This window comes from Rhinopithecus bieti, unplaced genomic scaffold (assembly GCF_001698545.2).
Source record: "Rhinopithecus bieti isolate Rb0 unplaced genomic scaffold, ASM169854v2 scaffold_27016, whole genome shotgun sequence".
In the NCBI taxonomy this organism is placed as follows: Eukaryota; Metazoa; Chordata; class Mammalia; order Primates; family Cercopithecidae; genus Rhinopithecus; species Rhinopithecus bieti.
In genome coordinates, this window is record NW_016812222.1 from 1,254,508 (window position 1) to 1,324,645 (window position 70,138).

General features: G+C 49.6%; 2 protein-coding genes across 14 annotated transcripts; both read right to left on the reverse strand.

Annotated features, from left to right (window-relative positions):
- Positions 1–2,402: 2,402 nt before the first annotated feature.
- Positions 2,403–23,757, reverse strand: RBCK1 (RANBP2-type and C3HC4-type zinc finger containing 1). 7 transcript variants are annotated; one of them, XM_017895711.1, is made up of 12 exons: positions 22,542–23,757; positions 21,294–21,438; positions 13,388–13,481; positions 13,081–13,279; positions 11,852–11,973; positions 11,575–11,748; positions 10,193–10,353; positions 8,982–9,093; positions 5,934–6,113; positions 4,847–4,945; positions 4,342–4,485; positions 2,403–3,080 (listed from the first exon to the last, which is right to left on the reverse strand). In XM_017895711.1, the coding sequence occupies exons 1-12, from the start codon at positions 22,561–22,563 to the stop codon at positions 3,000–3,002; spliced, it is 1,533 nt and encodes a 510-aa protein (XP_017751200.1). In that variant the 5' UTR covers positions 22,564–23,757; the 3' UTR covers positions 2,403–2,999. The 7 variants fall into 7 exon arrangements, with proteins under 7 accessions (XP_017751200.1, XP_017751199.1, XP_017751203.1 ...); XM_017895710.1 differs by having other exon boundaries at positions 8,922–9,093; XM_017895714.1 differs by having other exon boundaries at positions 8,922–9,093; positions 10,193–10,444.
- A 12,434-nt stretch (positions 23,758–36,191) lies between these two features.
- On the reverse strand, positions 36,192–54,497 carry TRIB3 (tribbles pseudokinase 3). 7 transcript variants are annotated; one of them, XM_017895718.1, is made up of 4 exons: positions 54,221–54,497; positions 47,610–47,900; positions 42,837–43,129; positions 36,192–37,552 (listed from the first exon to the last, which is right to left on the reverse strand). In XM_017895718.1, exons 2-4 carry the CDS (start codon positions 47,898–47,900, stop codon positions 37,060–37,062), a joined length of 1,077 nt encoding a protein of 358 aa, XP_017751207.1. In that variant the 5' UTR covers positions 54,221–54,497; the 3' UTR covers positions 36,192–37,059. The 7 variants fall into 7 exon arrangements, with proteins under 7 accessions (XP_017751207.1, XP_017751208.1, XP_017751212.1 ...); XM_017895719.1 differs by lacking the exon at positions 54,221–54,497 and adding an exon at positions 53,925–54,135; XM_017895723.1 differs by lacking the exon at positions 54,221–54,497 and adding an exon at positions 52,620–52,733.
- Positions 54,498–70,138: the final 15,641 nt, after the last annotated feature.

The window sequence follows — 70,138 nt, forward strand, 5'->3', positions numbered from 1 at the left end:
GTTTGGAGGGAGAATTATTGGTGGCCTGATGGGGTCTTAGACTGAGGGTCAAGTGTGTCCCTTACTTCCTGGCTGGATGAGCAACTAAGTCACTGCCTCTCGGAGGCTCACGTCCGTAACAGTAAAGCGGGGATGGTTTTGTCCCTCCTGGAGGGCTTCCTGCAAGGGTGTTGGTGAAATGCATTTCTAGTTGTGAAGCTGTGCATTTTCGTGAGCAGTTATCAATCAACAAACACCTGTAGCCAGTCCTGCACTGGGCCCACGATCATCCAGGGATGAAGTGGTGACTGAAAGGAGGAACAGGCCAGAGGCTTCACCAGCCAAGAGGTGACGGGGCTGAGACCCAGCCTGGCTGTATCTTCCTCCCCCTGCCACTGTCCCCTCTGGTGTTCTGGTGGCCCCTGCTGCCAATTCCTGCTCCTCACGAGGGCCCCTGCTCCCTGTCTTTTCTCCAGACTTCCTCATGGTTGGCACTTGGGAGCATCAGGCTGCGGGCTCACCTCCAGCTGCCTGCATTTGAGCAGATTCCATGCCAGCCCCAGGCACTAGAAGACACCAGTGAGCGCCGGCATAGGCCATGGGGCCACCTCAGTGGCAGCTGCTCTTTATCTGAGCAATGGGCTTCCACTCACCTTCCCCTGCCCCTGTCCTGCCCCTGGGAAGAGAATGATCATTGTGTCACGCAAGTACATTTGGGACCTCCTGCTGCTTCCTCTAGATGGTTTGAGTCCAAAGCCCTGGGGTGTAGTTTTCATTCTGCTCTGGAGAGCTGGTGCTGGGCTCTCAAGGTCTGGGCCCCTGGCATGGGGTGAGCCTTGGGAAGTGGAGACCCCTCCACCTGGCCCTGCAGTAGAGGGTGCCCTGGGCCTGCTCGTCTTAGCGCTTTCACTCACAGGTGCAAGGAGTGTGGAGCTGAGGCAGGAACCAGAGTTGGCCCCGCACAGCTCGCTGCGCCTCCGCACCACTGCAGCATGGACGGGGCGGGTCAAGCAAAGCCACAGCCAGCACAGCCCTCTCTGACCGTCTCACCCTCACCTGTGATACACTGTGGGTAGAGACCCACTTCATTTTCCTCTTAAGAGAAAGAGGATGGTGCAAGGGCACTGGAAAGGCCTGGGCGTGAGTCCTGGGGCGGTCAGGACTGCGGCAAACTGGGAGGTATATACCACATGAAGAGACTTGACATCTCTGCGACTCCATTCCCCCCGTGTGGGAGTGAGGACCTGGCATTACCAAGCTTTGACATTTTCAAGAGAAGCCGGGCATCTAGATTTTAATGTGGTAAAAGATGTTGCCAATTTGAAAAGATTGGCAACCAATTTAAATTTCGAAAACATTAGGTGGACTGATTACAGCCGGCGGCACCACAAGAGAACAATCTCTGCTTTTGTCTGGTGCCCAGGCTCCTGAGAGACACTAGGCCAGGCCCTGGCAAGAGAGGGAAGAGTGGGTATGAGACAGCGTCTGCCTGAGTTGGTCCCATCCACGCGCCTGCAGCCTGGCTCTCCTCTGCTTTTTCTGTTTCCTCCCAGTTGGTGGTTCTGCCTGGGCCTTTCTGCCTCCAGGGCCAGGAAGGCTGCCTGAGTGCGCCCCTCATCCTCTGCAACAGTCGACTGCCCTGAGCCAATGCAGGTAGTGCCGGCAGGACCCAGTCCACTCACACTTTCTCGGACAGCTCTGCACACAGTGACTGGGGCCAGCTCTTGAGTCTTGGCATCCAACAGCAGGTGGCAGTGCCTTTCCAGAGGCCAGAACAGGCCGTTCCCCACAACACTACAGGCCTTCAGCAGAAGAGGCGCCCTCCACTTGCTATGATGATGGTCACATCACAGCGTGGACAATAAATACCAGATCTCAAAAGGGGAAGGAGGGTGGGTCACAGAATGGAGGAAAAACTTAGAGAATGAACATCCCAGGACCATGTCTTAGTAACCTCTGACCAGCACAGAGTGGGTTCTAATAAATACTGCTGAATCGATACTTTGCCTTCTTTCTTGAGATGTGAAAATTAGGATGGACAACCTCACCCCTCAACTGCAGCAGCTTCATTCCTTCTTGAACTATCTACCTGCCAACCCTGGATGCCTGCTGAGAGGTCAAAAGGGAGCAGGAGTGGCAAGACTTCCCCTCCCGCCCCTAAGCCCATCCTTCTCTGCAGACGACATACTGCACACTCCGCCTGTCCTGGCTGACGGGGACCCAAGCGCATCCTGGTCCCCGAGGCTGGGCGTGGGGTCCACGTCTGGTAGAAAGGTCCCAGTGCTCAGTCACAGCCTCCTTCTACCATCGATGAACTGACAAGTCAACTTTCTGAGGCAGTTCCCAGAGACCTCGGGATCCTGCCTGTGTGTAGAGTCCCAGCCCAGGACATTCACTTCCTCTCAAGGACATCACACTCATCCTTTCCCGAAAAACCATTTTAATTATAATAGCTTACACACGCTGCAGAGAGGGAGACGCAGAATTGGACCTGAGGGACTGTGCTTTCAAAACTGTCCAGTCTCCTTCCTGGCTCTGAACAGGTTAGCAAGAATTCTAAGCGGCCCCGGGCCTCCAACCACAAAGGCAGAGAACAGTTAGCCCCAGAAAGCTGACAGGGGAAGGCAGGGAGGCTCAGAGTGCTTGGTATTTGAAAGATGAGTGTTGTGGTGGGCGGAGTATGGAGTCACACAGAGGCTCCACCCAGCAAGGCCTCTGGCCAGGGGCTGTGTTTAAGGCTGGGGTCAGGCAGAGGTGGGAGCTGCAGGGGAGAGAAGTTTGGCTGGCAAGCCCCAAGGGAAGGACAAACGCACTGGGGCAGATGTGACCACGGACAACAGCAGTGCAGGCAGGGCCCCTACAACGCTACAGCAAGCAATGCCGTCCACAAAGCTCAGGGACTTGGTCTCGGCACAAAAGCATCTCCCAGCCAGAAGTTGGAGCAAAAGCCCCAAGCCCAGCCCTGCCCCGTAACAGAATGTGGATGTGGGGCTGTGTCAGCATGGGGTCCCACCACTTGCTCAGTGGCAGTTCTGACAGCTTGGGTGGCAAGGAATCCCATTCACCCGGCAGCGGCAGCCCCCGCTGATGTCTCCTGGGCCCTAGAAGATGACAGGAAGAGAAGAGAATGTCAGGGCAGTACAGAGACTGCCCCCACAGCTGAGCACTCTCCCACCTGGGCCTTTGCCTCTGCAGGCCCTCCTGCAAGAATGGCCTTGTCGGCCTCAGCTACCTGATGGAGAGTTGCTGAAGCCTTTTCTGGGCTCCCACAGCACTCCGTCTACCCAAGCCTAGATCCAGGAACAGGCCAGGGGGAGGATCTGATCACTCTGCATATTCTAGACATGTCAGCATACTGGCAGCATGCAAGAGGGCAGTTTCCTCTGCCTCTACCTGTCTGAAAGTCTACCTGAACGTAACAACAGGCTCCCAATTCCAGAGCACACCCCTAATAATGACAGCTACCATTTGCAAGAGTGCTCACCAAATGACAGACTCTCTAAGCACTTCTCTTGCAATTTTTCCACTTGATTCTGACAACAAGCCTGAGATAAGCCCAGCTATCATCCCCATTTCACAGAGGAAATGGGGCTGAGAGAGTTGAGTGGCAGCCTAATCACACAGTCCGTATGTGCCACAGCCAGGGGCCAATCCACTTCCGACTCCAGATGGAACCTTTACTTGCTGCCCTCTAGGGCAAGGGTGGGGAAACCTTTTCTACAAAGGGCTGGTCATTTTGGGCTGGGCAGCCATATGGCCTCTGCCTCTGCAGTGTAAAAGCAACCACAGACAACATGTAAATGAACCAGCACGGCTGGGCTCCAAAGCACTTTACTTCTGGACACTGAAATGTGGATTTCATGTAATTTTCACATCACAAGATAGTCATCTTTTGGTATTTTTTCAACCATTTAAAGATGTAAAGGACATTCTTGTGGCCGGGCATGGTGGCTTATGCCTGTAATCCCATCACTTTGGGAGGCTGAGGCAGGCGGATCATCTGCAGTCAGGAATTTGAGACCAGCCTGACCAACATGGAGAAACCCTGTCTCTACTAAAAATACAAAATCAGCCAGGCATGGTGGCGCATGCCTGTAATCCCATCTACTTGGGAGGGTGAGGCAGGAGAATCACTTGAACCTGAGAGGCAGAGGTTGCAGTGAGCTGAGACTGCACTATTGCACTCCAGCCTGGGCAACAAGAGCGAAACACCGTTTCAAAAGAAACAACATTCTTACCTCGGGAGCTGTACAAAGCCAGGTGCTGGGTTGGATATGGCCCATGGGCTGTAGTTTTCCAAGCCCTCCTCTAAGGCAAACCCACAAGGGCACCCTCTCCACATCACCACGAGCAAAGACTCACCCCGGGGCCCCAGCGTGGGCCCTTGGTGACCCAGCAGATCTCGGTGTGGCAGACGGTGCAGCGGATCCAGTCGCAGCCGTCCTTCTTCTGTACCACGATCTGGCACTGGGGGCAGCGCATGGCCTCGCCCTGCTGCAGCATCACCTGGAGCGGGACAGGCACTGGCCTTGGGGCGGGCCTGGGGCAGTCACCCAGCCTGGCTCCTCCCCATGGCAGGGAGAGGGTAGTGACCCTCTGGTGCTGTGGAGTCTCTCCTGTGCAGCTCCGCCAGGCCAGGCTCCGTCCAGCAAGCCCCTCTTCATTCCTGTGGTCTCCACCCTCCACCCAGACGCTCTTCCCAACATGACAACTTGGCCTAAGTCCCATCTCTGGATGGAAGTGACAGCCAGAAGGGAGATCAGAGCCTCCAGGGATGTGTGAGCACAGCCCTTGCTGAGAAGCCCCCAGCCCCCACCTGGATCCCAGAACTTAAAATCCCTAGGCCTCGGCCCTGTCCCAGACTCACCTTCAGCATCTCTGTCGTCTGCCAGGCCGCCACATCATTCTGAGCCCGCAGGGCCAGGTCCTCCTGGTACTCCTTGCAGTTCATCTGCTCGTGGATGGCCTGCAGCAGGTGAGGGACTCAAGGTGAGAAGGTTCCTCAGGGGGTTAAGAAGCTGGGAGAGGTGAGGCGCAGGGCAGGAGTCCACAGAGGCACCTAATGCCTCTAGGTGTAGTCACTGGCAGGACCTCACTTTGTAAAGCATAAGCCATTTTACAGAAGAGGATACTGGCACCAGGGAGGTGAAGTCAAGGTCATCACATATGCTAACAGCAAAATATACCTCAGCCTCCTGAGTAGCACAAGCTACTAGACATGCTGGTGCACCCAGCTTATTTAAGTTCTGATGGGCACGGAAATCCCTTACACCCCTAAGGTGAGACCCCGCATCCCTGCCAAGGCCCTGCCCGGGGTTACAGGCCCAATGACCCGAGACTGAGCTTGCTCAGGCTGAGTGTGAGACCAGGCTCCAGACGTGTTTACCGGCTCCTCACCTTTCACTTTTGAGATAAAGGGGCAGGGACAGGCCTGGGGGAAGGATCATGTAGGGCTGTCTGGGTTTGGGGTCAGCACTCAGTTCAGGACAGGGGCGGAGACGTGGCATAGGGCACAGGCCTTAGTCTGTGACAGGTTCAGTGAGAAGCCAGGGTCAGAGCTTAGTTCAGGGTCTGGGCTGAGTATGGGACCACCTTAAGTGACAAGTGCAGGGTCAGGTTTGGTCAGAAGCCGAGTCTATGGACTTGGATGGGGTCAGGGCTCAGTGTGGGACTGGGATTCAGTCTGTGACTGGGGTTGACTGGTTCCAGGTCAGGGCTCCATTGTGGACCAGGGCTGCCTAGGTCGGAGGCTCCATCTGGGGCCGGGTATGGGACTCCATCTGTGGGGCCAGGGCTTGGTTCAGGCTCGAGCCACACTCTCCCACTGACATGCAGCTCTAAGTCATGATTAGCAGGTCAGTGTCACAGCTCCCTTCCCAGGAGAACAAGCACTGCAGTATGGTAAGCTCCAGGCAAGAAGACAGTGACTAGGTGGGGTGAGTCCCTGGCCCCACCTTGCAGAGCAGGCAGTTGACATGGAAACACACAGGGCAGGTGAACTCGTTGACATCATCCTCAAAGAAACACCATCCCTTGCAATCTGGGGTCTTGCAATGGTAGCTGAAGGCACTGCGGTTTTCAGCAATGGAGACGCCCAGGTCTAGAAATCGCTGGTAATCCTCAGGGGTCAGGAGCTGCCAACAGACCACGTCCTTGTTGCTCAGGATTCAGAACACCTGACATATGACCCTTGATCACCACATACCTTCCAGAAAGCCCCTAGCCTATAAACTCCAACCCAGGCCAGGCTTTTTTCTTCATGTGATCCTCATAGTATTGAAAAACTCCATTCAAAAAGTGGATTTTAGGCCAGGCGTGGTGGCTTACACCTGTAATCCCAGCACTTTGGGAGGTCAATCAAGGCAGGAGGATTCCTTGAGGCCAAGAGTTTAAGATCAGCCTGAGAAATAGAGTGAGACCTCATCTCTACAAAAAAATTAAAAAAAAAAAAAAAAAAGGCAGGTGTGGTGCTCACACCTGTAGTCCCAGCTACTTGGGAGGCTGGGTTATGAGGATCGCTTGAGCCCAGAAGGTCAAGACTGCAGTGAGCCATGACTGATGCACTGCACTCCAACCTGGGTGACAGAATGAAATCCTAGCTGGAAAAAAAAAAAAAAAAAAGGAAAAGAAAAGTAAAAAGAAAGTGGGGGGAATTTCTAAAAGTTTTGGTGGTGGATGGTGGTAATGGTTGCATAACAATGTGAATGTACTTAATGCCACTGAACTGTACACTTAAAAACTGGTTAAAATTGTAAATGTTATGACTATTTTCTCACAATAAAGAAAATAACATAAATAATAAGCAATGTTGGGAAAGACATGATTAAACTAGTATCCTATAAAGAAAATGTGGTACATATACACAATGGAGTACTACTTGGCCATAAAAAAAGAATGCAATTCTGTCGTTTACAGCAACACGGAGGAACTGGAGGTCATTATGTTAAATGAAATACGCCAGGCACAGACAGACAAACATTACATGTTCTCACTTATTTGCAGGTGCTAAAAATCAAAACAACTGAACTATCAAAGACAGAGAATAAAAGGATGGTTATCAGAAGCAGAGAAGGGTAGTGGGGCGTGGGAAGGGAGTGGGGATGGTAAACTGGTATAAAAAAATAGAATAAGAACTGGTATTTGATAGCACAACAGACAGACTACAGTCGATAATTTAATTGTACATTTCATAATAACTAAGAAAGCATAATTGGACTGTCTATAACACAAAGGATAAATGCTTGAGGGGATGGATTCCCCATTCTCCATGATGTGATTATTACGCATTGCATGCCTGTATCAAAGTATTTCATGTACCCCAGAAATGTATACACCAACTATGTACCCTCAAAAATAAAAAATAAAAATTAAACAAACAGCTGACCCACCAGTGAGGCCCAGGTGAAATCAGCGGGGCCCTGCCCAGATCAGAAGAACCATCCGGATAGGTCCAACCCAAATTATAGTCATCCCTCAGTATCCAGAGAGAATTGGTTCCAAGATCCCTGCAGATACCCAAATCCAGGGATGCTCAGACTCCTTATATAAAAGGGCGCAGTATTTGCATACAACCTACCAACATCCTCCCATACACTTTAAATCATCTGTAGATTACTTATAATACCTAATATAACATAAATGTTATATAAACAGTTTATGCTATATTGTTTTTTAAATTTGGTTTTTATGGTAATTTTTTTGTTTTCTTAAGAATATGTTCTATCCACCGTTGTTGAATTCTCTAGTGTGGTACCCACAGATACAGACGGCCAACTCAACTTGCAGATTTATGAGCTAAATAAATGACTGTTGTTTTGAGCCTGCAGTGAGTTGTTACACAATAAGCGCTAACAACAACAAAGGCTTACCATGTGACAAGCACTACTCTAAATATACATATATTTTTTGAGACCGAGTTTTGCTCTGGTTGCCCAGGCTGAAGTGCAATCGCACAATCTCGGCTCACTGCAACCTCCACCTCCTGGGATCAAGCGATTCCCCTGCCTCAGCCTCTGGAGTAGCTGGGATTACAGGTATGTGCCACCACACCCAGCTAATTTTGTATTTTGTGGAGACGGGGTTTCTCCATGTTAGTAAGGCTGGTCTTGAATTCCCGACCTCAGGTGATCCACCCACCTCAGCCTCCCAAAGCACTGGGATTACAGGAATGAGCCACTGTGCCTGGCCACACTACTCTAAATTCTATACACTTATGCTCTGCCGTAATCTTTGCAATCCTAGAAATAGAAGCTGTAACTCTGACTCTAACAGAGATGAGATAGAGGCATAGAGAGGTTAAATATCTGACTTGTGGTCACACACCCAGGCCACCAGGCTCCAGAGTTCCCCGATTAATTTTTTTTTCTTTTTTTGAGGCAAGGTCTCACTCTGTTGCCCAGGCTGGAGTGTAGTGGCACAATCACAGCTCACCGCAACCTTGACCTCCCAGGCTCAAGCAATCCTCCCACCTCAGCCCACTCACTCCTGACCCCCGCCCGAGTAGCTAGGACTACAGGCGCATGCCCCCGCGCCTGGCTATTTTTTGAATATTTTTTGGAGAGACAGGGTTTTGCCGTATTGCTCAGGCTGGTCTGGAGCTCATGGGTTCAAGCAATCTGCCCACCTTGGCCTCCCAAAGTGCTGGGAATACAGGTGTGAGCTGCCACACCCAGCCGAGTCCCTGACTCTTAACAACTCTGCTGTCTTTCCTTCAGAGACGTGGTTTCTTGACTAGCTACTCCCCTCAATTCTTTCTCTGCTTGGGGTCTCAGCACCCCACATAGACAAATCTCTTGAAAAATGTCTGGGGGGCCGAGGATGGATGATCGCTTAAGCCCAGGAGTTTGAGACCAGCTTGGACCACATAGCAAGACCCCCATCTCCAAAAAAAAAAAGAAAAGAAAAAGAAAGAAAAGATGCCTGCTGCCTGAGCCAGTCCCTACCTGTCTGCTCCAGGCCCAGTTCCTCAGGACTGGGGTATGTCTCCCACCCCGAGGCCTTACCGCCTTGATTTCCCTCTCCAGCAGCTTGCCCGAGCATGAGTAGGTGTTGTCAATGAAGGGGCAGGAGACCTCCGCCTCCTGGCTGTTGCGGATGGTGCCCTGCAGGCACTCCCTAGGGGAGGGGAGGGGAGAAGAGTTAGGATCATAGGAACCCCATCCACTGGGGACTCCACCCCTCACATGGCAAGGCCTGACCCCAGGGGCCTCACTCAGTCACCCCAGATGGGCTTCTCCTCAATATCCCCTTCCTTCCCATCCTCTCACCAACCCATCACCAAGGCCTCCACCCTGTCTCCATACTGCCACTCTAATTCTCTGGTCCAGGCCCCACATCCCCCGCCTGGGCGACTCCAGGAGCCTCCTCACTGGGCTCCCTGAATCCATCTGGCCCCTAAAGTCTATCTCAGAACAGCAGCCATGTCTCCCCAGTGACCCCCATCCCACCCAGAACAAATCCCAACTCCTCATCGCTGCTCACAGACCCAACACCTCTCTATCCTGCTCTTTGATTACCCCCTTCATCCCTCTGCTCCAGCCACCGAGAGACCTCCTCAGCCTCCTCCAACACGCCAGGCCCACACCTACAGCAGGCCTTCCAGTCCCTGCTCTGGAGCTACCTCCTTGGAAGCTTCCAGACCACCCTTTCTAGGAAGGACTCCTGTTGTCTCTTAACATACTGTATGTAGCATTTGACACAATTCACAAGGACATCAACCAGTGATTATCCAATTCACATCATCCACTCTGCTGGAATGTAAGCTCCAGGAGGCAGGCACGGAGCCTGTCACCCAGGGACTGCTCCACAAGGGTCTGCTGTGGTGAGTGGGTCTGTGTTCCCCACATTCAGGGGTGGAAGGGCCATGACAGGAGACTCAGAAACTGGCAGATGCCCACAGCGAGGCTCAGAGCAGCATAGCTGCAGGAGCCTGGGCGGTGAAAGGTAGAGGGGAAGGGAGGCTCTGGAGTCTCCACCCATGCCTGCGTTCATGTCCAGGCTGCTTCTCTTATGAGCCATGTGGCCTTGGGTAAGCTGCTTGGCCTCTCTGTACCTCAGGTTCCTCATCTGCAAAATGGGGAGACGGAGCCTACCTCATAGGTTTTCGCGGGCGTCCAATGAGGTATCAGAGCACAGGGCCCCACCCACGTCCAGCCCTGCGTAATTGGTGGCTTTAATAAAGCTGCATTGCCGGGGGTGGGATTGGGGGCCGCACCTGCAGAAGGTGTGCAGACACTCACGCAGCACCACGGCCTCGCCGGGCGCCAGCACCGAGTAGCACACGGGGCACTCGGCGGGCTCGGTGTTCAGCACCAGGCTCCTCTGGTCCAGCTGGACGTGCTGCAGGTAGTTCCCCTCCTGCTGCTGCTGCTTCCGCTGGGCACACGGGGCGGGGCCACGGGGTGGGTCAGGGCCTCGGGGGCGGGTCAGACCACGAAGGGGGAAGGACCGGAGGGCGTGGTCAGGGCTGGGTCAGACCAGCAAGAGGCAAAGCTGGGAGCCAGTCGGGATCGGGGATCCGGGATGGGGGTGGGCAGGGGTGGTCAGGAGCAGGAAGGTTGGGAGGGGCGGGGCTGGGAGAGAGGCCAGGCGGACCGTGGGGAAGCCAAGGGAGGGGATGCCGGCCAGGTAGCCAGGGAAGGCATCAGGAGAGGGAGCAGTGGCAGCAGGGAAAGGAAGTGGGCCAGGGTCTGAGTGGTGAGTCAGGTAGCAGGGCAGGGCCTGGGCCAGGGCTGGTGGAGCCAGCTCAAGGTCAGGGGTGGGGAAGTGACAAAGCCGGGGAGCAGAGCAAGGCTGAGACGAGAACAGGAGTGGGGTGGCCAGGGGCAGCACCGGGTCCAAGGGGAATGCAGGTGGCCAGGGGCAGCACCGGGTCCAAGGGGAATGCAGGCGGCCAGGGGCAGCACCGGGTCCAAGGGGAATGCAGGTGGCCAGGGGCAGCACCGGGTCCAAGGGGAATGCAGGTGGCCAGGGGCAGCACCGGGTCCAAGGGGAATGCAGGTGGGCCAGGAGTGAGATCAGAATGGGGAGCACTTGGGGGTCAGTGTCTGTGTCATTAGTGTGTGTGTCACGATGGGGCGGGGAGGGCTAAGGCGCAAGACCGGGGTTGGGGATCATCCCCCTAGGGAGCAGTGAGGGGCCAGGCCAGGCTCTCAGGAAGTCAAGGGTGGGCCAAGCCCGAGAGGGATTAGGTCGGGAGTAGGAGAGTCCAGGGTGATGTCACAGCGAGGTGGAGTAGGATTAGGTCACAGGCAGGTGAGGGTGAGGTCCGAGCTGAGGTGTGGTCAAGGCTAGGATGCTGGGGTCATAGCCAGCCATACTTGTGTGGTGTGTCAAAGCTAGGGATGGAGCCACAGCTCACGTGGGAGTGAGGCATGTGAACCTGGAGGTGCATCACAGCCAGGGAGTGGGTCTCAGCCACAGGGTGACCTTTGAGAGAGGGCAGGTCACAGCCAGGTGCAGGGTCACTGCCAGCAGCGTGGTTGGGAGGGGCAAGGCAGTAATGGGGAGGAGCGGCAATGCACAGGTGTCTCCCTTCCTGGCCTACACCTCCCCCGTGCGGTCTGCAGGTGTCTGTCCAGGGACTTCCGCACCCACCTGCTGGTACTGACGCAGCGCCTCCTCCTCGCCTGCCAGGCGCGCTCGCTCCTCCTCATCGGGCTGGTATGAGGCGGGGACCTGGTAGGCCTCTGGGCGTGCCCGGCAGCACATCTCACAGCCAGGCCGCGTGGGCTTGTTGATGAAGGTGCACCCGGGGCACTGCCAGCCCACCTGGGAGCAGAGCAGGCTGTGAGCCGGACTGGACAGGGTGGGGCAAGGGAGGGGCACAGAAGAGGATACTGAGGCCAGGGAGGTGTGGTCAGGGACAGCTTACCGGTGGGGGCTCGGGCACTGCATCTGGCTGCCCCCGTCTGGGTTCCTGGGGGACCCTGGGCTTTGGGGGGCCTGGTTCCAGAGGGCCCCGTGGCTGCAGCGTGAGGTCCTTGAAGCCCAGATCTGTGGAGAAGGGTTAAGGGGTGGTGGTTCCACGTGGCCCGCTTGGTCCACACCCATGGGTGTGGGTCTCCCTGAGCCAGCCAGGCAGACCCTCCCCCTATCCTCTCCCTCCTCCCTGGGGGCATCTCCAGCTTCCATTTGGCCAAATGAGCATCCTGGCTCCTCCAGGGTCAGGGTCCCTATTCCACCCACAAATGCTTCTACGTCCTCTGAGCTTCAAAATCTACCATAACACCTGCCTTTCTGTGCCTCCTGAAGGGTTCACCAAGAGGGACACAAGAGCACCGCTGAGGCGGTCCTGCCAAAACAGCAGCTCGCTCCATTCCGGAGGAAACATCAGCCCCCACCCCCGCCACAAAAAAGAAACTGGCCTAGACTCTTTGAAAGGGACTGAGACATGACAGCTGAATGCCAAGTCTTTGCTATAAATGATAATGGTGGGACAACTGGTAAAATCGGAGTAAGATCTGTAGATTGGATACCAGTACTGTATCAGTGTTAGTTTCCTGAGCTGGATTGTTATGCCTAGTAATGTAAGAAAATGACCTTTCTTTTCAAGGGAATGCACACTGAATTATTTAGGGGAAAGAGACATCATGGCTGCAACTTACTCTCAAAACGGTTCAGAAAATAAAATAATTTTATATAGAAAGAGAATGATAAAAGAAAGCAAATATGGTAAAACCCACATGAAAGGCACACGGGAATTCTTTATATACTACTTTGTAAAATTTGGCAACTTTTCTGTAGGTCTGAAACATTTCACAAGTTAAAAATTAAGAATAAACACTAGTTATCATCACCGTCATACCCAGTTTATGATTTTAGCAAACTGGGCAGCAGATAGGAGTAACCTTGCCCAAGGTCACACAGCTGGGAATGCCAGAGCCTGGATGGAATCCACCCCTCCCCATGCCAGCTGTTGTCATGATGGGTCCCTGAAATGCTCCCTCCCATGTGTCTTCGGTCCTCTCTTCCCCACTTGGATAGGGTCCTCTGGGTGAGTCCCTGACTAAAAACCCAGGGGCTCTGCCCCTGCTTGCCCTACACTCTCAAGTGAGTCCAGGGCCCCCGCTGGGTCCCACGGTGCTCGGGGCAGAGCCTCACCTTCCAGCATCCGCAGCTGCCGCTCTCGCTGCAGCTCCTGAGGGTTGAGGGAGGTGTTGCGGGCTGACAGCAGATAGAGGTAGGCACTGTCCCCATTCTGCCGTACCCCATGGGAGTGCAGGGTCTCCTGGTCTCGTGCCAGCCGCTGCCCAATCACCCACTGCTGCAAGACTGGTGGGAAGCCATAGTCCAGAAAAACCTGGTGGGGGTACCGAGAGAGTGGGAAGGCAGGGCCAGAGGAGAGAGAGGAAGCAGGAGCGAAAGGGAGAGCCTCCACCCCAGTGTCACCCTCAGCCTCCTCACTCACCATGTCTTTGAGGGATGCCACTGTCATATCAGGGCGCACTGTGAGCCAGATGGTGACGGTGTGCATCTGAGCATCCTCCACGCTCACCCACAGCCTGCGAAGAACAGCAGGGGCTCAGCATGGGCGCTGGCCAGGGGTCCAGCCTCAGCCACCAGCTACAGACATGTACGTATTTGCACACAGGCGTATGGCCATGCACACACACACACAACCCCCAGTCTGGGGTAGACCCCACCCATGCTTCCTCCTTTATTAGAACCCACCAGTTAGGCCCCTCCAATGGCTCCACGCTACTCTTAGAATCAACTCATGGCAGCACACGAGGGCCTCCATGATCTGGCGCCTCCCTGACCTCTCCAACCTCTTCTATCTTCTCTCCCCTGCTCCTTAGTCAAACCACCAAAAGTTGTTGTTTACTATATGCTAAGACTATTCAATGCACTGAATGTGTATTAACTCATTTAATCCTCTCAACGAACCCATCAGGCAGGTACTGCTATATCCCTGTTTTACAGATAAAAATGTGAGGCACAGATAGGTTACAGTGACTCTGCCAAACTAAGCAACTAATAACTGTTAGAGGCAGGATTCATTTGTATGTATTGATTTACTTTTCAGACACAGGCTCTCTTCCTGTGGCCCAGGCTGGAGTGCAGTAGTGCTACCTTGGCTCACTGCAGCGTCAACCTCCTGGGCTCAAGGGATCTTCCCATCTCAGCCTCCTAAGTAGCTGGGACCACAGGCTCATGACCCCATGCCTGGCTAATTTTTTAAGTTTTTGTACAGACAGGGTCTCACTATGTTGCCAAAGCTGGTCTCGAACTCTTAGCCTCAAGTGATCCTCCTGCCTTGGCCTCCTGAAGTGGGATTACAGGAGTAAGCCACTGTGTTCAGCCAGAGGCAGGATTTAAATCCACATGGTATTATTCCAGAGAAAGTGGTTTTAACTTTCTCGAGGATCCTCCAACATTTTTGAAAAATCAAAAGCATGAGAAGATGAAAAAACAGAACTGACCCCAAAGCAAACAGAGCTCATTTAGGGTATGGAACAATAAGCAACAGTAAAGTCTAAGTAGTACCTTCAGAGAGATTTGGGAAAACATTGCATTCAGAAAGCAAGAAAAGGCATGAAGTAACCAAAAAATGAGAGTCCTGCACATTAAAAGTGACTGCTGAATCCCAGCACTTTGGGAGGCTGAGGTGGGTGGATCACAAGGTCAGGAGATCAAGACCATCCTGGTTAACACGGTGAAACCCTGTTTCTACTAAAAATACAACAACAACAAAAAATTAGCTGGGCGCTGTGGTGGGCGCCTGTAGTCCTAGCTACTCGGGAGACTGAGGCAGGAGAATGGCATGAACCCGGGAGGCGGAGGTTGCAGTGAGCCGAGATTGCACCACTGCACTCCAGCCTGGGCAACAGAGTGAAACTCTTTCTTAAAAAAAAAAAAAGGAAAAAAAAAAGTGACTGTTGACTACCTGAACCTTTATCTCTAACTACCAGTTACAGGAAAAATGGGAGATAGTAAATGACACCATGATAGTCTGGATATTTGTCCCTGCCCAAATCTTATCTTGAACTGTAACCCTCAGTGTTGAAGTGAGGCCTGGTGGGGGACGTTTGGGTCATAGGCACAGCTCCCTCACAGCCTGGTGCCGCTCTCACCATAGTGACTTCTCACCACAGTGAGTCCTCCTGAGATCTGGTTGTTGTAAAGTGTAGCACCTCCCCCGCAACTCTCTCTCTTTCTCCCTCTCTCACCATGTGAAGTGCCTGCTCCCGCTTCAGTAAAAGCTCACTGAGGCCTCCTCAAAAGCCAAGCAAATGTTGGGACCATGCTTCCTATGCAACCTGCAGAACTGAGTCAATTAAACCTCTTTTCCTTTTTTTTTTCTGAGACGGAGTTTTGCTCTGTCGCCCAGGCTGGAGTGCAGTGGTGCAATCTTGGCTCACTGCAAACTCCACTTCCCAGGTTCACGCCATTCTCCTGCCTCAGCCTCCTGAGTGGCTAGGACTACAGGCACCCGCCGCCATGCCCGGCTAATTTCTGTATTTTTAGTAGAGACGGGTTTCACCGTGTTAGCCAGGATGGTCTCCATCTCCTGACCTCGTGATCCGCCCACCTCAGCCTCCCAAAGTGCTGGGATTACAGGCGTGAACCACCGCGCCCGGCCAAACCTCTTTTCTTTATAAATTACCCAGTCTCAGATATTTCTTCGTAACAATGCTAGAGTGGCCTAATACATACCATGACGAGGTAATGGATAGATCCAGAATATGGGGAAAATTCTAGAGGTCAAAAGACCAGGTTTCCTAAAAAAACTAGTGGCATAAAAATAGAGAAGAATAAAAGAGACTTAAGACATATTAAGAAATGTTATGTGTACCTCTTGTTTGGCTCTTGATTTGAAGAAAACAAACTGTAAAAAGCACTAATGAAATAGGAAAATTTGAATATAAACAGTGCATTAGGGGATTTTAAGGAATTCTTACTCCTTTTCTAAGGTGTGATGATAGTATTGAGGGTTTTTTGTTTGTTTGTTTTTGTTTCTGTTTTTTTTGAGACAGGGTTTTGCGTCTGTCACCCAGGCTGGAGTGTAGTGGCATGATCTTGGCTCACTGCAGCTTCAATCTCCTGGACTGCGGTGACCCTCCCACTTCAGCCTCCCTGGTAGCTGGGACTAGAGGGGCGCATCACCATGCCCAGCTAATGTTTTGTACAGATAAGGTTTCACTATGTTGCCCAGGCTGGTTCTGAACTCCTGGATTCAAGCAATCCACCTGCCTCAGCCTCCCAAAGTGCTAGGATTACAAGCATGATCCACGGTGCCCGGCCAAGTCCTAACTTTTTGAAGACACATACTAAAGATTTAAGGATAAAATAACATCTGAAATTTGTTTAAAAGTAGTCCAGAAAATGTTCTTAAAATTCTTCAGGTAAACAATTTGAATACCCAGTCGACTATCAATGAATTGAGAGAGCAAAATACAGAATTTTTTTTTTTTTGAGGAGTCTCGCTCTGTCGCCCAGGTTGGAGTGCAGTGGCGCAATCTCCGCTCACTGCAAGCTCCGCCTCCCGGGTTCACGCCATTCTCCTGCCTCAGCCTCTCCAGTAGCTGGGACTATAGGCGCCCGCCACTGCGCCCAGCTAATTTTTTGTATTTTTAGGAGAGACGGGGTTTCACCATGTTAGCTAGGATGGTCTCGATCTCCGCCCTCATGATCCGCCCACCTCAGCCTCCCAAAGTGCTGGGATTACAGGCGTTAGCCACCGCGTCCGGCCTAGAAATTTTTAAACATGCAAAACTAAAATTTACCACATTTTCCACATGAAAAGTTCTTGAGAAACAAAATAGATGAGTCTGATACAGGAGAATAGAAGAAAAGTAAAACATGAAAAGGACTGGATCTTAACCCCAAAATGTTCTTCCAGCAATAAGGGTTTTGAAACATAAAAGTGCATATAGTTTCGACTGCACTAGTTATTCTATAGTGAATATTTCCATAATCAAAATACTATAAATTCTTTCTAGTAGTATTGCACTTTTAGAATCAACCTAGAGGCAAAGCATAAAAGCCTTAATTACATTAGAAAACAAAATTTTTAAAAGCTATAATCTTAACACTATCAACAAAAAAATACAGCTGGAGCTCTCTCATTCAATGTCACATCAAGATCGCTGGTGAACAGCAGAGAATCACAAAAACAGCTGCAGTCAAAGCTTAAACACTTAATTTTAACTTACATGCTATAAATGCATATTCACTGGCCAGTCTCTAGGTGTACAGCCAACGGCTTTTCTCTTTCTTTCTTTGAGACAGGGTTTCACCTTGTCACTCAGGCATGATCACGGCTCACTGCAACCTCAACCACCTGAGGTCTAATAATCCTCTGGCCTCAGCCTCTCAAGTAGCTGGGACTACAGGTATGTGCCACCCAACCTGGCTAATTTTTTCATTTTTTGTAGAGACAAGTTCTCACTATGTTGCCCAGGCTGGTCTTAAACTCCTGAGATCAAGTCATTCTCCTGCCTGAGACTCCCAAAGTGCTGAGCCACCATGCCCAGCATGAGTTTATACCTGCTGACTGGAGTTTCCCATGGATTTTTCTTTTTTTTTTTTTTGTATGAATCACATCCATAATCATGATCTATATATTTCTAGTAGTGGCTTCTTTAAAGTGAGCAAGAACTTAGACACACTCCTGAAGCATCAGAGCACAGAGCCCTTCTGGATTTTTACTGTATTTCCTTACTACTGTCTCACCCAAAAGTGTTAATCTGTGTGTGTGTGTGTGTGTGTGTGTGTATGTGTCTGTGTGATTTGTCTGTTGTCTTTTTAAAGCAATCAGCTTATTTTCACAGAAACAACTCTTTCAGTGCTCATGTTTTATTAATTAATGTAACAGCTAAGTAAACTATGTTATTACCAATAACACATACAACAGGTATCATTTGCTAGGAAGCATCGGGTCCATCGATGAGAACCCAACAGCAGGTCTGAGAGGTGCTGGTTGCCCACAGCCTCTCAAAACTCAGGTTCTGATCCAGCAAGTCTGAGGTGGGACCTGAGATTCCCCCCATGTTGTGGTCCAGGGGCCACACTTTAATAGCAAGATGGTGGCTGACATTGTACATTTTACAGAGGAAACGCCAGTGCCAGTTAGTTAATTCAGGGCATCAAGTAGAAGTCAACCGGGAAAATGTCCACAATGATACTTCAACAAAAAAAGTCATGAAAAGCAAAGGTGGAAGATGAGTATGTTAACTTCCTCATTTTTCATAGCAAGGAGTACACAGGTACTGTCTCAATCAACCATTTCAAGAAGTAGATATACCAATATTTTGTTTAAAATCAAGTGGCCAATGATCTACAGATTCAATGAAATCCCTACCAAAATCCCATTTTTTTTTTCTTTTTCGCAGAACCAGACAAGCTGATTCTAAAATTTATATGGAAATTCAAGACACTTGCAATAACCAAAACAATACTGAAAAAGAACAAAAGCTGGAGAACTTCCATTTCCTGATTTCAAATACTATGAAGTTACAGTAATCAGAACAGTGTGGTACTGGCATAAGGGCAGATATATATTATAGTTCAATGGTATAGAAATGAGAGTCCAGAAATAAGCACTTATATTTATGGTCAATTAATTTTCAAAAAGGGTTAAGATGATTAAACGGGAAAATAGTCTTTTTAACAAATAGTGTCGGCACAACTCAATATCCACATGCAAAAGAATGAAGTTGGACCCTTATCTCACACCATATATAAAAATTAAATCAAAATGGACCAAAGACCTAAATGTAAGAGCTAAAACCATAAAATATTTAGGAGAAAATATAGAGGTAAATCTTCATTACCTTGGATGAGGCAATGATTTCTTAGATATGACACCAAAAGCACAAACAACAAAATAAAACATAGACTACCTGGACATCATCTAAATTTAAAACTTTTGTGCTTCAAAGGACACCATCAACAAAGTGAGAAGACAACCCACAGAATGAGAGAATTTTTGCAAATCATGCAGCTGATAAGGCACTTTTATCTCAAATGAATAAAGTACTCCTACAACTCAATAATAAAAACATAAACCCAGCTGGGTGTGGTGGCTCATGCCTGTAATCCCAGCACTTTGGGAAGCCAAGGTGGGTGGATCACCTGAGGTCAGGAGTTCAAGACCAGCCTGGCCAACACAATGAGACTCTATCTCTACTAAAAATACAAAAATTAGCTGGTGTGGTGGTGGGCACCTGTAATCCAGCTACTCGGAAGGCTGGGGCAGGAGAATCATTTGAACCTGGGAGGCGGAGGTTGCAGTGAGCTGAGATGGCTCCTCCATTGCACTCCCCTGGGCAATACAGTGAGACTCCATCTCAAAAAAAAAAAAAAAAAAGATAAACCCAATTTTAAAATGGGCAAAAGACCTGAATAGGCAAACCTCCAAAGAAAATATGCAAATGGCAAATAAGCACATGAAGATGCTCAACATCATTTGTCATCAAATGGTTAGGAAATTGCAAATTAAAACCACAATGAGATACCTCTTCAAATTTACTAGGATGACTATAATAAAATAGATAAATAACAAGTGTTAGAGAGGATGTGGAGAAACTAGAACCCTCGTATATGCTGGTGGGAATGTAAAACGGTGTAGCCACTTTGGAAAACTGTCTGTCATGTCTTTAAAAGGTTAAACATAGAGTTACTGTATGACCCAGCAATTCCACTCCTAGTATGTACCCAAGAGAAATGAAAACATGTCCACACGGCAGCATTGTTTATAATAGCCAAAAAATAGAAACACCCAAATGTCCATCAACTGATTTAATGAGTAATGATAATGAGGTATGTTCATACAATAGATTATTATTTGGCAATAAAAAGGAATAAGGTTCTGGCTGGGCATGGTGGCTCACACCTGTAATCCCAGCACTTTGAGAGGCTGAGGTGGGAAGACTGCTTGGGCCAGAAGTTCAAGACCAGCCTAGGCAACACAGCAAGACCTTATCTCTTAAAAAATTAGCTGGGTGTGATGGTACACGCCAGTAGTCCCAGCTACCTGGGAGGCCAAGGCAGGAGGACTGCTTGAACCCAGGAAGTTGAGGCTGTAGTGAGAGATGATGGCACCACTGCACTTCAACTTGGACAACAGAGTGAGACCCCATGTCAAAAAAAGGGGAATTAAGTTGTTATACATGCTACAACATGGATGAATCTAGAAAACATGATCCTAAGTGAAAGAAGCCAGACACAAAAGGCCACATGTTGTATGATTCAACTTATATGAAATTTCCAGAGAAGGGAGATCCCTAGAGATAAAAAGTAGATTAGTGGTTGCCTAAGGTTGGGGAGTTAGGGAAAAGGTAGAGAGATGGAGACTGACTGCTAATGAGTACCAGGTTTCTTTACAGGATGATGAAAATGTTCTAAAATTGATTGTGGTAATGGTTGCACAACTTGAATATACTAAAAGCCATTGAACTGTATACTTTAAATGGTTGAACTGTATGGATAAATAAATCTGTTTTAAGAAAAATCAAATGGGACCTACCATGAGAACTGAAAATCAGAAACCATAAAACTATTGCCTTACTATCCAGTAATGAAAAAGCAGTCAAAAAAGAACCATAGACACTAATGTTTATTGAGTGCATAACACACACCAGGCACTGTGCAAAGTGTTTCAGCATTGAGTTTAAGTCTCCTGGAGCAGAGACTGACAGTATCCATTCTCTTCCCTTCCCTTACCAAGCAAACCCCTGAATTCTAGTTGAATATCCTGGCTATACAGTCTTCCCTCAAGTTGAACTGTAGCTGTGCAAATCAGTTCTGGTCCATAGGAATTAATGGAAGAAGTGTGTACAACTTTTGAGCTATGCTCTTTAGAGGAATGTGGAAGGGTGCCTTTCTTCCCTTCCTCCTGTGATGTGATGGCTGGATGGAGCTGGAATGGCCATTTTGCACCATGAGGAGTCTGGGAATGAAGGGCAGAACAGTGAGAGAAGCAACATGAGCCTCTGAGGACTGTGGGGAGCAGAATCCCCCTCTCTGGACTCCCTGCCATAAATTTGTTTACGTCACTGTTCCATTTTCTTCTGTTGTGTAAGGACTAACATACAGTACACCTCCTAACAACCCTATGAGATAGCTACTGTTACAGTCATCGTAATACAGTACACCTCCTAACAACCATATGCTATGGTCTGATTTTTAAAATGAGGACACACTGAGAGGTGAAGTGACCTGTCCTATATTTCACAGTTGATTAATGACGTAACAAGGGTTAGAAGCCAGGCCTCCTGAAGCCAGAACCTGCCATTAGGAAGAACTGTTTTACAGGCAAGAATGTCCTGTCCTGCTGTCCCTAGGGTTCAGGCCAGCCATGCACTCCTCACCTGATGTCCTGCGTTGGGGAGACCTCAGGCTTCAGTTGCACATTCAGGGGCACCCGTTGCTCTGCCAGCCAGATGGCACACTTCATTGCCACCTGTTCATCCCCGCCCGCCACTGCTCGGGTGAGGCTCAGGGCCATTTCCTCTGCTGAAAGCCAGTACAGCAGGAGCCAGTTAGCACAGGGTTTTATTTTCAGGAGCTGGGCGTAATGGGGTAGGAAAGGAGACGATCCTTGGTGTGTGCTGCTTTCTCTGTCTTCCTGGTGAACTCCTACATATCCTTCAGCACCCAGACTAAAAGTCCCTTTCTCTGGGAGGGTTTCTTTGATATTCCCCACTCCTCCTCACTCTAGGCTCATTTGGTTCTGTTTGTCCTTCATATTTCCAGGGTCCCTCATACTTCTATTCATTTATCCAATAAGCAGTTATTGAGTTCCTACTGTGTGCCACCCACTGTCCCAGGAACTGGAATCCGACAGAGATTTATAAACAGGGTCCCTCTCCTTATGGATCTCCCTGCCCAGTGGGGAGACAATGAACAAGTTTAACAAGAAAAAAAAAAAAAAGTCAGATTGTGATCCTTGCTGGCAGGGAAATAAACAGGTTAAGGAGACCAGGGGAGGCCTCTGGGAGGGAGTAACACTGAAGATGAGACCTGAAGGAGGAGAAGCTGCACGTGTCAAGCCCCGGTGGGGAAGAGTGGTCCAGGTGGAAGGAAGAGTAAGGGCCTTGGCCAAGAAATGGTTGGATGAGAACCGAAAAAAGCCAGTGGGGCTCCAGTAGAGTGAGCATGGCGGGGTAACTGAGGAGAGATGTCCTGTGGGCCACCCAGGGGCACTGGGTTTTGTTTGTAGAACACAGAGGGGCATGGGAAGGTTTCCAGCAAGGCAGTGACTGACTTCCGTTCTACAACCCTAGGTGCAGGGGGCAAGAGAAGAGGCAAGGACCCCTGCTGTTCAGGTCAACTGAGATCTGTATCCCACCAGCTCAGGAGGTCTCCAAGTTCAATGCCCTGTGTCCTCTGCGAGTCCCCAAGCCCCATCTCAGCACAGAGCTGGCCCAAGGAGTTCTCAGGGCCCCAAGATGGCTCTGGAAGCTAGCAGGTACTAAAGGAGGAAACTGATGGGGAGGGGGGCAGAGGGAGGGCAGGCTAGAGCCCCCTCTCCAAGGTCCTTCCAGGCAGGCAAGGCCAGGTCCTGCGGGGCCCACTTCCCACCGGAAGTTCCCCAGCCACCTCCAGCCTCTGCCCACCTTTCTTGGTCTTCTCGTCCATCTGGCGTGGCTGCGCCCATCCCCCTGCGGGGGACCGTGCCTCCTGGGAAATGCTACCTCCGGGTCGCCTGGGAGAGGCGGGAGACCAGGAGCAACTCAGCCAGGCCGTGTGGCCTCCGGCGCGGCCCAAGTTCTGTCTGTGCCTCGCTGTCCCCGCGGCAATCGGGAAGCATCACACTGCCCGGTGACCAGGCCGGGATCCCGAGTGGGGAGGTGAGAGGGCAGCGGGCGCCGAGACAAGTCCGCACTGGGTGCAAGAGGAAACGGGACCAGCCGACGTGGGGAGAAGCGGGGAAAGGACGCCCGGACACCGCCCAGCCGGGTCGTTCCAAGTCCCGGAGGACCCCCACTTGCGGGAGCACTCTTGGCGTCCTGGGTTTCAACGCAAAGCCCTCTCTCCTCCCGGGAGGCCCCAGTTCTTCGCAAGACGAGCGGCTTCGGCGGAAGAGAAAGTGAAAGTGGCGGCCCCGGAAGTGGGGCGGGACTGGGAGGGGGCCCGGAAAAATTGTCGCCTCATCCGGGACCTCCACTGCCCGGCCACCCAGCGGCGGCGGACGGCGAGCGAGGGGTCCCAGCGCTTCCGGCGCTCCTGTTTGGGGCGACCCCACCCCGTCCTCCGGGGCTGACCGCGGACCCCCGGACCCCCGCCAGGCTCACCGTGCGGGCTGCGCGGCGGAGCAGCGGGAGGAGGCGGGACCGAGAGGCGGGGTGGGCGGGGCGCGGGGCCCGGGGCCGGGGGCCGGGGGCAGTAGCAGGAACCTGAGCAGGAGCTGGAGCCTGGGCTGGAAGGCGGCTAGATCCACAGCGTCGAGCTGCCGGGGACGGGTTAGGAGCGCCCCCTGCGAGCCCGGCGCCTGCTCACCCAAGTCTCAGGCATACCGCGGGGCAGGCCCGGTCCTCGGCTTCGTTTGCAAATGAATAAACGAAGGCTCTGTTTGTTGATGACCTGTCCAAGGCCACTCAGCCGAGGTTTGAATCCAGGCCTGGCAGGCTCAGGAACCCGCCCTTACCCAGGTCCGACGCTGCCTCTCAGCGGTCACCGTCTGTCTTTTCGTTGAGCTATTGGTGAAGTTTGCATTCGCCTGCTTTAATTTTTCTCCCGCTCCTCGTCCCATCGATCAGCAGATCCTGTGGGCTCCACTTGCAGACTCTCATCCCTCACCTCCTCCGGCCCCATCCCGCTCCAGCTCCATCAGTGCTCCATCATCTCAGGGGTCCTGAATCTCTTCCTGGGCCTCCTTGCTTCTCTTTTTGCCCTCTTCTGTCCATTTCCACCCAGCTGCCGGAGAGTCCTGTTAAATGTAAATCAAACTCAGGCCACTCCCCGACTCAAGTACTCCCATCTCACTTAAAGCAACAGCTGAGATCTTCCCCAGGGCTTGCAAACTGCCTCCAGATCTCTGTCTTCGTAGCTGACTACCCTGCCCTTGCCTCACTCCACTCAAGTCCCGTTGACCTGCTGGTCCTGGAGTAAGTCAGACACACTCTCGCCTTAGGGCCTTTGCACCTGCCATAACCCAAACGTCTGCATGACTCACTCCTTCCCTTTATTTTGGTCTTTACCCAAAAATCTTCCCTAGCTACTCCATCTGAAATTTCACAGACACACATGTATCCAGCATTTCACATCCGCCTTCCTGGCTTCATTTTTTATTCTTCCCAGCATCTATTACTGTCTAACGGAGCATATTTTACTTATTTATGTTTTTCTGGGTCTGTTTTCCTCTCCTAGAGGGCAGTTTGTTTGTTTTGCTCACTGCTGTGTTCCTGGTGTCTAGCACAGTTCCAAACACGTAATGGAGGCTCCATATGTTGAATGAAGGAATGAACCTGATCTTCATCTGGGATAATTTTTCTTTCTTTTTTTCTTTCCTTTTTTTTTTTTTTTTTTTTGAGACAAGAGTCTCGCTCTGTCGCCCAGGCCGGAGTGCAGTGGCGCGATCTCAGCTTACTGCAAGCTCCGCCTCCCGGGTTCACGCCATTCTCCTGCCTCAGCCTCCCGAGTAGCTGGGACTACGGGCGCCCGCCACCAGGTCCGGCTAATTTTTTGTATTTTTAGTAGAGACGAGATTTCACCGTGTTAGCCAGGATGGTCTCGATCTCCTGACCTCGTGATCCACCTGGCTCGGCCTCCCAAAGTGCTGGGATTACAGGCATGAGCCACCGCGCCCGGCCCATCTGTGATAATTTTTCTTTTGCCTGAAACGCATCTCCTAAGACAATGTTTTTCAACCTTGGCTCTACATTTGAATGGCCTGGGGCAAGCTTTTTTTTTTTTTTTTTTTTGAGTCGGAGTTTCACTCGTGTTGCTCAGGCTGGAGTGCAGTGGCGTAATCATGGCTCACTACAGCCTCCAACTCCTGGGCTCAGCTTCCCGAGTAGCTGCAACCACGGGCACGTGCCACCACACTTGGCTAATTTTTGTAGAGACAGGGTTTGGTCATGTTCCCCAGGCTGGTCTTGAACTCGTGGGCTCAAGAGATCTGCCCACCTCGGCCTCCCAAAATGCTGGGAAATGGTTGCTGTTGAGACATCATCACCTGTCAATCTAACTGCTGTTCTTTTTATAAACAATTTTATTGAGATATAATTTATATGCCATAAAATCCACCCACTTAAAATATACAATTTAATAGTTTTTAGTAACATTTACAGAATTGTGCACCCATCACCACAATCAAATTTTAGAACATTTTTGGCTGGGCATGGTGGCTCACACCTGCAATCCCAGCACTTTGGGAGGCTGAGGCGGGAGGATCACTTGAGGTCAGGAGTTTGAGACCAGCCTGGCCAACATGCTGAAACCCTGTCTCTACTAAAAATGCAAAAATTAGCCATAGCTACTGCGGAGCCTGAGGCATGAGAATTGCTTGAACCCGGGAGGCGGAGGTTGCAGTGAGCTGAGATCGCACCATTGTACTCCAGCCTGCATGATAAAGTGAGATTCCATAAGAGAAAGAAAGAAAAGAAAGAAGAAAGAAGGAAGGAAGGAAGGAAGGAAGGAAGGAAGGAAGGAAGGAAAGAAAGAGAAAGAGGAAGGAGGAAGGAGGAAGGAAGGAAGGAAGGAAGGGGAAGGGAAGGAAGGAAGGAAGGAAGGGGAAAGGAAAGGAAAGGAAAGGAAGGGAGGGAAGGGAAGGAAGGGAAGAAGGCAGGAAGGAAAGAAGGAAGGAAGGGAAGAAGTCAGGAAGGAAAGAAGGAAGGAAGGAAAGAAGGAAGGAAGGAAAGAAGGAAGGAAGGAAGGGAGAGAGAGAGAGTAAGAAAAGAGGGAGGGAAGGAGGGAGGGAAAGAGAAAGAAAGAGAGAGAAAGAAAGAAAATTTTTATCACCCCAAAATAGACCTGTACTCATTAGCAGACATTCACTCTTCCCCATCCTCCAACTGACAGCACTAATATACTTTATATCTCTATAGACTTTCCTCTTCTTGATATTTTATAGAAATTAGATCTTACTCATGGGCCACAGTGGCTCGTGCCAGTAATCCCAGCACTTGGGGAGGCCAAGCCAGGTGGATCGCTTGAGCCCAGGAATTCAAGACCAGCCTGGGCAACATGGTGAAACTCCATCTCTACAAAAAATACAAAAATTAGCCGAGTGTGATGGTGTGCACCTGTAGAGCAGTGATCACCCCACTGCACTGCAGCCTGGGTGACAGAGTGAGACCCTGTCTCAAAAAGAAAATTAGGCTTTGACAATATGTGAACCTTTGTGACTGGCTTCTTTCACTTGGCATAACATTGGGGTTTTCTTGACATAATGTTTTGAGGTTTATCCATGTGGTAGTAATGGGTATTTTTTGTTTTTTGTTGTTGTTTGGGGATTTTTTAAATTTGTTTTGTTTTTTGTTATTAGAATCTCTGATTCTTTTCCTCTGAGTGCTTTTAAGAATTTTTTTTTAAATATTTGTGGGTTTTTTTGCATTTTTACTATGATGCGTCTATGTGTGAAATTTATGGAGTTTCTTGAATTTGTGATTGGTGTCTGATTTCTGTCTCACTAATTCCCTCTTTAGCCATGCCTAATTTGCTGTTTAGCCCATCTTTTAAATTTAATTTTTGTGTATCTGTGTGTGTGTGACGGAGTTTCACTCTTATTGCCCATGCTGAAGTGCAAATGGCACGATCTTGGCTCACTGCAACCTCCACCTCCTGATTCTCTTGCCTCAGCCTCCTGAGTAGCTGGGATTACAGTCGTCTGCCACCACTCCTGGCTAATTTTTTGTATTTTTGGTAGAGACTGGGTTTCACCATGTTGGCCAGACTGGTCTTGAACTCCTGACCTCAGGTGATCCATGCGCCTCGGCCCCGCAAAGGGCTGGGATTACAGGCATGAGCCACCACACCTGGCCAACATTTTGTTTTGTAATCTGCATCTGATAATACTGATATGCAAACTCTGGGCATATTTGTTTCTGTCCATTTTCACTCCTATTGTCTTGTTTTCTCCTAATGACCCTGATGATTTATTATGGTCATGTACCATCAGCCCTGAGTTACCTGCACATACTTATATTGGGGGCAGCTATATTGTTTCAGGTTTTCTGGTCTCAGCCTTGGCCCTTCAGGGGAAGAGCTGGCATTCAACTTGAACACCCTTCACCTCAGTGAGTAGACTCTAATCATTCAAACTTGGGTTCCAATCTCAGTGCTACAGTTCACTATCTCTGTGACCCTGGACAAAGATTCCCCCATCTGGGCCTCAGTTTCTTTCTCTGTACAATGGTGATTATAATGGCTCCTCCCACATAGGCTGTTGTGAGAATCTGTACAAGTTATTAATTATTGATACATAGCAAATTTCCCAAAATTAACAGCTTAAAACAGCAATAAACATGTATGCTATTACACAGTTTCTGTGGGTTAGGAGCTGAGGAGCAGCTACATAGATGGTTCTGACTCAGGGTCTCTCATGAAGTTGTAGTTAAGATGTCAGCTGGGGCTGCAGTCATCTGAAGGCTTGACTGGGGCTGGAGGATCGACTCAAGAAAGCTCTCTCATGTGCCTGGGTGGTGCTGGTTATTTGCAGAATGCCTACGTTCCTCACCACGTATACGTTTCCACAGGGGTAATTGAGTGTACTCACAACATGGCAGCTGGCTCTTCCCAGAGCAGATGATCCAGAAAAGCAAAGCAGAAACCATAACATATTTTATGACCTAATCTTAAAAGTCATACTTTCTCATTTCACAATATCCTATTAATTACACCGGTCAGCCCAGCTCAGGATAGGGCGGAACTGTTCAAAGGCGTGAATACCAGCTAGTGAAGGCCACTGGGGGCCATTTGGCTGTCACATATGAAGTGAGATGATGTAGGTAAAGCACTCAGAGCCATGTCTGGGATGTGCTATGTGTTCATCCCAATCAGTGTCCTGGCTTTGCTCTAGGCAGTTGGAATCTGTACAGGAACAACTTTTATTCAATCATTCCACAAACATTTATTGAGCACCCCTGTGTACCAGGCACTGTTCTAGGAACTGGGGGAACAGTTATAAACAAAACATAGTCCCTGGCCTTGTGAAACTCAAAAAAACATAAAATACACTGCCTGGTGGTGCTCAGCGCTATGAAGAACCATAAAGCCAGGTAAGGGAAGAGAGAACAATGAGGAAATGAGGCCTGGGTGTCTTTCTCCATGGTTCTGGTATAACTGTAATGGTGGCTTAGATTCTGACCTCTGCTAAAGCCCTCCCTCCCCTGTGAGTGCATCCTGGCATCACAGGCATGTAAAATTTATACCCATTTTACATCTAGGCTAAAATCAAACTGGTCCAGAGAAGAGCTGAAATAAGATTTGAGTCCCCAAGGAGTCCGAATTTCTTCAAATACAGAGGTTCTCCAACTTGGAGGCCCAGCAGCATCACCCAGGAAGCTTGTTAAGATGCAGGAGCCCAGATGTTCTGACTCTCTAGGTTGGGGGAGGGTCCAGGGATCTGCATTTTAAACAAGCACCCCAGGGATGGATGCAGGAGATCAACCAATCACATTTGAGAAATGTTCTGGTTGTGGGTAGTTGTCATGCCTGTAAACCCAGTGCTTTGGGAGGCCAAGGCAGGAGGATCATTTAAGGCCAGGCACTCAAGACCAGCCTGGGCAACATAGTGAGGCCCCTGTCTCCACAAAACAAATTTTTTAAAAATTAGCCAGGTGTGGTGGCACTCAACTTGTGCTCCCAGCTACTCAGGAAGCTGAGGTGGGGGGATAGCTTGAGCCCAGGTGTTCAAGGCTGCAGCGAGCCATGATCATACCACTGTACTCCAGCCTGGGTGGCAGAGTGAGACCCTGTCTTTTTTTTTTTTTTTTTTTTTTTGAGATGGAGTTTCACTCTTGTCACCCAAGCTGGAGTGCAATGGTGCGATCTTGGCTCATTGCAACCTCTGCCTCCCGACCCTATCTTTTTTAAAAAAAGACACCCTGTTCTGAGGGCTTAGTGGCCAGGCAGGGCTCTAGGTCCAGCCTCAAGTGATGGATAGGGCTTAGCCATGCAGAAAGAAGAGGAACAGCTGGAGATCTAGAGACACCAAGCAATTTACCCAGGGGCATACAACCTGTAGGGACAGTTTTAGGTGCATATCATCTTATTTGATCAAATATATCTCATGTTGTACAGTAGTTCCCCACTCCCACCCCCATGATCTGTGGTTTTGCTTTCTGCAATTTCAGTTACCTGCAGCCAACCACGTGATGAAATCTCATGCCATCCTGCACTATTCCACCTAGGATGTGAATCATCCCTTTTCCACTGTATCCGTATTGTAGACGTTATCCACCGTTAATCATCAACATCATCTGCTCCTGACATCCAACCATGGTCATTGTCACGGCTTCATGATCCTGGATCTCCCAAAGGAGATGATTCTCCTATTCTCCTTCTGACGTATCGTCAGGTCAGTAAGTAGCCTAATGCTAGATCACAATGCCCATGTCCATTCATTTACCATCCATCTCATCATGTAGGCATTTTATTATCTCATCATCACAAGAAGGGTGAGTACAGAGCAATAGGACATTTTGAGGGAGAGACACGATTCACAATAACTTTATTACAACATACTGTATAACTTTCTATTTATTGTTTAAACTCTTTTTTTTTTTTTTTTGAGACGAGTCTTGCTTGCGCAGGCTAGAGTGCAGTGGCCGGATCTCAGCTCACTGCAACTCCGCTCCGGTTCACGCATTCTCCTGTCTCAGCTCCGAGTAGCTGGGACTAGCGGCGCCACCTCGTCGCGGCTAGTTTTTTGTATTTTTTAGTAGACGAGACGGGGTTTCACCGTATAGCCAGGATGGGTCTCGATCTCCTGAGCTCATGATCCGCCCGTCTCGGGCTCACGCAAAGTGCTGGGATTCACAGGCTTGAAGCCACGCGCCCAGCTTTTTTTTTTTTTTTTTTTGAGGTGAAGTCTCACTCTGTTGCCAAGCTAGAGTGCAGTGGCCTGATCTCGGCTCACTGCAAACTCCACCTCCTGGGTTCAGGTGATTCTCCTGCCTCAGCCTCCCAAGTAGCTGGGATTACAGGCATGTGCCACCACGCCCAGCTAATTTTTGTATTTTTAGTAGAGACGGAGTTTCACCATGTTGGTCAGGATGGTCTCGATCTCTTGACCTCGTGAGCCGCCCACCTCAGCCTCCCAAAGTGCTGGGATTACAGGCGTGAGCCACTGTGCCCGGCTGTTGTTAACTTTTAATTTGTAAGAGTTTAATTTACAAATTAAATTTTATCATAGGTATGTGTATATAGTAAAAAACATGGTATATACAGAATTCTATACTATCTGTGGTTTCAGGCATCCACTGGGGGTCTTGGAATGTATCCCCCCTGGATAAGTGGGACCATTGTACGTTGAAAAACAAGACCACACATTATTTTCAGCTCCTCCCATCAAGAGAAGGAATCTATTTGCCTACATCCTGAATTTGACATGAAATTTGACACGCTATTTGATATGCTTTGATGCTAGTGCAGCTTGAATACTGGAATTTGTCCTCTCTTGTTGCTTTCTGAAACTCTGAGACCACCATAGGAAGGAGTGGGCTATGCCTATTGCAGGATGAGGCCATGTGGAGCAGAGAAGAGTCTTCCTGGCAAGGTAGACATTTGAGCTGCTTGCTGCCTGCAGCTGCAGGAGTGACCCAGCAGAATTCAGCCCAAATTGTCAACCTACAGGATCATAAACTACTGTTTGGGGTTTGTAATGCAGCAGACTGACATGGCCTTGTTACTGGTGGAGAATCTTCTTCCTCCCTTCACTAGGGGCAAATTTTCCTTAGTCATGGTAATTAACACTATCTACCAGACAAACTCCAAATCTGAAAGACTTAACACAAGAAGCTTTATTCCTCACTCAGTGAAATCCAAGGTGGATCTGGTGGTTCTCCTCCAGCTTGTAGCTAAGGGAACTCATAGCCGAAAGGTGGCTGTGGCAGGGGAAGAGAGGGATGAGGCTCACCAGCTCTCCATTGCTTCAGCCTGCCACTCCTACACACACCCCATTGGTCAGAACAAGTCATGTGAGTGTAACGGAGGCTAGAAAATGTAGGGGTGCTGCTGAAATATTGAGATGCCCGTCTTTGCCACAACGAACTTCCACAAATATACTTAGCTGTGTCATTTGTATGGTTATCTGTTTAACATCTCTTTCCTCTATTAGACTGCGAATCCTTGAGGGCAGGAGTACATCTGTCTTGCATGGCACCTGGCCTATAGTAGGCATTCAGCAATGTTGTTGACTTGCTAAATGAGTGAATAATCTGGCAGGTCACAATAGGATCTTTTGTGTTCAGCCCCCCGTGGCAGACATTCCTCAAGTAATTTTCTAATAGTCCTTCCCTTTCAGTAATATACATGTACTAATTTGATAATGTAAAACTCTTATACAATGATGACTAAATGAAGACAAGTAGAACATGAAAGTCCTCACTAATTAGGGTCAGGGGTGTGGTGACATCCATTATTTGATAAGAGTGAATATTACATTTTATTATTATTTTGAGACAGAGTCTTGCTCTGTCGCTCAGGCTGGAGTGCGGTGGTGCAATCTTGGCTCACTGCAATCTCTGCTTCCTGGGTTCAAGTGATTCTCCTGCCTCAGCTTCCCAAGTAGCTGGGATTATAGGCACACACCAACATGCCTGGCTATTTTTTATATTTTTAGTAGAGATGGGGTTTCACCATGTTGGCCAGGGTGGTCTTGAACTCCTGACCTCAAGTGATCTGTTGGCCTCAGCCTCCTAAAGTGCTGGGATTACAGGCATGAGCCACTGCTCTGGGCCGATATTGCATTTTTAATGGGCAGTTTTCATGTGGCTGCATCTGTGCATGTTGCGGGAAGTCAGGGACCCTGAATGGAGGGACCAGCTGAAGCTATGGCAGAAGAACATAAATTGTGAAGATTTCATGGACATTTATCACTTCCCCAATCAATACTCTTGTGATTTCCTATGCCTGTCTTTACTTTAATCTCTTAATCCTGTCATCTTCGTAAGCTGAGGATGTATGTCTCCTCAGGACCCTGTGATGATTGCATTAACTGCACAAATTGTTTAAACAATATGAAATCTGGGCACCTTGAAAAAAGAACAGGGTAACAGCGATGTTCAGGGAACAAGGGAGATAACCATTAGGTCTGGCTGCCTGAGAGCCGGGCGGAACAGAGCCATATTTCTCTTCTTTCAAAAGTAAATAGGAGAAATATCGCTGAGTTCTTTTTCTTAGCAAGGACAGCCCTGAGAAAGAATGTGTTCCTAGCGGGAGGTCTCTGGGAATGTCTGTCTTTTACGGTTGTAGATAAGGGGTGAAATAAGCCCAGTCTCCCGTAGCGCCCCAGGCTTATTAGGACGAGGAAATTCCCACCTAATAAATTTTGGTCAGACCGGTTGTCTGCTCTCAAACCCTGTCTCCTGATAAGATTTCATCAATGACAATGCGTGCCCAAAACTTCATTAGCAATTTTAATTTTGCCCCGGTCCTGTGACCTTGCCCTGCCTCCATTTGCCTTGTGATATTTTATTCCCTTGTGAAGCATGTAATCTCTGTGACCCATACCCTATTCGTACACTCCCTCCCCTTTTGAAAATCGGTACTAAAAACTTACTGGTTTTGCGGCTTGGGGGGCATCATGGAACCCCCGGATACCCAGCTTTAAAATTTCTCTCTTTTGTACTCTTTCCCTTTATTTCTCAGACTAGCCAACACTTAGGGAAATAGAAAACAACCTACATGAAATAACATTATTGGGGGTGGGTTCCCCTGATATCTGGCACGCCAATGTGGTTTTTTCTTTTTCCCAAGTGCATGTGGGAACCCGATTCCCTTTGGTAGGTGCAGAGAAACGCCATCGGTTTGGTCCACTGAGACACTTGTTCGACTCCCTGACGACTGGTGAGTAGTCTCTGGGTCACGCGGAGTCTAAACATCATGCTTATCTCTGCTATATTAAACTCCTGTTAAAACAGGGTGGTGTCCAAGTAACCATGGAAAATATGGTCACTCTATTCAAGGCAGTGGAAAAATACCATCCTTGGTTTCCTGAAAAAGGAACCTTAGATGTAGAACTATGGGATCCTGTTGGCGCAACATTCTGGGAACTGGTCTCCACAGGGAATTATGTTCCCATCACAGGGGTGATTGGGCCTTGGTATGTGCCGTCCTGATGACATACCAATCCCATGACCCCCGATAGTTACCACAGTTTTCTGAATCTGACGACCCTCCACCTCTTCCTCAACCTCCCTCTCCCGCGTGGCCTTCGTTATCTGATCAGCCTCTCCCTTTAGCTACTCCTCCCCCACCTGATGATGTTGAGAATTTGATGTCTAACTCCAGTGACTCTGGATTGTGGTCACCCCCTGATGATCTTATTTCTTTTCACGAAGAGCCGGTACTTGTAGCTCCCGCGCCCTGACTCACACAGCCCAGGACCATATATATGCTAATTCTTCTCTCTTCAAACCTCCAGAGTCACCTAATGGCTCCAGGACCAAACTACAATTTACCTATAATTCTTCAGGCCCTCACCCTCCTGTAGTTTCGGTTCCTCAACCAGTCACTTTGCCATCCACTCAGCCTGCTTCTCTGTACCCTTCTTCACACATGGACGCCAGTAATCACCAGTAGACTTCTGCTCCTTCTGCTCCCCCAGTATCTGCAGGCTTGTCAAAAGTTCCTGCTTCAAGGCAAAACCAGAGGAGTCTTTTTCTATGTTGTGGGGTCTTGGATGAGTCTTCTGCTCTCTCTAAAGCTCATTTGTCTTTTTTTTTTTTTTTTTTTTGAGACGGAGTCTCGCTCTGTCACCCAGGCTGGAGTGCAGTGGCCGGACCTCAGCTCACTGCAAGCTCCGCCTCCTGGGTTTACGCCGTTCTCCTGCCTCAGCCTCCAAAGTAGCTGGGACTACGGGCGCCCGCCACCTCGCCCGGCTAGTTTTTTGTATTTTAGTAGAGACGGGGTTTCACCATGTTAGCCAGGATGGTCTCGATCTCCTGACCTCGTGATCCACCCGTCTCGGCCTCCCAAAGTGCTGGGATTACAGGCTTGAGCCACCGCGCCCGGCCAAGCTCATTTGTCTTATCTGTAAAATGACAGGAGCATCTACCTCACTGGATTGTCTTGAGGAGTAAATGAGTCTCTTTGTGCAATGGAGTAAAGTGTTGGCATGGTACATGCCCTTGGCAGCCCTCCCATTCCCCTTGCTCCATTGGTAGGTATCAGGCCAACACTCAGCTTGGAGGGAGCTGAGACAGGGTCTGTTGGAAGCTGGGAGGGGCAAGATAGAGGTCAGGGGCTGCCCCACGAGACCCTAAACACAGCTAGGCCCTGTTCTGGGAAATGCTGGGTGCACAGAGATGAGACTGACTTGTCCCTGTCTGCATCAGTTAGCTTTTGCTGTAAAACATAATAGCCTAAACTTAGTGACTTAAAATCACAATGATTGGCCTGGTGTGGTGGCTCATGCCTGTAATCCCAGCACTTTGGGAGGCCGAGGTGGGCGGATCACCTGAGGTCAGGAGTTGGAGACCAGCCTGGCCAACATGGGGAAACCCTCGTCTCTACTAAAAATATAAAAATTAGCCGGGTGTAGTGGCGTGTGCCTGTAATCCCAGCTACCCGGGAGGCTGAGGCAGAAGAATCGTTTGAAAATCTGAGAGGCAGAGGTTGCAGAGAGCCAAGATCACGCCACTGCACTCCAGCCTGGGTAACAGAGTGGAGACTCTGTCTCAAAAAACAAAACAAAACAAACAAACAAAAAAAAAAACAATGATTTTATTTAGCTCAATTAGCTAATGACCTTGCGGGTCACTGGGCAATTCTAGTATGGGCCAGCCTGGGTCAGATGATCCAGGGTGGCGGCTCTCGAGTATCTGCAGTTAGCAGGCTGTTGGCTGGGCCTCCGCACTTCTGCACATTATTTTCCCTACCATCTCCTCCCTCTTTGAACCTGGTTTTGCTCAGGAATCACTCCCCCTCCATATGACGCACGAGCTCCACCTACAGCTCGAGGAGTGCCATGGTTAGTGTAAGCATGTGCCCCACGAAAGTAAGCTGGTGATTGGTCAGAAACAGCAAGTGATGCAATTCTGACCAATGAGAAGTGTGGGAAAGTCAGTCAGCAGCGCTTCTGGGAAAGTTTCCTCCATCCCAAGAAAGAGATGTGGGAGCAACTTTTTTTTTTTTTGAGACAGAGTCTCGCTTTATTGCCCAGGTTGGAGTGCAGTGGCGCGATCTCGGCTCACTGCAACGTCCACCTCCTGGGTTCAAGTGATTCTCCTGCCTCAGCCTCCCCAGTAGCTGGGACTAAAGGCGCACACCACCACGCCCAGCTAATTTTTGTGTTTTTAGTAGAGATGGGGTTTCACCATGTTGGTCAGGCTGGTCTCAAATTCCTGACCTCGTGATCTGCCCACCTTGGCCTCCCACAGTGCTGGGATTACAGGCGTAAGCCACCACGCCCAGCCAGGAGTAACTTTTATTGTGGGCTTATTGCACCAGGCGCTGCTTGTTCTAATTGCTTTACACAAAATAAGTCATTCAGTTCTCATAAGTTAGGTACTATCATTGTCCCCCATTTTACAGATGAAGAATCTGAGGCACAGAGTGGTTAAGAAACTTGCCAAGGGTCAAATGGTTATTGAGTGCTGGAGCCAGGATTTAATTCCGGGCAGCCTAACTCCAGAGTTCTGAGTTCTCAGGTATTACAGTGACCCCTGGCTTCTTCCTCTGGTCATGGACCTCTTTAATGTGCTGCAGCCATTGGGCCAGCAGTCTCAAGGGACAATCCAGCCAAGAGACAAAGGGAGCCTGGAGAGCCGGGGTCCCTGCCCACAGCTTTGGGAGTTGAATGGACCAGCACTGAAGCTCACCCTATCTGCTGACTTATTGCTTTCTGTGAAACATATTTCCATCTTGTTGAAGCCATTTTGACTCAGAAAGTACCCTAATAGAGACACTGCTGCTGCCAGAAGAAACAGAGGGAGTGCAGGAAGACCCGCTGGGCTCCAGGTAATCTGTTCTCACAAACCACTCAGCCCAGGTTGAGACACAACTCTATAGCCTTTCACCATGGGGGTCAGTTTTGAAGGCAGGGAAAATTGGTAAGAGATGGTTGGAAAGGATGGAAGAAATCGCCTAGAAAAATAAAATTATTTTATAATTCTCCTTTATTAGGCACAGGTAAAAATACATACTCACAGTATCCAAAACCTAGAGTATGAACCTGGGATTGTGGACCCCAAGTGTCCCCAGAACAGTCCCACCTGGGACTTTCCAGGTGGCCACAGGACAGACCCTGCCTAATCCTGTCCCTCAACCTTGGTGGTCAGGTTAGAAGCCCCATGGTTGACAGGCCTGAACCCTCATTCCAGAACGTTCTTGAGTTAGACAAGAACTAGCCTCATAGTTTGGATTCTTATCTCTGGCCCAAATCCCAGGCTTAGGCCTGGAAGGAGAATCTCTTAATCAAGAGGACAGAGATGCTGGGAACACGGGTCCCAGGGTGAGCTGGGCTTGGGTCCTGAGTTGCAGGGGAGAGGCCTGGAGTCTTTGGCACAGGGATACCTCCCCTTCTCTGAAAAGGTACAAGATACAAAGGCAGCTGGTTTGTTTGTGAAAGGGATTGTCCTTGGACAGAGGTGCCTGAGCACCAGCATCAGTGGAGGCCAACACTGGTACAAAGTGTACCCAGTGTAGACAATGACCTATGGTCATGGGAAAGTGCTGTCAGCTCAAGAATACCAGTTTGTCATCTCTGTGAGTAGGGAGTATCGACCCCTTTGCTCACTGCTGTATTCTCAGCACCTAGAACAGGTCTTGGCACTTGATAAGCACCCAAGCAGGAATTGCATATGTGTGAAACAAAGCAGATATGTACACAGCACTCTCCACACAGACTTCTGCCTTTCTCCCTTCTGGAAGGCACTGAAGGTTTGGCTCAGTTCAGAGGCAGGAGAAGGCTTGGAGCCACCCCAAACTCAATCCACTGTTGGCAGCTGAGCATGTAGTAGGGTGGCCCTAGCCATACAGAACCACTTCTCTGTCTCCCTCCTCTTCCCTGGCTTCGTCTGGTCCTGGTCCATCAGGGACCACCTGGTCAACCTCCCAGAGATGGGATCTGGTTGGGGCTGAGGGGATGGGGTCCTCTTGCAGCCAGGGGTGCAGGAGGATGCCTGTGGCTGTGAGCCGCTCAGCTGGCTCCCGACGAAGGAGGCAGCGAACCAGACAGCGGGCAGGGGCTGAGAGGCCTGCAGGCAAGGCATAGGCCCCGCGGCGGATCTTGCCAAAGAGCAGGACAGGTTCCGAGTCCTGGAAGGGGTAGTGGCCTGCCAGCATGGTGAAGAGCGCCACGCCCAGGCTCCAGACATCTGCTGCCTTGCCCGAGTATGATGCCCGTGAGCTGAGTATCTCAGGTCCCACGTAGGCTGGGCACACATGCTTGTCCCACAGGGAATCATCCGGCCCAGTCAGCACACAGGCATCCTCCAGGTTCTCTAGCACCAGCTTCTTCCTGGGACATGGGGAGACACAGAAGGGCCAGGTCCTACCCAGAACCCCCATGCCACCACCCCATACTGTCACCCTAGTGGTACCCACTTTCCAAGTACCTGCTGGCCTTTGACAGTCCTGTGATGTCTGATCCTGTTTTACAGATAACCAAGCCCAGGCTCAGAGAGGTTAAGTCATTTAAGGCCACAGAGCAATTAAATTTAAACGAAAAATTCTGAAAGAAACACATTTTTCAACAGTCCCTTGGGGAGGGGGCTGATGGGGCTGAGAGGGTTAAGCCTCTCTTAAACCAGATACAAACTTAGGGTCCAGGCAGGTAATAAAATGAGAGAAACAGGAAGTGTGCCAGACATCTCAGCACAAGCCCTGCCTAAAAAGGGTACCACTAACAACGCAGTCTAGGGTTTATCGAGTTTCTGCTGTGTTCCTGGCCCTTGGCCCAGCTCATTACCTGGCTTATCTCATTCTATCCAGGCTACAACCTGCAAGGAGGACACCATTTTACAGCTCTAGAGCATTGGCCTGGGATGGGAACCCCGGCTGGCAGATACCCAGAGCCAGTGCTGTGACCCGCTCTCGTAGTTCCCAAGATGGCCCCACGTTCCCATTCTTTTCCCGAAGAGAAGCCAGGAATTGTATTTTAATGAAAAAGTCCCCATTTAAAAAATATTGGCAACCAGTTTCTATAAAAAACACAAACAGGTAAGCAGGGCAAAAAGAAAGTGTGTGTAAGGCTGGGCGCGGTGGCTCATGCCTATAATCCTAGCACTTTGGGAGGTCGAGGCAGGGGGAGAGCTTGAGTTCAGAAGTTCAAGACCAGCCTGGGCAACACGGTGAAAACTTATCTTTACAAAAAATATAAAAATTAGCAGGCATAATGATTCGCACCTGTAGTCCCAGCTACTTGGGAGGCTAAGGCAGGAGAATATCGCTTGAGCCCAAGAGGCGGAGGTTGCAGTGAGCTGAGATCATGCCACTGCACTCTGGCCTTGGCGACAGAGTGAGACCCTATCTCAAAGAGCAAAAAAAAAAAGTTTGTCCTGCCATTTGCAATTTTTACTTTAAACAACTCCCACGGAGCACTCTAAAATGACTTTAATAGTAATCATTCTATTACCACTGCTATTAGTTTCTTCTTTATGGCCCTACTTCCACTATTTCCTGGGTATCCAGTGGCATTTCACAAATATTGACCAATCCTATGAATCACAGTATTGGGGGACAAGGAGTGTCAGCATTATTAGCCCATTTTACAGATGAAGAAACAAAGACTCAAGCAGGTGAAGTCATTTGCTAAGGGCCAAAAAGCAGGTAAGAAGCAGAACCCAGGATTTAAACACAGGTCTATCTAACTCACGGTCCCTCTTCTACCAATGACTCTCATGTGATTTTTCTTTTTTTTTTTGAGATGGAGTCTCGCTCTGTCCCCCAGGCTGGAGTGCAGTGGTGCAATCTCGGCTCACTGCAAGCTCCGCCTCCCAAGTTCATGCCATTCTCCCGCCTCAGCCTCCCGAGAAGCTGGGACCACAGGCGCCTGCCACCACGCCCAGCTAATTTTTTTTTTTTTTTTTTTTTTGTATTTTTAGTAGAGACGGGGTTTCACCGTGTTAGCCAGGATGGTCTCCATCTCCTGACCTTGTGATCTGCCCGCCTTGGCCTCCCAAAGTGTTGGGATTACAGGCATGAGCCACCACGCCTGGCCCCTTCTTTTTTTTCTTTAGAGACAGAGTCTCACTCTGTCACCCAGGCTGTAGTGCAGTGGTGCAATCCTAGCTCACTGCAGCCTGGAACTTCTGGGCTCAAGCGGTCCTCCTGCCTCAGCCTCCCAAGTAACTGGGATCACAGGTGTGCATCACCACACCTGGCTAATTTTTCTAAATTTTGTTGTACAGATGGGGTCTTGCTATGTTGCCTAGGCTGGCCTCGAACTCCTGGGTTCAAGCAATCCTCCTACTTTGGCCTCGCGAAGCACTGGAATTACAGGTGTGAGCCATCAAGTGACTTCTTGAAAAGAGCAGGAAGCACGCTCTCTCCTCCGTAGGTCTGGGGTAGTTGTATCTCACCTAAGCTTAAAATGTGTTTGAAGTTATGTACTAGCTTAAAAATAATTATAGGCCGGGCGCGGTGGCTCAAGCCTGTAATCCCAGCGCTTTGGGAGGCCGAGGCGGGCGGATCACGAGGTCAGGAGATCGAGACCATCCTGGCTAACACGGTGAAACCCCGTCTCTACTAAAAGTACAAAAAACTAGTTGGGCGAGGTGGCGGGCGCCTGTAGTCCCAGCTACTTGGGAGGCTGAGGCAGGAGAATGGCGTGAACCCGGGAGGCGGAGCTTGCAGTGAGCTGAGATCCGGCCACTGCACTCCAGCTTGGGCGACAGAGCGAGACTCCGTCTCAAAAAAAAAAAAAAATTATAAATTTTACTTCTTTAAAAAAGGCATGCTTATTTTAATATAAAATGTAGAAGGAAACATTAACAGCAAATCAGCCTTAGGGGCCGGGCGCAGTGGCCCATGGCTATAATCCCAGCACTTTGGGAGGCCGAGGCAGGTGGATCACTTGAGGAGTTGGAGACAAGCCTGGCCAACATGGCAAAACCCCATTTCTACTAAAAATACAAAAATTAGCCAAGCGTGGTGGTGTGCGCCTGTAATCCCGGCCACTCAAGAGGCTGAGGCACGAGAATCACTTGAACCCAGGAGGTGGAGGTTGCAGTGAGCCGAGATCATGCCACTGCCCTCCAACCTGGGCAACAGAGCGAAACTCTGTCTCAGAAAAAAGAAAATAAAAGAAAAAGAAAATCCGACTTAGGCAAACACACAATAATAACTGCTATAGGCATTATAGATGGCTGCTAAAATTAGTGGGTGAAAGTTGAGGAAAAACAGGATATTTATATGCTTAGCTTACCTCCCCACAAGGTATCTGTCAATTACAAAGGGTAAATTAGGAACTTTACAGTAGAGAAACCTGGCAGGTCCTACTCTAACCAAGTGATCAAGGTTACAACACAGTGATGACTATCAACTCAAGCATCTCCTGATACAATGTGGAGAGGGGCCTATCGATTTTGTGTTGTTCTTGCCAAAAATATGTAACTGCAGTCTAACTATGAGAAAACATCAATCAAATCCAAATTGAGGGACATACAAAGTAACTGATCAGTACTCTTCAAAAATCTCAAAGTTATGGCCGGGAGCGTTGGCTCACGCCTATAATCCCAGCATTTTGGGAGGCCGAGGCAGGCAGATTGCTTGAGCTCAGGAGTCCGAGACCAGCCCAGGCAACATAGCAAGACCCCATCTCAATTAGCCAGGCGGGGTGGCACACACCTGTAGAACTAGCTACTCAGGAGGCTGAGGTGGGAGGATCACTTGAGCCCAGGAGATCGAGGCTGCAGTGAGCTGTGATCACACCACTGCACTCCAGCCTGGGTGACAGAGTGAGACCCTGTTTCAAAAAAAAAGTGTCAAGGTCATGGGTCGTCAAAGATAGGCAAAGACTGAGGAACTGTCTCAGATTGGAAGAGACCAAGGAAACGACTGACGACTAAATCAGAATCCTCACTGGATCCTGCACAGCAACGGGTGTGAGTGGGAAACTCAGGAAGTTGGAATAAATCTGTGCTTAGTTAATAGTACTCTACCAAGGTTGATTTCTTAGTTTGGGTAATTGTACCATAGCTATGTCAGGTGTTAACATTGGAGGACACTGGTTAAAGGATATATAGAAACTCTTTGAACTATTTTTGTAGGTTTTCTAAAAGTCTAAAATTATTTCAAGATGAAAAGTTTTTAAAAATGCAATGGGGTCACACTCCTTTCTCCACAGAAAACTCCTGCGTAACTGGCAGCTTAGTGCTCTCCCTGACATATCTTGACTGCCCCCAGGAGTCTGGAGAGAGAACAGGAGGCGAGTCTCTCTGCCCTTCTCCCCAGAATTATCTTTTAAAATTTTTTCTTAGCATCTAGGTCAGGTACAGTAGCTCACACCTGTAATCCCAGCACTTTGGGAGGCTGAGGCAGGCGGATCACCCAAGGTCAAGAGTTCGAAACCAGCTTGGCCAACATGGCAAAACCCCGTTTCTACTAAACAGAGAAAAAAATTAGCTGGGCATGGTGGCACATGCCTGTAGTCCCAGCTATTCGGGAGGCTGAGGCAGGAGTATCACTTGAACCTGGGCAGCAGAGGTTGCAGTGAGCCAAGATCGCACCATTGCATTCCAGCCTGGGCGACAGAGTGAGATTCTGTCTCAATTAAAAAAAAAAAAAAAAAAAAAAAAAAAATTCTTAGCATCCCAACCTAGAGAAGGAAGATTATCTTTTAACCAAAAAGTGCTAATTCTCAGTTTCACAGAAAAAGTGCCCGTGTGGGGAACCTCAGACCCTGTTTTGGCTGTGGTCTTGGAATCCTGAAAACACCCTAACAATCCAGCCCTTTTCCCTACCAATGGAGAAACTGAGGCTTGGAGACACTAGGTCACCCAAAGTCAGCTGGTAAGCCCAGCCAGGCCCCCTGCCTCTCAAGCTCAGATTGAATTAAGACCCAGGCTCTGGAGTCAGATCTGGGTTCAAATCCCAGCTCTACTATTTATTTTGCTGTGGGATCTTGGGCAAGTCACTTGAGTTCTCTAGGCCTCAGTTTCCTTAATCATATGGGAATAATAATAGCACCTGCCTCATGTTTGTAAGGATGGAAGACCTCACTAGATAACATGGCGATGCTTTCATCACTGTCAGCTGCTATGACTTTCACATCTCAGTGCTCCATCCCAGCCTTCCAAAGGGGCTCCCAAGAGGACTGAGTCAACTCTTTTTTTGTTGTTGTTGTTGTTGTTTTTTTTTTTTGAGATGGCATCTCACTCTGTTGCCCAGGATGGAGTGCAGTGGCATGATCTTGGCTCACTGCAACATCTGTCTCCCAGGTTCAAGCAATTCTCCTGCCTCAGCCCTCCGAGTAGCTAGGATTACAGGTGTGCACCACCACACTCGGCTAAGTTTTGTATTTTTAGTAGAGACGGACTTTCACCATGTTTGCCAGGCTGGTCGTGAGCTCCTGACGTCAAGTGATCCACCCACCTCGGCCTCCCAAAGTGCTGGGATTAAAGACATGAGCCACTGCACCTGGCCTGAGTCAACTCTTCTCAGGGAACTAGACAGGGGCTGCTAGTTATTCCAGCCTCTCCACTTCTTGCCTAAGTTACTTTGCCTTCCTGGGCCTCGGTTTCTCTCCATCATGGCCCACCCCCTGGGTGTGTCTGTGGCTGGGGCTCTGCAACCACACTCACCTCTCACGGTCAGTGAAGACAAAGCGACACAGCTTGAGATCACGCAGGACCAGACCGTGCCGGTGACAGTGTGCCAGGGCGGTGGCCATCTGGCGGAAGAGCGCAGCAGCCTCAGGCTCAGGGATGCGGCGGCAGCTTCGCACCAGGCTGTGCATGTCCCCGTGGGTCCGAGTGAAAAAGGCATAGAGGAGCTGGGTACCAGCCAGGACCTCAGTGGGCTGAGCCACATGCTTGTGCGGGGGCAGCCGTGCGTAGGGCTCCAGCACGGCCAGGGCCTCGTGGATGGGGTACACCTGTGGGCAGAGACTGGTGTGAGCACAGCTGGGGACTCCCGGGAGCTGAGGCTGGCATTGCAAACAGTCACAGCTGACCTAGCTGTGCTACCGTGTGCTAGGCATTGCACTAAGCGCTTCACTTGCCGAGTCATTCAGCCCTGACCCCACCCTATAAGTAGGATGACTCACTCCATTTCACAGTTAAGGAAGCTGAGAGGCCACACAGCCAGCAAGCAGCACAGCTGGGATTTGAACCTATGCACTCCATTGTCTGTGCTTTTTTGTTTTTTGAGACAGAGTCTGGCTCTGTCACCCAGGCTGGAGCGCAGTGGCGCAATCTCAGCTCACTGCAAACTCCGCCTCCAGGAGTCAAGTGATTCTCCTGCTTCAGCCTCCCGTGTAGCTGGGATTATAGGCATGTGCCACCGCACCCAGCTAATTTTTGTATTTTTAGTAGAGATGGGGTTTCACCATGTTGGCTAAGCTGGTCTCAAACTCCTGACCTCAGGTGATACTCCTGACCTCAGGTGATCCTCCCGCCTCAGCCTTCCAAAAGGCTGGGATTACAGGTGTGAGCCACCTTACCCGGCCTTTTGTCTGTGCTCTTAACTGCTATGCTATATGGCCTCAAACATCAGATAAATGAAGAGTAACAGGTCACCCAAACAGAAAAATAACCCTCAAAGCAGGAGGAATCCAGAAGGGCAGATGATGCAGAAGGCACCTGATGCTCATCACCGTCACAGCGCCTGTCCTCTAGGCTTGACTGTCCACCCACTCTTTCACTCATTCAGTATGCTGGCCCTGGGCCTGTGTGGGCCAGCCACGTGTCCAGCTGGACTGACAGCCATGGGCTCTGCTCTCCGGTGCCCACTGGGAGGCCATGCAAACATGCCCAGAAACTAAATATTGACAAATGCTGATAAGCATTGCAAAGGAACCAAGAAAGATGCTGGAATAGAGGTGGCTTTTTTTGTTTGTTTTTTTGTTTTTTGAGATGGAGTTTCGCTCTTGTTGCCCAGGCTGGAGTGCAGTGGTGTGATCTCAGCTCACTGCAACCTCCACCTCCCGGGTTCAAGAGATTCTCCTGCCTCAGCCTCCCGAGTAGCTGGGATTACAGGCACCCACTACCATGCCTGGCTAATTTTTTGTATTTTTAATAGAGACAGGGTTTTACCATGTTAGCCAGATAGTCTCAAACTCCTGACTTCAGATGATCTGCCTGCCTCGGCCTGAGCTGGCGTGAGCCATTGTGCCTGGCCTGGAATAGATTATTTTGGAAGGGGGCACCCATTTTAGAAAATACAGCTCAGAGGCGGGGCACAGTGGCTCACGCCTGTAATCCCAGCACTTTGGGAGGCCGAGGCGGGCGGATCACGAGGTCAGGAGATCGAGACCATCCTGGCTAACATGGTGAAACCCCGTCTCTACTAAAATACAAAAAATTAGCCAGGCGTGGTGGTGGGTGCCTGTAGTCCCAGCTACTTGGGAGGCTGAGGCAGGAGAATGGTGTGAACCCGGGAGATGGAGCTTGCAGTGAGCCAAGATTGCGCCATTGCACTCCAGCCTGGGTGACACAGCGAGACTCCATCTCAAAAAAAAAAAAAAAAAAAAAAAAGAAAGTATGGTTCAGGAGGGACTGTAGGAAAGTGATCTGAATGATTCAGAGATGCTCATGGAATAAACTTTCTGAGTAGGGGCACAGACAGTGCAAAGGCCCTGAGGCTGGACACAGCTTGGCCTGCTCTAGAAACCCAACCAAAGATCAGTGTAGCCAGAAAGGGATGGGGAGGGAAAAAGGACATGTGATGAGGGTGGCGAGCTTGATGGGAAATGTGCTAGGCGTCTGTGGGCATTACAGCAAAACTTCACCCTAGCCCTGAAAGGTATGTCCCATTTTACCAATGATAAGACTGGGTTCAGAAAAGGAAGGTGACTTACTAGAAGCCAGGTAGCTAATTGGTGGCAGAACAAGTATACTCACTTTGGTTTGTCTGACTTTAAATCCTTTGCATGTTATGTTGACTATGCCACAAAGAAAAATAAATAAGAAACATACATATTTAATCTATGATTAAAAAAAGTTAAAGTACCTGACTTTAAAAACCAGTTGGGGCTGGGCGCGGTGGCTCACGCCTGTAATCGCAGCTATTTGGAAGGCTGAGGCAGGAGAATCACTTGAACCTGGGAGGTGGAGGTTGCAGTGAGTGAGCCAAGATCATGCCATTGCACTCCAGCCTGGGCAACAGAGTGAGACTCCATCTCAAAAACACACCAACAAAAACAAGTTGGGGTGACATGGGGGAAATAACCCCAAAACAGAGATGATGATTATTTTTAGTTGCGGCGAGCCCATTCCCGCTCCCGTGCACTCGCACTTACTGCCTGGATGCTCTTCCACTAGACCCGCAAGGCTGACTCCTTCCATTTGTTCAAGTCACTGCTCAAATGTCACCCCTCAGAGAGGTCTTCCTGGACCTCCCTTGCTAAAATCACCTGCCCTCCTGCCCTCCTTGTCCTCTGATCTCTCGGTTCCCAGCTTTATTTTTCTCCATAGTGCTTGTGATTACCTGACACATTTTATTTATTTATTTATCTTTTGAGACGGAGTCATGCTCTGTCGCCCAGACTGGAGTACAGTGGCGCAATCTAGGCTCACTGCGACCTCCACCTCCCGAGTTCAAGTGATTCTCCTGCCTCAGCCTTACAAGTAGCTGTGATTACAGGCACTTGCCACCATGCCTGGCTAATTTTTGTATTTTTAGTAGTGATGGGGGTTTCACCATATTGGCCAGGCTGGTCTTGAACTCTGGACCTCGTGATCTACCTGGCTCAGCCTCCCAAAGTGCTGGGATTACAGGCGTGAACCACTGCGCCCAGTCACCTGACACATATTTAACTTACTCACTTGTTTATTGTCTGTATCTCCCACTAGAATGTCAGCTTGATGAAAACAGAACTTTGTTTTTTAACCACAGCATGGTACATGGCAAATACAGGTGCTCAATGAAATTGTGTTGAATTAATGAATAAGGTGATGATTTACAAAGACAGGATTTTGATCTTTCTACACACTGACCAGAAAAGCTGAGGAAGTGTGGAAATGACTGTTCAGCACCCGTGGTGCACACTGGCATGGGGGTGAGTATGTTCCAGTGGATTTTCCCAAATGTTTCTGGAGAATCGGGGCCCTGTGAACGCAGGACGCTTCTGTCCTGGGCCTGCTTGGGTTATTCCTCTCATCACGGACTCACCTCCCCAGGGAGAATGGAAAAGAACCTGTGATGCTGCAGGAGGGGGACCCAGAGTTCTGGGCTCCTTAGGGCACCTGGTAAGAGCACTGGAGATCTGTGCACAAGAGCCCACGTGAAGCTAGGAGCTGGACCCTGTCTGGATCTACCCCGCTGCTCACTGCATCTCCATCAACAGAGCAAAGCTCTGCTGCTGCTCCCAGGAGGAGGAGGCTTAAGTCCTTCCACCTCTCTGTGTATTCCCAAGGGACCCAGGCCCCCGCTACTTTCCCTTGGGTGTCCAGGTCCCCCTTATCTTCCTTATGCTTGCCTGCCAGAGCAGCCTGCCCTGATTGTGTCTGAAATGCTTATCCTAGCACAGGCACAGGACTCTCTGGGCTCAGCCTCCTGGGCCCAATCCCAGCTCTGATACCACCTGGCTCTGTCATGTGGCAAGTAACCATGGCTTTCTGAGTCTCAGTGTCCTCTCTATCTGTAAAATGGGCACAATGACAGTAACCACCTCATTCATTGTGTGAAGATTAAGAGATTGTGCACACTAAACAATCAACATAGTACCTGGTGCACAGTGAATACCTATTGTTACACTTTTTATTCTCATCTCTGTCCTCTTGGACTGTCACTTGCCAGTGTCCTGCATGGGCTGACCCTCAGGGACCTTGATCCTGTCCATTTCCTGGTTTCGGCCAGGAATCTTCAGACTTTTCTACCCCTTACGTTACCCCAGGAGCCAGGCCCAGTGCTATGTGACTTCACGTATGGCCCTTCCCCTGTCTTCATCTCAGTCTTCCTATCTGTAAAATGGCCACAGGTTAGGCTCAATCACCTCCGGGGTCCCAGGAGTTTTGATGTCTACCATGCCCTACCCTTCTCTTGAGCAAACATCTTCAGTAACTCTGCACAGCCCAGTGGAGGCCCCTTGTTAACACCTTCATGACCAGCGCTGCCAACCCTCATCTCCTGCCCCTTTCTGCACACCCTCTCCACTCTGGCCACAGATAAGTCCTTTTCATTCTCAAAGTACTATCCCCTCACTTTACTAGGCCTTTGAACAGCTGTTCCCCCTGCCTGCAACTCCCACCTCCCACTTCTATCTGGTATCAGTCCAGCAGGGGCTCACTGGATGCTTCCCCACTAAACACAAGAATGAATGAACATAAGGACCCCTCTGTACCCTGGCAATCCTTTGGAGGCCTCCTTTCCAGGCCTCCTGTGATGCTGGGGGACAGTGGCCCATGGGCACGTACCTTGCAGGTATACTCAGTGCCTGTAGGGCAGTGCAGGGCCCGGTAGGCCCGCCCGCCCTCCTCGGGCTCCAGGAGGACATAGGGCCCAAGACGGGAGATAGTGGCCACAACAGTTGCACGATCTGGAGCAGGAGGTGGGCTCAGGGGCAACAGGCAGGGGGGCAGCCTGGGCTGGGGCCCACGTCGAGCTCGTTTCTGGACGGGATGCTCAGTGTCTAAGTTGTCATCCAACTCCAACTGCTTCTTCCTGGACAGGGAACCTGCAGGAGTAGCCAGAGGGGTGCCTCGCATCTAGCAAAAAGGGGAGAAAAGCAGTAAAGTGAGACTGCTTGGTGATCCTCCTTTCCCCTGCTGTATCCTCCTACATACACGGCCCAACATTTGTAGGGGGTGATCTGGCAGTGTGTGTTAAAATGACAAAGTCATATACCCTTAACTGGGTGACCCACCTCTGGGAATTTATCCTCCAGTTAAACTTCTTACCAAAAAATTAAATATAGTAAAGGCTGTTCATCAGAGCCTTGTGTCCAATAGCAAAAGCAGGAAATATCCCAAATGTCAGGCAGTAGAAAGCTAGTTAAAACTTCATGGTACAGCCATGTAGCAGAATACCTACACAGCCCTGAAAAAGGACAAGGAAGCTCTCTATATATTGATGTGCACTGATCTCCAAGATGTATTAAGAAAGACAAACACAGAATTATGCATTATAGAATACTTTTATGGTGATTTTTTTTTCCCCCCCAAGAGATGTTGTTGCCCAGGCTGGTCTCAAACTCATGGCCTCAAGTGAACCTCCCACCTCAGCTTCCTAAGTAGCCGGGACTCTAGGAGTGAACCACCACACCTGGCTATGCATTTATGTTAAAAAAAGAATATATATAAATACATTATATTATGTATATATGTATATATATTTTTGAATATATATAATCTCTGTCTCTGGAAGGATGCACAAGATTAGGAGGAGACTCTTACTATCACAGTTCACTTGCAGCCTTGACCTCACCATTCAGGTGATCCTCCCATCTCAGCCTCCCAAGTAGCTGGGAATACAGGTATGCACTATAATGCCTGGCTAATTTTTTTATTCTTTGTAGAGACAGGGTCTCCCTATGCTGCCCAGGTTGGTCTCACCTGAGCTCAAGCAATCCTCCTGCCTCAGTCTCCTAAAGTGTTAGGATTACAGATGTGAGTCACCATGTTTGGCCGACTTTTATAGTTTTGAATTTGAGCCACGTAAATGTATTTCCTGGCTAGGCGCAGTGGCTCACACCTGTAATCCCAACACTTTGGGAGGCCGAGGTGGGCGGATCTTGAGGCTGGGAGTTCAAGACCAGCCTGGCCAACATGGTGAAACCCTGTCTCTACTAAAAAATACAAAAATTAGGCCGGGTGCAGTGGTTTATGCCTGTAATCCCAGGTAGCAGCACGTGACCAAGGCAACGCCAAAGTACAGCCCACGGCAGCACTTTGGGAGGCTGAGGCAGTGGTCAGGAGTTCGAGACCAACCTGCAAACATGGTGAAACCCCATCTCTACTAAAAATGCAAAAATTAGCCAGGCGTGGTGGTGTGGGCCTGTAATCCCAGCTACTTGGGAGGCTGAGACAGGAGAATCACTTGAACCTGGGAGGTGGAGGTTGCAGTGAGCTGAGATCGCACCACTGCCTGGTGCACTCCAGCCTGGCCGACAGAGCAAGACTCCGTCACGGGGGAAAAAAAATTAGCCGGGTGTGCTGACGCGCACCTGTAATCCCAGCTACTCGGAAGGCTGAGGCAGGAGAATCGCTTGAACCCAGGAGGCAGAGGTTGCAGTGAGCCGAAATTGTGCCACTACACTCCAGCCTGGGTGATAGAGTAAGAATCTGTCTCAAAAATAAAAGTATTTCCGAATCAGAAATTTACATTTAAGAAAATAAATACCTGCTTGAAAACCCAGCTTGTTCATAAAAATTCAAGTAAAGAAGATCAACTAATCTCGTAATCCATGGCTCTAGTACATTCACAGATGAGAGATATGATCTTGTTCACTCACTTAACACTGGGTGCTAGGGAAGAGAAGTGGGTTAGACAGCATTCTTGCCATCAGGATCTTCCAGTCAATTTGGAGGGCAGATGAGTAATCATAAAATCATATCCCAGACTAGGTGCAGTGGCCCATACCTGTAATCCTAGCACTTTGGAAGGCCATGGTGGGAAGACTGCTTGAACCCAAAAATTCAAGACTAGGTGCAGTGGCCCACACCTGTAATCCTAGCACTTTGGAAGGCCATGGTGGGAAGACTGCTTGAACCCAAAAATTTAACACCAGCTTGGGCAACATAGTGAGACCCTGTCTCTATCAAAAAATTTTTTTTTAATTAGCTGGGTGTGGTGGTGGATGCCTATAGTCCCAGCTACTTGGGAGGCTGAGGTGGTAAGATTGCTTGAGCCTGGGAGGTTGAGGCTGCAGTGAACCATGTTTGTGCCACTGCACTCCAGCCTGGGTGACAGAGTGAGACTCTGTCTCAAAAAAAAAAAAAAAAAAAAAAAAAAAAAATCACGTACAGTGTGATCAGCCCTATTATACAGAGAAGCGTGGGCCTCTAGGAACCCAGAGAGGCCTCTCTCCTGGGCTGGTGGATCAAAAGAGGACTTCCTAGAAGAGGTGATATCTACACTGAGACCGGAAAGTGAGGCAGAGTTAGCCAGGTGACATAGAGAGTCATATTGCGGTTCAGTGGTTCTCCAACTTGAGCAAGCATTGAGATCACCTGGAGGCCTGTTTCGACTTTGGCCCTATTCCCAAAGTAGCTCATTCAGAAGGTCTGAATCTGCATTTCCATCCAGTTCCCAGGTGAAGTTGATGCCACAGTCCAGTAACCCCTGTTCTGGGGTGATGGAAGAGGCAAAAGAACGTGCTGCATGTTCCCCAACAACATGTTGGAGAATGAGCGTGACTGCAAAAAAAAAAAAAAGTGAAAAGTTAAAAAAGAAAAAAAATAGGTGGGGCGCAGTGGCTCACACCTGTAATCCCAGCACTTTGGGAGGCCGAGGCAGGCGGATCACAAGGTCAGGAGATAGAGACCATCTTGGCCAATATGGTGAAACCCCATCTCTACTAAAAATACAAAAATTAGCTGGGCATGGTGGCGCATGCCTATAATCCCAGCTACTCAGGAGGCTGAGGTAGGAGAATCACTTGAGCCCGGGAGGCAGAAGTTGTAGTGAGCTGAGATCTCGCCACAGCACTCCAGCCTGGTGACAGAGCAAGACTGTCTCAAAAAAAGAAAAAAAAGAAAAGAAAAGAAAGAAATGTCTATTTCATTTTAGCTATTAAGTGGCTGTTTCTATATTACAGCTGAGCCTAATCCTAATTAACACACAATAGGATTTGGAATTATCCAAAGGCAGTGGGGAGCCACTGAAGGATTTTCAGCAGGGGAACATCATGCCTTTAGGGTGGATTTGAAAGTACTAGACAGGCAGTGAGACTAGCTGGGAGTTCTGCACAAGCAGGAGTCCAGGCAGGAAAAGGTGACCTGGACTAGGGGGGTTACTAGATGGAGACATGAAGTTAAGGGCTCATAGGAGGAGGATCAAGAGGACTCAGTGGCAGACTGGATGGACTGGACTGATTGGTTATGGGGGTTGACGGAGAGGGTGGAATTGAGGTGAGGTCCAGCTTTTGGCGCCTGCAATGAGAAGAGATGATGGCTACATGTCCTGAGCTGGGGGAGAAGCCCTTATTTTGGGGACTATGGAAGAAAAATGTTAAGTTTAATTTCAGACCTGTTATGTCCTGGCAGTATCATGAAAAGTGGGTTTATTCTGTGGAACAGTGGCAGTGTAGCCACCAACAATGAAGACAGTGCTAGTGGGGGAATAAAAGGTGCAACCTTCGAGGAGTGCATTTTGACAATATCAAAATGAAAAACAGGCTAGGTGCAGTGCTTCATGCCTGTAATCCCAGCACTTTGGGAGGCTGAGGCAGGAAGATCGCTTGAGCCCAGGAGTTTAAGACCAGCCTAGGCAACATAGTGAGACTCTGTCCCTAAGAAAAAAAAAAAATTATCTAGTCATAATGGCACACACCTGTAGTCCCAGCCATGCAGGAAGTTGAAGGAGGGGAATCACTTGACCCCAGAAGGTAAAGGCTTCAGGTCAGGCACTCTAGCCTGGGTGACAAAGTGAGAATGTCTCAAAAAAACAAACAAACAAAAAAATGAAAAGTGTGTGAGTTTTGATTCAGCAATTAATCCCATTGCTAGAATTTATCCTGTAGAGGTGTGTCTGTGTAAGCATGAAAATACAAAGATATACTGCAGCCCTTGTGACAGAAATAATTTGCTGTCTATAATTACAGGGCTGGTTACATAAATTATACTTCATCCACACAACGGAAAAATTTGCAGCCATTTAAAAGGTTGAGGATGCTGTTTATAGCCTAATTGAAAGGATCTCCAGAGTGAACTGTTAAGTGAAAAGAAAGCCACCATCCACGCAGCTGTGTGACTGTGTGTGGGGTGGCTGAAGGAGAGGGCAGTAGGGCATGTCAGGGCAGGAAGGTTCTCTCTAGAACCCATCTGCCCACCCACTTAAACTCCATTCGAAGGATGTGCATGCCCAGGTCTGAGCACTGGTGCGAGAGGGACCTCAGCCTGGTTAAAGACCTTCCCAACAGTTCAAGGCAGGATGAACAGGGAAACATGAGTCAGTTACCAGACAGAGGCCCATCTCTCCAAGTAGGCGGCTCCCAAATGGAAGAGCTGCCTTGGAAGGGAAGGCCTCCCCACATGAATGAAAGGTCATGACTTTGGCTTGGTAAGAATGCAGTAAGGAGTGGCTTAGTCAGATATTCCTGGGTTCTAATCCTGTCTCAGACCCTTTCTAGCTGGGGGGTACCCCTGGTCAAGTTCCTCAAGCTTTCTGAGCCTCAGTTCCTGTAAAGTGGGAACAGGATGCAAAGTTTACAGGTTTTTAGTGATGATGAAATGAAAAAACAAATGAAGCATTTAGAGCTTATGGACCTGTTGCAGGGTAGGTGTCAGGAAATGGTCACTATTAGCACTCATCCTGTTGTTCTTCACAGCAAGATGCTTAAGTACCATCCTTGGGAGTCTTAGAAAGCTCCCCAGGTTCGAGGCTGGGATGACACTCCTTACATCTCAAGGCTGTTCTGGGTCCGGCAGGATGCTACCTGGCCGTGCACATGCTTTGTGCCCTGTGCAGCAGGAAACTGCCTGGAGTCCCTCTGGCCTGTGCCACATCAGTACTCCAGGCTGCCTTGGCCCCAGTCATCCCTCAGAGCCTGTTGGGGCCTGGGATAAGCTCCACCCAGATGGGGACAGATGGGGTAACTGAGTCTATAAATCTTGGGCAAGACATTTTGCAGACCACACTGCAGAATAGAATCTGTGCTGTGGAATGAAAGCAGCCCCTAATATCTACCTCTTGCTGTTCTCTGCCATACTCGGGACCCAGGGAAATGAGGGCGGGTTACATCAGGCGCGCGCGCGCGCGCGCACACACACACACACACATACAAACACACACCCAGGGTTGACAGGTGTACACACAACCCTGAGACACTGTGTCTAAGCCAGCCAGCGACAACACATCCAGGGCAGACAGACATTAAGTGACACACCCTTGCCCTCCACGGGTAAGGGTTAGCGCACACACACACACACACACACAGCCCTCCCAGCTATCACACCCATGGTCTACACAAGCAAAGCCGGCCCCACCCCGCCCCGCCCCCCGCAGCCAGGCCCCTTCAGTGGGAGCGAAAGCGAAAGGCGGCGGTGTCCCAGTCAGAAGTTTCAGCGGAAATTGAAGGGCAGCCCTGGGACAGGAGGGGGTGAGGCAGAGGGAAAGAGGGGGCTGTCGTCCCCCGCCCTCCCTGGTCTGCAGGCACAGCACACACCGCAAACACACGCGCACCTTCCACCTGCAAACCCGGAGCCACGCAGCGGGGAGAACCAACGGCGCTGCCCGGCCGGGGATCCAACGCTGCGCCTTCGCTCCCACTCGCTCGGCTCCCGCACCACTCGCTCGGTTCGCGGCCCGCTCCCAGGGCACCCCAGCCCTGTCCCGGCCGTGTCCCCTGCACCACCAACCCCTGCCACCAAGTGCCCAGGCCTCCAAACAGTTCTCACCATCCCCGGAGACACAGGTCCCCGGGACCCACCCTCACCCATAACTCTCCCCTACGGGTTCACGAGGACCCCCCGCAGATCCCCCGCAGATCCTCCGACACCCCCACAAAGAGTCTTCCAGTGCCTCCCACAAGCCCCTCACCTCACCACACGACTCCCCTGTCCCACACTCACGCAAAACAGACCCTCGCACACCCTCCTCTGGGGTGACAGCCGGACACCTCTGTCCCTGGCTTTCCCAGCCCAACTCCGGCGAGCCCACGCCCTGCGGGGCCGCGTCACCTGAAGCCCGGGGGGAGCACTAGGCCCAGGGTGTCCCCCGAAGGCAGGGTCTGTTAAAAGGTGTGTGTGTGTGCGCGCGCGCGCGTGTAACACGCAGACGCCCAGAGCCTCCCGGCGCCCCTTCCCCGGCCGCCCGCTCCAACCCCCCAGGCTCCGGGCGAGTCCACAGTCCGCACCCCGCGGAGTACCTTGTCCTGCCGTCCCGCGTGGGTCCTGGCGCCGCCGGTGCTCAGAGCCTCCAGGGCACCAGCAGGTGGGCCGGCCCGCTCCGCTGCTGCCGAGCTCGGGATCCCGGTCCAGCTCCAGCCCGGCCCGGTCCTAGCAGCGGACGTGTGCGGACCCGCCCCCACTTCCGCCGCGAGTCTCGTGCGCGCCCGGCTCCTGGCCCGGGTGATGTAAACCTGAGCTAATCAGCCGCCGTCTGATGCCCTCAGGCCCAGGATTGCACCATTCCCCGCGCCCCGCCTCTCCGGGTCGCCACCAGGGCGCGCTCCGCCAGGGCCTCTCTCCTCCGCATCCGCTGCACCTGGGGACCCCGCCCTCGCTGGCCCACTAGGGGTGTCTGGTCTCAGTGCAGACACTAGCCACGGACTCTCCCTATCACCTTGGAAAAAAACATTTGCTTTTCTGAGCCTTACTTTCCCCACCTATGAAATGGGAAGAACATTCCTCCTTCTCGGGATGGTGCTCAAAAGAGCAAACAGTGACTGTTGTCCGGGTGCTTCCCCTTTTGTGAAGCACATTCCCAGCACCGCCTTATAAAATCTTTAGGAGAAGTGGACATCTGGCAATCTCCATTCTCCCCCTTCTACTGAGAGCCAGCCTGAGGCCCAGCTATGGGCAAGTGGTCCAGAAGCTTCAGGAAGGCCTATGGACCTAAGAGCTGGCTCTGGGCTCAAAAGAACCACTGTGGCACCCTGGGGAGGCCTAAGGTCTGGTGAGCTTCCCCGCGTTCCTTTGCTAGAGGCAGTGCGGTGTAGTGGCGAAGAGCCCCTAGAGCCAGCTGGCCTAAGAATGCACTCCACCTCCCCTCCAACCCACAGTGCTACCCCAGAAAAACTACCTAAAACCCTGCCTCAATTTCCTTTTCCCTGAAATGGGCTCATAATTGCTCTCACTTCATAAAGTTATTGTGAGGATTAAATAATGTATTATGTGTAAGACGCTTAGAACAGTGTGTGGCACATTGCAGATGCTCAATGAGTGTAGACAATGGAGACAGAGAGGGAAAGAGGCCTTTAATATGCTTGCACCCTAGGCCTGGGAGGGCTTGGTGCGACTTCCTTTGGGGGTGAAACACCCCTCTGCGTCCCAGGGGTCCAGCACCTTTATTTATTTATTTATTTATTTTTTTTTTTGAGGCGGAGTCTCGCTGTCTCCCAGGCTGGAGTCCAGTGACCGGATCTCGGCTCACTGCAAGCTCCGCCTCCCGGGTTTACGCCATTCTCCTGCCTCAGCCTCCCCAGTAGCTGGGACTACAGGCGCCGCCACCACGCCCGGCTAGTTTTTTGTATTTTTTAGTAGAGACGGGGTTTCACCGTGTTAGCCAGGATGGTCTCGATCTCCTGACCTCGTGATCCGCCCGTCTCGGCCTCCCAAAGTGCTGGGATTACAGGCTTGAGCCACCGCGCCCGGCAAGCACCTTTCTTAGAAATCCTTTTTGATCTGAATTCACCAGTGTCAAAAAATAACTCCTCAGCTGGGCGAGCTGGCTCATGTCTGTAATCCTAGCACTTTGAGAGGCCAAGACGGGAGGATTGCTTGAGGCCAGGAGTTTAAGAACAGCCGGGGCGACATAGTGAGTCCCTGTCTTTACAAAGAGAAAAAAATAGTGGGCATGGTGGTGCGAGCTTACGGTCCCAGCTACTTGGTAAGCTGAGGTAGGAGGATTACTTGAGCCCAGGAGTTCAGGTTACAGTGAAACATGATTGTGCCACTGCAGTCCAGCTTGGGTGACAGAGTGAGATCCTGTGTCATAAATAAATAAATAAATAACTCCTCTAGAGGCTGGATGTGGTGGCTCACACCTGTAATCCCAGCACTTTGGAAGGCTGAGGCAGGCGGATCATGAGGTCAGGAGATCAAGACCATCCTGGCTAACACAGTGAAACCCGTCTCTACTAAAAGTACAAAAATTTACTAAAAATACAAAAAACATGCCTGTAGTCCCAGCTACTCGGGAGGCTGAAGCAGGAGAATCACTTGAACCTGGGAGGTGGGAATTGCAATGAGCTGAGACCGTGCCATTGCACTCCAGCCTGGGCGACAGAGTGAGACTCCGACTCAAAAATAAAATAAATAAAATAAAATAAAATAACTCCTCTAGGCAGAGGCTGGATGGGAGGCAGGGTGGAGTCGTATTTGTTTTCCTGTTTCCAAATCCCTGGAGACCAGCTCACCTGTGTCCCAGAGACTTCGGGGCATACCAGGGCATTCTGGGATCTCATTTAACCCTGGCGACTCCCCTCCTGGGGAGGGGTGAATAAACTCATCTTCTATCCTGGGACACCGAAACGGTTAGGAAGATCCCACAGCTGTAAGGGGTGAAGAAAGGTGGGAGGGCTGTTTCCTGAGCACCCCTCTGAAGGTGTGCTGGGTTTGCTTGTACATTCCCAACTAACGTTGTTTTGTGCTGTGTCAGCCCCTGTTCTAAATGCTGGGGACTCAGCAGTGACCAGACTGATCCACCCCTGCCCTTACAAATCTTACAGATCAATGGAGAAATAGACCATTATCAGGAAAATAAATTAAAACCATGATCATTTAAAATAGATCGCATCATGCATTTTCTTGAATAAGATAGAAAAGATTTGTTCTCTGTCATTTTCAACAGGGCTTATCAGAAAGCTGATGTTTAAACTAAAAGCTGAGGGAAGAGAAAGGGTGAAGTGTGCAAAGATGTGAAAGGGAGACACAGAAAAACAGTAAGTCACCTCCATTCTGCAGACAAGAAGAGTTAAGGTTAAGGGACCTACCCAAGACCACCCACCTGGTTGTATAAGACTGATTTCAGGCTGGGCACGGTGGCTCACGCCTGTAATCCCAACACTTTGGGAGGCCGAGGCAGGCGGATCACCTGAGGTCAGGAGATCGAGACCAGCCTGGCTAATGTGGTGAAACCCTGTTTCTGCTAAGAATACAAAAATTTAGCCAGGATTACGGGTACAGGCATGTACCCGTAATCCCAGCTACTCGGGAGGCTGAGACAGGAAAATCGCTTGAATCCGGGAGGTGGAGGTTGCAGTGAGCCGAGATTGTGCCACTGCATTCCAACTTGAGCAATAAGAGTGAAATGCCATCTCAAAAAAAAAAAAGACTGATTTCAGATTTGAACTTGGGGCAGCTGACTCCAGTGCCCATGCCATCCTGGGATATTTCACAAGCTTTGTATTCCTGCAGCCTCCACATGGATCTATGGGTATGGTGACAGGATCAGCACCCTGGGTACGGTCCCCAAATTTTGGTGCCTTGTCACAGCTAGGGTTGTCAAATCCCAATTCTCTAGACCTTTCTGTGTTCCAGTAGAAATATAATGTTGGCCGGGCACGGTGGCTCACGCCTGTAATCCCAGCACTTTGGGAGGCCGAGGCAGGTGGATCACTTGAGCTCAGCAGCTCCAGACCATCCTTGACCAACATGGTGAAACCCTGTCTCTACTAAAAATACAAAAATTCGCCAGGCATGCTGGCACACACCTGTAATCCCAGCTACTCGGGATGTTGAGGCAGGAGAATCACTTGAGCCCGGAAGGTGGAGGTTGCAGTAAGCTGAGATCATGACCTGCACTCTGACCTGGGCGACAGAGGGAGACTCCATCTCAAATAAATAAATAAATAAATAAATAAATAAATAAAATTAAAATATTCAATAAAATAAAAAAATTCTCAGTCACACTAGCCACATTAGCCATACTTGAAGTGCTCAATAACCACATGTGGCAAATGGCTACTGCTATGGTTTAAATGTGTCCCCCAAATGTCATGTGCTGGAAACTTAATCCCCAATGTGGCAGTATTGAGTGGTTGGGATATTTAAGAAGTGATTGGATCAAAAGCCTCTGCCCTCATGAATGGACTAACCCACTCGTGGATTAATGGACTTGTGGGTCATCACAGGAGGAGAGTTGGTGGCTTTATAAGAAGAGGAAGAGAGACCAAAGCATAGCATGTCAGCACGCCCAGTCCCCTCGCCATGCTATACCCTGTGTCACCTCCAGACACTTCAGAGAGTCCCCGCCAGGAATAAGGCCCTCACCAGAAGTGCCCCCTCGGTCTTGGACTTCCCATCCTCCAGAGCTGTAAGGAATAAATTCCTTTTCTTTCAAAATTGTTCAGTTTCAGGCATTCTGTTATAAGCAACAGAAAACAGACTAAAACCACTACCATACTGAGCAGTACGACCCTGTACCAAGAATTCCTAACACACGGTCCAGGGGTGCAGCAGAGGCGAAGAGTCTAGTAGGCTGGAGTTTGACTCCTAGATCTATACCGTAAACACCAAATAGCCTCAAGCCTTGGTTTCTGCATCTATAAAATGGAATTAATTATACCTCCTTTGCATTGCAGTCATAAGGATTAAATGAATTGAGGCTGCCTCATGTCATAGTTGTACCACATTTCTTGGGTTCAAAACCACATGTATTTTGGGCAAGTTACTTCAGCTCTTTGTACTTCAGTTTCCCCATCTGTAAAATGGGGATAACAATAGTTTCTACCTCACTGGTTTGCATGAGAATTAAATGACAATATTTGTGAAGTGCCTGGAATATAAATGCTATACAATCATTTGTTCAGAAGCGAGAAAAAAAATGGTGACCAGCCCCCCCAAAATTAAATGCAGAAATGTACTCTTTTCTGGAGAGAGAGTCAGGCTTTTATGAATTTCTTTCTCCAGGCTCAGAACATCTTTCTACTCAGGTTTCTGAGCCCAGAAGGCTGCTTTTCTCTTTATTATAGTTTTTTTTTTTTTGAGACAGTGTCTTGCTGTGCCGCCCAGGCTGGAAGGAAGTGGCATGTGATCTTGGCTCACTGCAACCTCCGCCTCTTGGTTCAAGCATTTCTCCTGCCTCAGCTCCCTAAGTAGCTGGCATTAACGTTGTGCACTACCACATCCCACTAATGTTTTTGTATTTTTGGTAGAGACGGGGTTTCACCAAGTTGGCCACGCTGGTCTCGAACTCCTGACCTTAAATGATCCACCCACCTCGGCCTCCTAAAGTGCTGGGATTATAGGTGTGAGCCACTGCGCCCAGCCTCTTTCCTGCAGTTCTGATGAGTTCCGTCTCTGACCCCCAGCACTGGGATGAGAAGTTCAGAGGGCTGTGCTCTGAGGAAGGAAAGGATGTGGGGCCCACAGCAATGACATGAGCCATGCCTGATTCCTTCCCTTCCACGTGGGTGTCCCTAATGACTGCCATATGCCTAAAATTCCACCATAGGTGGCCTTGAAACTTTGCATCTTCATACATTTCCCCCACAAAAGTGAGATGATGCCTTAGAACTTCTGGTTGTGTTCCAGGTCTGACTGAAGCCACTGAGCCTGTGAGATTGTGGACCAGTCACCTCCCTTTGGGCGGCCTCAAATTTCTTATCTGTAAAATAAGAAGAGAAAGTTGGAGTAGGTCAGTGTTTTCTGAAATATACTATGTACAACAATGGCTGAGTGCCAGAGGGTTTTAGGGTCTCCAGATTCTGTACGAAATAACATTGAATCATAATTGTGATACACTTATACCCTTTCAATTCTCTTCATGTTTCTCCAAGGACTCGGGGAGAAAGTCTCATTTAACAACTTCTTTTTTTTTTTTTTTTTTTTTTGAGATGGAGTCTGGCTCTGTTGCCAGGATGGAGTGCAGTGGTGTCTCGGCTCACTGCAGTCTTCGCTTCCCAGGTTCAAGCGATTCTCTTACCTCAGCCTCCTGAGTAGCTGGGAATAAAATTCCAGCGTGCAACACCACACCCAGCTAATTTTTGTATTTTTACTAGAGACGGGGTTTCACCATGTTGGCCAGGATGGTCTTGATCTCCTGACCACGTGACCCTCCCACCTTGGCCTCCAAAAGTGCTGGGATTACAGGCATGAGCCATTGCGCCCGGCCAACAGCTTCTATGGTTTTTTTTTTTGAGACGGAGTCTTGCTCTTGCTCTGTCACCCAAGGTGGAGTGCAGTGGTGTGATCTCAGCTCACTGCAACCTCCGACTCCCGGGTTCAAGCGATTCTTCTGCCTCAGCCTCCCAAGTAGCTGGGATTACAGGCATGTGCCACCACGCCTGGCTAATTTTTTTTTTTTTTTTTTTTTTTGTATTTTTAGTAGAGACGGGGTTTCACTGTGTTAGCCAGGATGATTTTGATCTCCTGACCTTGTGATCTACCCGCCTCGGCCTCCCAAAGTGCTGGGATTACAGGCATGAGCCACCGCACCTAACAGCTTCTATGTTTTAGCACCTCTCTTGTTAAGAATGAGAGAGCAGAGTTTAGCTTGGAGCTTTCAGCAAGAAACAGGATTTAGCTGGAATGGAATAACCTTGGTCTGCTTTTTTTTGTATTTAATTTTATGCTTACCTCTTCTTTATGGCAAATCATAGTAGTTTTCTATTTGAGGTCAGTGATTTAAAATTTCCATGTTAAATAAATTTATATAAGTTTTAAAATGAGGTGGTTGCAGCCGAGTGCAGTGGCCCATGCCTGTAATCCCAGCACTTTGGGAGGCAGAGGCAAGTGGATCACCGGAGGTCAGGAGTTTGAGACCAGCCTGGTCAACATGGCAGAAGCCCATCTCCACTAAAATACAAAATTAGCCGGATAGGGTGGCATGCAGCTGTAGTCCCAGCTACTTGGGAGGCTGAGGCATGAGAATCGCTTGAACCCGGGAGGCAGAGATTGTAATGAGTCGAGATCACACCACTGCACTTCAGCCTGGGTGACACAGCAAGACTCTGTATTAAAAAATGATAATAATAAAATAAATAAAAGATGAGCTGGTTGGAAGGAAAACATTATGGAACTAATATAAAAAATAAGTACATGGATTCAGACCAATCAACTAGGGGAAGACAGTGGGTGATTCAAGAATGGCAACTCCAGGCCTATGATCCTCTCTGGGAGCCCTTATCTAGGAGACTAGGCACCTTCCTTTCTAGAGGCCCCTGGGGCTTTGCAGAAATCCCTCACCATCCAGATCATGCTAGGCTGGGCCTAAGGAGAGACAGGAAGGCCAGCCCGGTGGTTGCCCCAGGGGCGGCCTGGGATTCTTCCTGAGAAAGTCCCTTCTCATGCCGGTGGGTGGAACATGGCCCTGTGTGGGGACCTCCCTTATGTCATCTTGTGTCATCCTCAAACTTCCCCATGAAGCTGCTGTTTTATCCCTGGAGACAGATGAGGAAACTGGGGCTTAGAGCAGTGACATCACTAGTTTAAGGAGGGAGGGGACAATGGGATTCAGAGCCAGTTGGCCTGGCTCAAAATCCGTATGGTCTCTTGTCCACTGTCTTGGACAAAGTCACTTAGCTACTCTGAGACCCACAGCCGTATCTATAAAGTGGGATTGATGACAGTGTTTTCCTGTAGGGTTATTGAACTGCTTATTGTCATTGGGATTTTCTGTTCTTTCTCTCTCTCTCTCTCTTCTCTCTTTCTCTCTTTCTTTCTTTCTTAGAAGGTCTCGCTCTGTTGCCCAGGCTGGAGCGTGGTAGGGTGATCATGACTCACTGTAGCCTCAACCTCCCAGGCTCAAGCGGTCTTCCCACCTCAGCTTCCTGTGTAGTTGGGATATGGGCACGAGCTACCATGCCTGGCCTGGGAACTGTTATTGGATTAAATGGAGGGTAAATGGGCTAATACAGGTTAAGTTCACCGCTTAGGAGTGTTCCTAGCACATGGTAAGCACTGGAGGGTGAGTGGCTATTATTATTTCCAAGGCCCCAGGGCTGCTGCACCTCCTCCCCCAGCAGACACACCCTGTGAGAGCTGAGGATAAAGGGGGAGGTGGGGACACACTTCCTGAGAGTGGCCCATGTGGAGCCTAGGCTGTGCCTTCCAGTGCTTCCTCAGGTCAGCCTCACCACACAGCCCTGTAAGCTAAGGATGCATTTACGCCCACTTTGCACTTGAGCAAATCCGGTGTTAAAGAGTGAAAGTAACCTCCCCAGCATTACACAGCAAGCCAGTGGGGTTTTTTGAGACAGAGTCTCACTCTCACCCAGGAGTGCAGTGGCGTGATCTCAGCTCACTGCAACCTCCGCCTCCTGGGTTCAAGAGATTTTCACGCTTCAGCCTCCTGAGTAGCTGGGATTACAGGCGTGCACCACCATGCCTGGCTAATTTTTGTATTTTTAGTAGAGACGGGGTTTTACCATGTTGGCCAGGCTGGTCTCAAACTCCTGACCGCAAGTGATCTGCCTGCCTCAGCCTCCCAAAGTGTTGGGATTACAGGTGTGAGCCACTGCTCCCGGCCTGGGATTTAAACCCAAGTCTGTGTGGTTTCAAAGTCCACGTCTTTCCACCATTTCAGGAGCCTCAACAAGATTGACGGGAGGTTCCTGGGGAAGTCCTGTGCCCTCCTCAAGGGTGAAGGGCTCTCTCCCTCTGTGTGGTGGAAAGAGCTAGATCGTAGTCATGGGCTGAAGACAGCTGGTCTGGTTCTGACCCTGCCTCTGACCTTGGGCAACTACAGGTCTCTTCCTGAGCTCAGGCATATAATTGCTGCTTTGAGTGTATAAAGGGTTAGGATCTCCGAACTTCCAGGGATCCTGATTCTCTTTCTTGCCTCTCAGTTGGAGGAGGAGGGAGCCCCAGATCTGCCAGCTCCCAATGCTGGACTCATTGCTGAGTCACCTGACCTTCCTTCCTTCCTTCCTTCCTTCCTTCCTTCCTTCCTGCCTTCCTTTTGTCTGCAGGTCCTGAAGCCATCAGAGGCCTGAGAAGGAAGGGGATTATGTGTGTTCAGTCTGGATAACTGCTCAGCCCTTGCCTTTCTGAGAAAAGCTTGGGGGGTGGGGGTGGAGCGCTGAAGCACTCAGCCAGTTGCATCAGAAAACCTTGCGCAAGACGCCCTCCTGGGTCAAACACCCTGTCCCATAGTCCCCACCCCTACCCTGTCCCCTGGGGTGCCAGAGTGAGGACTGTTTGGCCTTGTGAGGGACACTGAGCCAGGCCAGGCTGTCAGGGAGTGATGGAGGAAGTTGAGGGATGGAGGAAGGCTTTGGTGCCAGTGCTGAGAGGGCTTAGGCTGCCTGGATGATGGAACTTGAGCTGGAAGTTGCTTCTCAGGGCATTTAGATCCAACTCATTCACCTGGCTCCCCTCCGGAAGAAGAGGAGACAAGGCCAGTGCCCTGGACACTGACTGAGCCCAGATCCTTGACTCTGGTCCTAGGGTGAACCCTATTGCCTGAATTTGCACTTCAACTGCACTCTGGCCTGAAACCTTGAATGTAGTCTGAGCCGTGATCGCTAAGCCCTGAGCCCTAGCCACAGCTAACCCTGACCCAGGCCCCAAACTGAACACTGTCTTGGTCGTTCACTGGCAGCCACCTTTTCCCCACGTGATCCATAAAGTGAATTTAAATTCTAACTCCTGATTCAGTTATAACCCTGGAGACAGATTTAGCTCTAATCCATCATGTGTGACCCCAGGCCCCAGATAAACCCCAACTCTAGCCCCAGATACCCTGGACATAGATTCTCTCTCTAGTCTCAACAGGGCAGTACTCAGGCACAGGCATCAAGAGCTTGGCACCTGCTCCCCTCCCCTCTGGCCTGCTCCCCACGCCTCCCCAGGTCGAGGAAGGCTGAAGGGTTGGGTTGAACATGAGGCAGCCCCTGACCAGCCTGACTGTTACTCAGCAGGGTCGGGGCTGGAGGTGGAGTCAGGCAGGACCACTGGGGATAGGCCAGGTAGGTGCTGAGTCAGGGCAGGGAGAGAGGGGACAGTCTCTGAGAGCAGAGCTGGTCTGGTAATGTGGGATGTGCAAGTGGTCCGAAAGGCCCTTTAAGGCAAGTAGCCCCAATCCTATCCATCCCCATCTACCCATTTATTGTCCATTTTTCCATCACTTATCCATATTATTCTCTCCCAGAGCATCCTGTTCTTTTCCACCAGAACACTTACTATAATTGGAATTATGCATGCATTTGTTATTTGCTTAGTGTCTGCCTCCCCCACTGAACTACAAGCTCCCTTAGGATAGGCACCTTGCCTGTGTGGCTCACCAGTGTCTCTAGCACCTCATACAGTGCCTGGCACACGGCAAGTGGTCAGTAAATAGTAGCTGGAGGGATTAAATCCCTCCACCCATCTATTCATTCCTTTTCCATCTATGAATTATTCTTTCATAACACATCCCCACCATCTAGCCATTCGAATTTCTCGCTGTTCTTTCATCTACACTCCATTCGACAAGCATCCATCCACTCACCTACATAGCTTTCCCATATCAATCCATGCTATTTATACATTCATCTGTTTCTTCGACAAATATTTACTGAGTACCTACTACTTGCCAGACAACATTCCAAAGGCTGGCGATACTACAGTGAAAATAACAGACAAAAGTGGTGCTTACATCCCATTAGAAGGAAATGTGCAGCCAGGCACAATGGCTCACACCTGCAATCCCAGTACTTTGGGAGGCTGAGGCGGGAGGATCACTTGAGCCCAGGAGTTTGAGACTAGCTTAGGCAACATGGTGAAACCTCATCTCTACAAAAAAATACAAAAATTAGCCAGGCATGGTGGTGAGTGCCTGTAGTCCCACCTACTCAGGAGGCAGAGGTGGGAGGACGGCTTGAGCCACGTAGGCCAAGATTTCAGTGAGCTGAGATCACGCTGCTGCACTCAACACTGGGCAAGAGAGTGAGACCCTGTCTCAAAAAAAAAAAAAAAGAAAAGAAAAAAGAAAGAAACATGCAAGAAATAATTATCATAATAAGTACATTATAGCATATTTTAGAGGGTGATGAATACAAGGGAAAAAAAGAGTAAGTACAGAGGATGAGGACTGTTGGGTGGGCGGACAGTGGCTGTACTGAGTGGAGTGTTCCAGTAGATGCCCTGAGACTATCTGAAGGGCAAATTGTTCAGGAAGAGGAACAGCTCATGCAAAAGCTCCGTGGGGAAGCCGACTAGCTGAATGGTGTGCCATCAGAGAAGGTCAATGTGGCTGGAGTGCAGCAAGTGACAGGGGGCCAGTGGCAGATGAGGTCAGAGAGGTAAAGGGAGTTCAGATTATCTGGAGATTTGGAGGCCTTTGAAAGGATGCTGGGGAGTCATGGGGAGGCAGGGGAGGGTTTAAGGAGAGGAGGGAAATGATCTCACCTACTTTTTTTTTTTTTGAGATGGAGTCTCGCTCCCATCATGCAGGCTGGAGTACAGTGGTGCGATCTAGGCTCACTGCAGCCTCCACCTCCTGGGTTCAAGCAATCCTTCTTCCTCAGCCTCCTGAGTAGCTGGGATTACAGACATGCACCACTATGCTTGGCTAATTTTTGTATTTTTAGTAGAGACGGGGTTTCATCGTGTTGGACAGGCTGGTCTCGAACTCCTGACCTCAGGTGATCCACCAATCTCAGCCTCCCAAAGTGCTAAGATTACAGGAGTGAGCCACCATGCCCAGCCTTTTTTTTTTCTTAAGTAGAGACAGGGTCTTGCCACATTGCCCAGATGAGTCTCAAACTCCTGCACCTGAGTGATCCTCCTTCCTCGGCCTCCCAAAGCACTAGGATTACAGGCATGAGCTACCATGCCCAGCCTTGACTTACTTTTAAAATAAAATCATTTAGGGATTTGTACTTGGAATAGACTGAATGAGGCAAGGACAGGAAGACAAGGGAGCAGATGTTGCAATAATTCTGTTAAACTCCAGTGGCTCAGAGCAGGGCAGTGGCTGTGCTAGGGGTGAGATGTGATTGGGTTCTGGGTGTATTTTTTTTTTTTTTGGGACAGAGTTCTTGTTGCCCAGGCTGGAGTGCAATGGCACAATCTCGGCTCACTGCAACCTCCATCTCCCAGGTTCAACTGATTCTCCTGCCTTAGCCTCCTAAGTTGCTGAGGTTACAGGCATGCACCACCACGCCCGGCTAATTTTTTTTATTTAGTAGACAAGGAGTTTTACCATGTTGGTCAGGCTAGTCTCAAACTCCTGACCTCAAGTGATCCACCCACCTCGGCCTCCCAAAGTGCTGGGATTACAGGCGTGTGCCACCACGCCTGGCCCGGATTCTGGGTGTATTTTAAAGGTGGAGTCAACAGGATTGCTGATGGTCTAGATGTGGAGTGTGAGGGAAAAGAAGGTATCAAGGTGCTGCCAAGGTTTCTTGGCCTAAACAGTGACAGGTATGGAACTGCCATCAAATGAGATGGAGCGAGGTGTTTGGGGGAAGTCCAGGTTCAGCTTTGGTTCTGTGGAGTCTGTGATGGCTTTTAGACATCCTCGAGGAGACATCAGGTAGGTATTTGAATGTATGGGCTGGAGTTCAGGGGAGAGGTATGGGCTGAGGATACAGTGTTGGGAGTCATAGACGTCAGACTGGATGAGAGCTCCAGGGACCAAGTCCTGACTGCTCTAACAGGAATGGGAGAAGCAGGGAGCCTGAGAAGGAGGAAAGCCAGCAGAGAGTGGAGGCCTGGCCACCAAGTGAAGAGAAGTACATCAAGGGGCAGGGAGTGGTCAGCTGTGTCAAACTGCTGATCGGTTAAGAAGATGAAGAATGAGCCGGGCGCAGTGGCTCACACCTGTAATCCCAGCACTTTTGGAGGCCAAGGCAGGTGGATCACGAGGTCAAGACATTGAGACCATCCTGGCCAACATGGTGAAACACCATCTCTACTGAAAATACAAAAATTAACTGGGCTTGGTGGTTTGTGCCTGAAGTCCCAGCTACTCGGGAGGCTGAGGCAGGAGAATCACTTGAACCCAGGAGGCAGAGGTTGCAGTGAACCAAGATCGTGCCACTGTACTCCAGTCTGGGTGACAGAGCAAGACTCCGTCTCAAAGAAAAAAAAAAAAAAAGATGAAGAATGAGAACTGAGCACTGGATTTAGCAATGTGGTGAAATTGATGAGAGCAGTTTCAGTTGGGGAAGTGACAGGTAGAAGCATGATTGGAACGGACTTAAGAGACAAGAGGCCCTGGTGTGGTGGTTCACACCTGCAGTCCCAGCACTTTGGGAGGCTGAGGTGGATGGATCACTTGAGCCTGGGAGTTCAAAACCACCCTGGGCAACATGGCAAAACCTAGTCTCTACAAAAAATACAAAAATTAGCCAGGCGTGGTAGTGCACACCTGTAGTCCCAGCTACTCGGGAGGCTGAGGTGGGAAGATCGTTTGAGCCCAGGAGGTTGAGGCTGCAGTGAGCCATGATCACGCCATTGCACTCCAGCCTGGGTGAGAGAGCAGATCCTGTCTCAGAGGGAGAGAGATAAGAGAAATTAAAAACAGCGAGGGTAGACAATTTTCTCCAAGACCTTTTCTGCAAAGGGGAGACAAAATAGGGTGGTAGCTGTGGAGAGGGCTTAGGATTGAGTAAAGGCTGTTGTCTTGAAGACCCACCCCATGAATCTATTCAATCACCATGTGCCTGTACCTGACCATCCTTACCATGCATCTGACCCACCATCCGTTCCTCATCTGTAAGCTGAGTCTGTCCAGAACTCCTATAGGGTTCCAACTCCCATGCCAGACACTGCAGTGGGGCATGGAGGGCAAGAAATGGACAAACCCAGACTCTGGTCCAGAGTAGGTAACTCAGTTTAGGTGAACTGAATGAATTACAGAGCAAGAAGACACTGTGCCTGCCCCTCCAGCAGGAGAAACAGAATGTCAGTGCTGGAGAGCATTGTCTAGTACAAGCCAGGGGTGTGGGTGTCTTGCCTGAGGTCACACTTAGGGTCAGTGATGGAATCAGGACTCACACCCAGGCCTGCTGTCTTGGGAGACAGATTATCTTTTCCAGGGAGAGTTCCCTGGGGACAGAACTTAGCTGAGGGCAAGAAGTGTGTAGGAGTATGTGGCACTTTTGAGCAGACTTTTTTTTTTTTTTGAGACAGAGTTTCACTTCTGTTGCCCAGGCTGGAGTGTAATGGCGCGATCTCGGCTCACTGCAACCTCCACCTCCCAAGTTCAAGCGATTCTTCTGCCTCAGCCTCCTGAGTAGCTGGGATTATAGGCATACGCCACCACGCCCGGCTAATTATTTTGTATTTTTAGTAGAGACGGGGTTTCTCCATGTTGGTCAGGCTGGTCTCGATTTCCCGACCTCAGGTTATCCACCTGCCTCGGCCTCCCGAAGTGCTGAGATTATAGGCGTGAGCCACCGCCTGGGGAGCAGATTTTTAAGTATTTTATTTTATTCAATATTAATTATTAATTGCATTATATTAATTATATTAATATTTTATTTAAATATTTTAGCTCAAAATTCAAAGGCACAGAAGGGTAATACTTGAGAAGTCTCCCTCCCATTCCTATCCCCATCTCCTAGTTCGTCTTCTTGGGGTCAAGCCTTTTTCTTGTGTTTCCTTCAGGACATAAAATATGACTATTCATTGTCACTTTTTTACTCAGACGGGAGCACACTCCATGTCCTTCAGATTGCCTTTTTCCTTCCTATTTAACAATTTATCTTGGGGACTCTTCCATATCAGAAAGTTCAGAAAGACCTGCCTGGTTAGTTTTTACAGCTTGGTCCTATTCCATGGTTAGGAATGTACTGGTTTATTTAAACCATCCCTTGTCAATGAGCATTTAATTATTTCCAGTCTTTTGCTATAACAAAAAATGCTGCAATGTTCATACATGGGGTTGTAGAGAGAAGTTCTGAGCTAATTTCCTTTAATTAGCTAGAATCTTTAATTACCTAGAATCTTTCTTTCTTTCCTTCTTTCTTTCCTTCTTTCTTTCCTTCTTTCTTTCTTTTTCATTTCTTTTTTTTTTTGGGGGGGGGACAGTTTCGCTCTTGTTGCCTAGGCTGGAGTGCAATGGCGCGATCTCAGCTCACTGCAACCTTGGCCTGGGAGGCAGGGATTACAGGCGTGAGCCACCACTTGCCTAAAAGAAGAGTTTCTAGGCACAGTCAAATATTTGTGCATTTGCACTTTTAATAGAGATCTCTGGCTCCTCCTCTATAGAGATTGTTATCAATCTACCTCCTGCCAGCAAAGGATGTGAGTACCTGTTTCCCAGAACTACAACAGCACTGGGTGTTACCAAAATTTTTGATTCTTACCAAACTGATTTAGAAAAATGTAATCCCAGCACTCTGGGAGACTGAGGTGGGTGGATCACCTGAGGTCAGGAGTTTGAGACCAGCCTGGCCAACATGGCGAAACCCCGTCTCTACTAATAAAAAAAAATTAACTGGGCAGGATGGCAAATGCCTGTAATCCCAGCTACTCGGGAGGCTGAGGCGGGAGAATCGCTTGAACCTGGCAGGCGGAGGTTGCAGTGAGCCGAGATTGCGCCATTGCACTCCAGCCTGGGCGACAAGAGCAAAACTCCATCTCAAAAAAAAAAAAAAAAAAAAAAGAAAATCTTCCTGCAGCTTTCATAGGTATTTCTCTTATTCTAGTGGATGAAACTTTCCACATTTTACAGCCACAAAGGCAGATGTGGAAGAGGAGCTGGCTCACAGTCGGCACCACCCAGGCTGCCCTGGTGGGCAATGAGTGTCCCATCTCTGAGGTGAAGCCGGGGAGGTGAGAGGAAGCAGGGCATGTCGGCTGAGTGGGGGCTGTGGTGAGTGTGGAGGCCCTGCGCTTCTGAGAACTGTCTTCACTCCCTCTGCTTCTCTGTCCTCGGCGCTCCCTCACTTCCCCAGAGGGGATATCCCCAGTGGCTCTATCATCTCCCCCCATCTCTGTACCCCCACAGGTCACCCGAGTCCCCCCTCACCTCCTTACTAAGCCATTTCTCTCTTTCTTCCATTTAATCTTTCTTTGGCTCAGAGCTTCTGGAAGGCTGGAGTAAGGTAACATCTGGCCCTCCTACTTGGCCCCACAAGATACTAGAGAAAAATGTTAGCGTCTTAGACTATCATGGCTGGTCTGGCCCTTAGTTGTGTGTCAGCATGCAGAGTGTGTGTGCACATGCATGTGCATGTGTGCCAATGTGC

Excerpts from the sequence above, each read along its gene's own strand:
- TRIB3 (XM_017895723.1), bottom strand. The coding sequence starts at position 52,700 with ATGGTACTTAAGCATCTTGCTGTGAAGAACAACAGGATGAGTGCTAAT. Across the intron at positions 43,130-47,609 it reads GCACTGAGTATACCTGCAAG|GTGTACCCCATCCACGAGGC; the intron begins GTACGTGCCCAT and ends CTCTGCCCACAG. Across the intron at positions 37,553-42,836 it reads GTCTTCACTGACCGTGAGAG|GAAGAAGCTGGTGCTAGAGA; the intron begins GTGAGTGTGGTT and ends CCCATGTCCCAG.
- RBCK1 (XM_017895710.1), bottom strand. The coding sequence starts at position 22,563 with ATGGACGAGAAGACCAAGAAAG. Across the intron at positions 13,482-21,293 it reads TCCCCAACGCAGGACATCAG|GCTGTGGGTGAGCGTGGAGG; the intron begins GTGAGGAGTGCA and ends TGTTCTTCGCAG. Across the intron at positions 11,974-13,080 it reads GCAGCTGCGGATGCTGGAAG|ATCTGGGCTTCAAGGACCTC; the intron begins GTGAGGCTCTGC and ends CCTTCTCCACAG.